This window comes from Odontesthes bonariensis, chromosome 16, assembly GCF_027942865.1.
Source record: "Odontesthes bonariensis isolate fOdoBon6 chromosome 16, fOdoBon6.hap1, whole genome shotgun sequence".
NCBI lineage: Eukaryota > Metazoa > Chordata > Actinopteri > Atheriniformes > Atherinopsidae > Odontesthes > Odontesthes bonariensis.
The window spans coordinates 5,641,085-5,701,185 of record NC_134521.1 but is presented as its reverse complement, the minus strand read 5'-3'; the positions used below and the strand labels follow the sequence as shown (position 1 = coordinate 5,701,185).

Genomic DNA, 60,101 nt, shown 5'->3' with positions numbered 1-60,101 from the left:
GATGCTATTAGGATACTTACTACTTATTAATGTAAGTCAAGTTGGTTGAGGTGGTCCTAGCTGTGAATTATTCAATGAGTACATATGATATTGATGAGTTGAGACACCCATGCCACGTGCACATTACCAGCTGCTTAAAAACTGTTAAAAGGCAGTCAAGCCATCATTTTTAAAGTATTTATCTGACCGCTTTGCTTCCCTTTGTGGGAGATGTCTAGAAATGTCCCATGTCATGTGGCCCATACTTTTAAGTGCAAATTATGTCCATCACTGCACTTCACCGTGCTGTAAAGACAATATAAAAATGAATGGATTTATTACCTAGAATTTGTTCAATCAAAGAGGAGAAGTATGATACAGCAAAATCACAATCTTATTATGGAATTTTTGGATGATAAATATTCTAAGTGAATGTTCTTGCCACTACCAATGAAACTAACATGATAACACGTGTAAACTTTAAGCACTCATTTGACAAAAACTGAATGATTTCTTCCGCGTTTATTTTGAAGGCATAATTATTTCACATCCCGTGCCTTGGAGTTTCTCTCACTGCTGCTTTATGCAGTCCCGCTTGATAACATGGCTGCAGTTCCTAAGTTGCGGATAGAACAGGCAAACGAGGGTTGGAAGTAGTGGGAGCATGAATGGGGGTCATTACAGTTGAATGGGGGGTGGGGATGAACAGATTATTATTTTGTGGGTAACAATTAGGGGGGGGGGGGGGGGGGTTGTCAGTCTTGCGAAAAGAAACAGAGAGAAGGAAATGATTGATTTTGACAGAATGTTGAGCTTTTATGCTGCACTTTAGAAGAAAAAGAAACAGGAATGAAGTATTTAGTCTTTGCTGTTGTGAACTCAGTTCATTATGCCCTCGCTGAGCTTTATGCGTAACACCATGGGAATAACTGATTGGTCAAACTGAGATTCTTTTTCTGATTGTCCCCCCCTGGGCTGGTCAGATATTAAATTGCACAGCAAGAGCTGTATTTGACGTGTTTCAGTCGGCGTCTTTTTGTATTCATGGAAGTACTGAAAAATGTCTGGCTTTATTAGTAGTCACTGAAATGAACATACAGCAGCACATTGATGAGCGGTTCCCTGTGGGGAATGAGACTATGCAACAAGGATGTCCATCCTCCCTTTAATGACTTAATCAATAAATGAGAAAATCAATGCTCAGAATTGCATGTGCTGTTATGGAGAATGAAGAATGTCTGACTGAGCTGAAATGATACAATAATGGTCTTTGTTAAGCAGAACAGGGAGTTTTGGTGGCCAAAAATACCTCTATTACTGTGTTTTGTGTTTAATTAGTTAATATATTACACACAGTCTCTACAAGAGATGTAATTGAAAGACATAACACTTTTAAAATATCAGCTCAATATAGCTGTGGGATAAATATAGCATGCTTTAATACATGTGTGACACAATATACTGTTGAAAAGCTCCTCGTGTATTCATGTCATTATGTCTGTGTGTGTGTGTGTGTGTGTGTGTGTGTGTGTGTGTCTGTTTCCGTCAGAGATCAAGATGTCTATCGACAGCAGGTCTGTCCTTTCTCTGGTGGACTGAGTGAAATCCATTGTGGCATCAGGAGAGGCTTTTTCTCCGAGATCTACTGGATTAACAACCTAATCTCCCCACCATAAAGGGAGAGTGGAGAGGGGGTAGTGAGTCTGGCGCACACAAGCACTCATAAGCACACACACACGCGTGCACACACAAAACCATAAGCATGCCTGCACAAACACGGCGAGGTGTGAAAGGGATTTTGTTGACAGGGTTTTTTAAAATTGAGGTCAGGGATTGATTTTCACCAGGTGAGCAAAGAGGGGCCGCGACTAATTATTATTGTCATTTTGGGTCCGTCTTCTGATAGATCTCACTGGGTTTATCTTCTTTAACACACCTTTTTCCTCCTATACTTTCTTGCCTTGTCTTGCAATAAAGAAAAAATATATTTGTCATACTTATGTTGCATTTCAGTATGCCTGATATGCACAGACTTTAAAATGTGACCCCCCATCTTTTTATATGTGAGCAATCCAAAACAAAACAAAAGGAAAAAGATAGAGAGAAAGAAAGAAAGAAAGGAAAAACACACCTACATTATGATGATTAGTTGATTCAGCTTGTTCAGCTTCACTTCACAAAGTTTATTACATATAACTCCAAATGACAAATTGACGAAAAATTCTGTATTTTCTGCCAACAAAACCAGATTTTCTTAAGAAAAACTGAAAGTATAAAAATAAAGTTGAGCAAGCACAGGAGCAGATTTTATTCAATGATTAAGACTTGTATACTTGTGAGTGGCAAAAGTTTGTGTGTTTCTTTGATTATAACTTTATTTGACGGGGAAAATTCAGATTGGGTGCCCTGTTTTGTTTAAAGAACAGGAATCTCTCAAAAGAGCTATCTGAGGACCTCGGAAATAGGTTCTTGATTCCCATCTGGCTGTAAAAAGAAAACTTTTGTTTGTTGTGATTTAAAATGACCTGCCTTTTTCTTCCTGTCTCGGTTTTGGCTTCACACCAGTGCCCAGTTCTCATGTTATTCCACCTGTCCTCAGTTAGTCATTACCTGTTTTCTCTTTCCTTGCCAGATCCACGTTATCCGTCCAACGTTTCTATTTGCCACTTTGATGCGCTTTGCCAGATAACACCATTTCATTTTAAAGGACAATGTCAGGACATCTGTCCGTGAACTGAATCTCAAGTGAAAGTGGGTTCTGTAGCAGGACGACATTAATCACACAAGTTCTTCGGTTAATCTTTTGGAATCGGTCAAAGCTCCGACTTAATGCTTTATGGAAACGAGCCAAGCATTTTATGGGAGGAAATACTTTACAACAGAGTTTAAGCTGTTTTGAACACAGAGATGGGCTAAAACTCCATCCAGGTTTATCTGCAGAGCTGATCGACAAATCTCTGGTAAGTGGGAACTGGGGCTGGTGCAGGAACTGGAGCTAGATCTGTAGTTAAGCTCACCTCACTGCACAGCATGGGTTCTGTAAACTCCTGGAAAGGGACTGCTTTAGCCACTTTAACGGTGCGGAGATACTCAGTGTTAAACCATTTGATGCCTCAGAAACAGGGTTCAGGCTGCGTTCAGCCAGGGAGAACAACTTCTTACAAAGACTGGAGATACTGTTGGGTGATTGGATAGAGCACTATGAGGAGCTCCTCAGCATCACCAGCAGATTGTCTGTGGAGGAATAAGAGCCAAAGGTGAACTTGAGGCAAAGTTTGGACTCAGCTCAAGGGATTACATACATCATCTGACCTGGGAACACCTTGAGATCATCCACAAGGAACTTAAAGGTTGTTGTCTGGGTATTTCTCTTAGCCTGTTGTTATTGTAGCTGGACCTTAAAACCCAGAAGCAAATGGATGGGCTGAGAGTAATGCAGTATCACAGGTTATATGATGACTAAGAAGGCCTTAAAGATACCATCTCTTCCTCTTTCTAAGGCTGTCAAGTCTAATAAATTGATGTCCAATGGGAGAATTTCACAAAAATCTAAAAAAAAAAACAAAGAAAAAATGTAGTTGAAGTTGTACCACAGTGATTAGCTGAGATACATGAAATGACTTTTTTCAAGGACTTTGCAGCATGTTGATATAAAGACGTAAAACATACAGTATTTTCAACAATTTTTTTTTTATATATATATAAGTGTGCAGCTGGAGGTCACATTTCACCACAAGTGTATACATATGTGCTGGATTTCTCCTATTTTCAAGCCGGAAAATTTGTATAAGTTAAACAGTGTGTGTATTTGTTCCGAGTCTGTGTGACTGTGCAGACTCTGTTTCCCTCCTCAGCACTTGTCTGTACTTGTCTGACAGTGTAGGTCTGTGTAACATGAACTCCCAGGTCACCTTTACTACAGTTCCCCAGTTCCTCTCTTTAAGGTCTGCTGATCAAATATAAATGTTACATTCAGAGTGAAGACAAAATGCCTCTGTAACCCGCCGAAAGCCTCTCGACTGTGTTCGTCTTTGGATTCTCATCCGAGCACCTGCTGTCTCACTCTGGCCACACACAGACGCGCTGTTGACATGAAACGCATTTATAGAACACCACCTGGTCATGACAAGGAAAAAGTCGCAATTGCTTTTTGTTTGCTGCAAAGGTCAAAGGGCACGATTAGAGCTGAGGAAATCTAGCGTATCCACTTTCAGCGAGGATTCTCTGTCTATTTCCAGTGTAACTTCAAATTAGTTGCGGCTTTTTGGCTTTGAAGAATGGCATGCACAACACACTCACTGCTCCATATATAAACACTGACTCTGAGCATAGCTGTACTCAAGACATTTCTCTGCCTGCTTCTGTTGCCTTCCCATGTTTCCCACAGATTATTAACATGCACCGCGTGTCATCGGCTATTCTTAGATCCCGACACAGACTTTGACACCGGACTGTGGCAGAGGGAGCCACAGACGCAGCAAAACACCCAACGTGACGCTTCACGCCCTTGGGCTGAGTGGGCAATCCAGTTTGTCTTTCTCCGGAAGAGGTGTGAGCAACTATTTCCCCACCGAAACCATACAGTGGAATTTCATGTCGCCCAGTGCTCATCTACGGCCTCCTCTTTGATCAAAAGTCTTAACAGAAAGGGATTAGTAGAGTACTCATCTTACACTGCAATACAGCCAATACAAGGTGAGCCAATTAGTTAGACTTTATGTGGTACACACTACTGTTTTGAGGCCTTTTCACAAAGAATTCTCATTTCCTTTACTCTCTTTTCAATTTCTCCTTTGTCTCCTCGTGTCTGGAAATGTGGTGTAGATATTCATAGTTCCCAGACTGTTTCTAAACACAAAAATAAGCCGATGGATCCGTTTACAGCCTGCGTTTGAAATGATCTCTCCTTTTAGTTTCGCACGAGCGGCCCTCAAGAACCCTGTTCTCTGACTGACAGCTCTGATGCAATGTCACCAATCCTCAAAGAGCTGCCTTTATAACACAGGATCATGTCTCTCTCAAAAGCTAAACCTGAGTTGGATTTGGCTCAGACTTACGAAGGGACAGTCTAAGCCTGAGCTTATCTTCAGCTAACTGTTGTTCTGGGGATCAGGGGGAGGTGGGCACTCCTCTAATCTGCCCACCTGTCAAACACACTCACTAGTAAATCCACAAATGGATTTGTTTGAGGATCTCTCTGACATACCTTTTTTTATTTTTATTTTTTTCCTGGAGGCTAAATTTGCTGATACAAGATGTATCTGTGATTTCAAGTTATCCCGTGTAGGTATTAGTGTTTTGAATGAGTTCTGGAACGTGTTTAAATGCAGTTTCTTTGGTGTGAAAAGCAGCACTCGGTGCAATTACTAATCTCCTCCATTTGGCTGTGAAAACATTTGTCATCATTGCACGTTTAAGCCATCTGTTTGCCACAGAAGGGGAATAAACCAAATGCTTTGTGCTTGCAGTTTGTATTGCAGTACCCCTGCTACAGGGAGTGTAGATTCTGATAGTCCCAATATATGAGAGACAAAAACCAAATTGCATAATTCTTTTATGACAAACATGTGATGCTGTTCAGTCACTTGTCCAGTTTGCTCAACAGTGAGTAGGCCAAAGTGCAGCAGGAAGAACAGAGTGGAACACAAAGTACAGTCCAGCCAGCCATCCTGTGAGCTGTTTTTGCAAATGTGTCATGCATCATGGACTTGGTTAATGACATCCTGAACAAACAAAGTTAAAGTTACAGGAGGGATTTTTTTTTCATGTTTTAGAGATGAAAAATAAAAGTGACAGTAGATATAACGTGGCACAGTAGGAGAAATAGAGTCAAGTCTGGCTCCCGGGTAGTTTTTCTTCCTTTTCTCCCCCTTGTTTACGTCTCTTTCTCCTCTCTTCCCTGAAGTCATGCTACATCCACTACACAAGGGCCAGTTATTCAATATGAATACGACTATTCCCTCGTAATGAAAAGAGTCTGGGTCATGACAGAAAAAGACTGTGGCACCATTCAAAGGTACCATTCTGTTGGGAATTTCACTGTTGTCTGAAACGTCAGTCCAGACAAGACATAGAAAGAGTTAGATTGAGGATTTTTGCCGTTCACACACATTCAGTTCACATGTTTGAATGAGTTATATGTGCAAATATAATTATGGGGTAAGATCTAAACATTCCATAATACATGATTTGTGTTGCTAAGTGAGTGACTTCTTTGCAGATGCGCATAAAGATTTGAGGATGGCGCCATCTTCTGGCAAAATACATTGATGGCAGCTTTTCAGTAAATGAACACAGTCAAAAGTCTGATGTATACAATCGTCGTCCTACTGATCTTTTTAGTATTTGTTGGCATGACAACAAATAACCTCATAGTTTCCATTTAAGTACCCCCTTGTCTTTTTCTTCCACTGGTTTTATTATATACTTTGTGTTCAAATTTACTTTATATGTGAAAGATTTAGGAAGATCTTAATGAGGGTGTAGGTAAATAAGTTTTCAATCACAGGGGGGATTTATATAGGAAACTAAATAGCAGAATTCAGGCCATCCAAATTATGAAGATGTTGTGTCAGCCACTTAACTCTAAATGTCATGAATATGGATTAGTTTTACAATCTTACGTTTACTTATCGGGGTTTTTTTTAACATCAATTATCACAGTTATGCAGACGATACACAACTTTATGTGTCTCTGTCACCGGACGACTGCAGCCCGGCAGACGTACTGTGTCAGTGTCTGGAGGAAGTAAACACCTGGATGAGAGAATTTTCTACAATTAAATGAAGACAAAACTGAGATCATTCTGTTTGGTAGCAAAGAGAAGAGGGTCAGCGTTGGTAAATATCTTGAGACTCGGGCCCTTACAATCACTGACCGAGTTGGTAACCTCGGAGTGTTGATAGACTCAGATCTGACTTTCAGCAGCCACATCAAAGCTGTCACCAAGGCAGCTTTTTACCACCTCAGAAACATCAACAGAATTAAAGGTTTCCTCTCCCAAAAAGACCAGGAGAAACTCATCCATGCATTCATCTCCAGTAGACTCGATCGACTGTTGCTTGTTTTTAAATTCATTTAAATGATTTTATTTGTTTCTCTTTATATTCTTTTATGTATTTTAATGCTTCTTCCACTCCCTGCTGCAATGCTTTTATTTTATGTAAAGCGCTTTGAATTGTTTGTACATGAAATGTGCTATACAAATAAATTTTATTTGATTTGATTTGATTTGATAAGCAGAACCCAGGAGAGAAAAACATCAGGAGCAATTGGAGTTCAGCATTTTGCCCGAGGAGATTTCACTATATGAATTGGACAAACACTGACATATGAACACCTAATGATGAGCCACAGCCAAACAAGCTGAAACTGTTACAACAATACTATATACCCATGTTTTAAAAAAAAATGGAAGTAATTTTGTTCTCACTTTGTTTCTATAAGCATTAGGAAATGTTTATACTTAAATTTTTTCCCTAATTTAAATTCTATCTCATGCTGTTGATTTGAGCAGCAAGTATATGACATGTTTGCAACTTTACAAGAGGAATAAAAATATCATATGCTTCTCACAGCAGGGTACCAACGCAGCAACATACAATATATTTGACTATGAATTCAAGAATTCCCAAACTTTCAGTTTTCCCATTTTATTGCACATTTTAATCGTTCCCTTTTTTGTTATCATGTTATGTACACTTTTAATACAAGAAAAAGAACTTAACTATTTGAAAACACAATGTATAAACCACTTTTAAACCCGTAGAAAAGGTCTTCTTTCTTCCCTGAGGAGAAAATTGACAATAGTTAGAGTAATTTAGATAATAAAATTAAAACACAAAAATATACGTGGACATAAATTTTGTAACCTCACAAAGCTCTTTAGTTTACTCTGACACATCATGCAAAACATAGAAACATATCAGTTTAGGATGAGACGAGGTAATCCTCACCTGTTCACTGGCCATGCGCAAGACAGAGATGACAATGCAAAAGTAAGTGAAGATTATGAAGCTTAAAGGAACATAAAGAATAAACATTGCGACACCATAGGAGACACTGAACTGGCGGCTAATATCTGCACACACTCGAGGTTTAAGAGACAAAGTGTCACAGAAGGACTGTATGGCATCGGGGCAAAACTGATGGTGCTGATGCCAGGGAAGATGTGTGCCACTGTCACGTTCATGTTTTTAGTTTTGTGTTTTATCATGTGTTGTCTTAGTGTTTAAGTTCATGTTCAGTTAAGTCTCGCCATGTTTTAGTTTTTCCCTCAGTCCCCATGTTCTGCTCATCATTCATTCACTTCACCTGTCCATCGTTTCTCAGCTGCACTCACCCTGTTCAGTATTTAGTTTCCAGGTTTCCGCTTTCAGCTTGTGATTTCCTTACTCCCATTTCACCGGTCACGTTTCATGCCACGCCACGTCTAACCAAGCTAAGTGCTTTCTTGTCATGTCATTTGTTTATTTTGTCACAGTCATACTCATATTTGTTCCACAGTCTAGTTTCATCATCCGGCTCAGCCGCGCCTTCTTTTGACTTTTGTTAATTTTTAAATAAACCAATTGTGCTCTTACCTTTTTGAAGTCTGCATCAGTGTCCTGCCCCCCCCCCCCCCCCCTTCCCTTACTGACAGCCACAAGGTAGTCAGGCCTGTCATAGTCTGGATTGTTATCGCCACAGTCACTGTGGCGCGGGAACTGGGGGTGCGGGAGGTGCGGCAGCACCCCCTGGTGGCGGAGCTTCGAAACTGACATGAAAATAAAGCTACGGCTATTTATTTATTTATTTATTTATTTATTTATTTATTTATTTATTTATTTCAAACTGTTTTTTTCCGCTCTGCTGATATTATATATTGTGTTCATGAAGTGGGATGGCAATATCTTAGCTCTTAAAACAATAAATAAATATTAAAATAAATAAAATTTGTTGTGTGGCCAATCAGATTTTCTTTTGTCCTGACGTGATTGAGATTCCTCGAAACAAAACCCGCGAGCCCGCTGAGTAGAACGTTTCAATAAGAGTAGCAAAGAGTAGCAAACATGTCGCAGAAGAGAATTTCGTCTTTTTTTCAAAGCCTCCCCAATCCCAAACTTTTGAAGATCAGTAATCCACAGCCCAACGCATCGGACGAAGAATACCAAGCACTGGAGCGTCAGGACAAGGTAGCTGCCGCTGATACGGATGTGATCCCTGTTTGCACTGCTGCAACGTGTTGTGTGCCACATTGTAATAGAGTAGGCCTAATAGGTCTATAATAATAATACTGTGTAATAGTAATAATAATAATAATAATAATGTGACAATGTATTTATTTTTATTCAATATCAGCTGCACTGAAAAGCAATGCAGTAACTCTGCCGCAACAAAGGGGGAAATGGCAAGTCATTGGGTTATGCTATTTTCATGTATAGCACGCCGAGTGCTTTGTGTTTAATTGCTATTTTCAGTGCCGTAGGTAGTGCTGGCAAGAGCGAGTTCATGAGTTGCTACCATTAATTCTGATTGCTACAGAAATGATTGTGTTGTGTGTACCAACTCTTTGGTGGATTCTGAAGGAGTGAGTCAGATGGGATTTGCCATGCCCTAAAATTTATTAGAATGCAGGAAATTGCATCTAAAAAAAAAAAAAAAAATTTCTGGGGGAAAACCCCCCCGTCGAAAAGTTTGCCACCCCCTGCCGAAAATGTGTTCCCGTGCCTCTGGGAAGAGGAAAAGAGGGTAATGTGTTTTCAGTCTAGTTGCAGAGCTTAGACATAAGTCTGAGCTTTAAACAGTCCGCAATCCTGGTAGAGGTCTGAAGTCAACAAATCAATTTTTGCTGGAAGTGCCCAGGTCAGAATACAAACCCTGGGGTGACCGAGCCTTTTCCGTCGCTTCCCCCAGGCTCTGGAATAAGCTCCCCGTCGAGCTGCGTCTTATTTCTGACCTGGGCCTCTTCAAATCTAGGCTAAAAACCTACTTATTTAGGATTGCTTTTAATACCCAGTAGTATGATGACACGTTTATCTTTTATCTTGATCGATTTTGTTGTATTTTATTGCTTTCACTGTTTGTTTTTATTTGTTTTTACTTATTCTTCTCTTTATTTATTACCTGCTGTAAAGCACTTTGGTACATCGTAAGGATTGTTTGTAAAGGGCTGTATAAATAAAATACATTTATAGAAGTTTGATATGTGTTTTATTTTTTATTTTTTTCCACCTGAGAGGAAACCGGATAGCCAGATATCGGTCCACAGCCATGGTCAGTAAAATCAGGGAGTTCAAGCTGCCAAAATAGTGGATCATGTGCCAAGAGACGTGTGTAAAAGGCAACACTTCCATCATTCCACCAATAGCGAGCAATAAGTTTGGGCCTGTGGTAAAGCCTTGAGGAATAAACTATAATGAAAGATTAGAAATGGTACCATTGGTCAGGGAAAATAACACCTGACATCTTGGCATTAAAGATAAAAAATTGACCAATTTATTTACCAATGTCTGAGCGAGCCAGGCTGACCATGATGGTGTACATGAGACAGCGCTCCAAAGCAAACACTACAACCAGCATCAGGTTGCCCACCAGTATGGTCACATAAAGGATGAAAAGAAGAACCCCGCCACCACGTGAAAATACAATGTGTACAATACAATGAGAAACTCTGACACCCATGTGTAGCTGTCTTCCGCCTGAACCATACTGAAAGCAGAGTGAGGCAAATGATCTACCAGCGTACATCTGAGTATGACACACAGAGGTGAGCTTGAGAGATTACCTCACACAGGGATCTTGGCAGTGTGACAGTAACAATTAGCGGGACCTCATTAATATAAAGATTTTGTGACAGAGAGAGATTGATGCAGCTTCGAAGAACAGAAATAGTTGGTCTTAGTAGCCTTTGAAGAACAACATAAACCTGCATTTGGTTTAGAAATGTTGCCAACCACAGCAGCCTCCAAGGTATGACAGGAATTACTGAAGCTATCAGCCCTGTCCAGTGCACGCAAGCTATTAACAATAAAAACTAAATAATAATAATAGAAATAATAATTTGTCAGGACTTTGGTATTCGCCTTTTGTGTCTTAAACCATCATCTGAATATTTCCTTCTTTAGTTCTCCTACAGTAGATAAATGGGTTGATCGCTGGAGGAAAGAGACTGTAGAAAAAGGCCTGAGGCTATTTATTTCTCAGGTGTCATTGCTAAGTTAAGAAAGTGTGGAGCAGTGCAGACAGAAGTGTGGTATGTAGTAGAAAGAAATGATAAAGCGCTGGCTGGCTCAGGTAGTAAAGGTTTATTTTCTGCTCCAAGAAGAGAAGTAGATTATGGTTGAAGCATTTTTGAAAATGAGATAGAATACATCATCAAAATAAGCTTGAAAGATGGGTCCATTTGGGACATATTTTTTGTAAACTGACAAGTGAAGATCTCTAGTTTAATCTGACATATATACAAGATGTTAAAACCCACTCTTACCTCAGGTGAACCTCACCTGTCCACTGACGGAAACGATGATGAAAAAGTAAGAGAGGTCGACGAGGGCGAAAGAAACATAAAGAATAAACATCTCTCCAGCATAGGCGAAGCTGAACTGGCGGCAAATGTCTGTGCACACCAGTGGTTGGAGAGACATGGTTTCACAGAAAGCTTATACTGTTTGCTTGGGCCCATAAAATGGTATACAGGGGAGGCTGACAGAGATAATGCCAATAAAAATGTGTGATGAGACGTAGCAGAAGAGCCGCCATGGTTTGGTTTGTCATCACAACTGGGTATCCAAGGAAAGACGAGCAAGTTAGTGTGAAATGTTTTCAGTTTCATTAAAAAATATGTATCCATCACAATTATTTCCACCTAAGAGGAAAACAAACGCTTATGCATTTGCCGACGTTAAAAGAAATTAAAAATAAAATGAAAAAATAATTGATTTATCCCAAAGGAAAATTTGAATATTTCAGTAATTGTTTTCCCCTAAACAATTATTACAAACTGTCACAAAGTGTATGGTTTTTACTGCTGGCAGGAATCCCTTCCTGTTTCAATCTGTGGAGCTGAAGAAGCGTCTTACTGAACACACTCCGTTGTTTCAACATGATATTATGTAAAGAGGGTGCGATGCTGTTCTTTCTGTTCATTAACTTGTGCAGCATTGGTCTTTGTACAATCAGGTTCAGCGGCTTCACGGCAGGCCCCAGCACAGTGCCAACCTTCTTTATAAGTTTGTTCAGTTTCTTTAAATCTCTGGTTCTGATGCTGCCAGCAGATGGCTGCAAAACAGACTGCACTCTCCACCGCAGACTTGAGGAAAAAATGCAACTCCTTGGTGAATTGAGGGATTGAAACTTCCTTAAAGGGGAAGATCGTTTTTTTTTTTTTAAACCTGGAACCTTAACTGCAGGCCATGTCATAACACAAGGGGGCTTATTGGGGGCTTATTGGGGGCTTATTGGGGGCTTATTGGGGGCTTATTGGGGGCTTTCAAGACACGCGGTGGGATTAAGTCGTCGTCCACGTCGTCAAAATCTGATAATTATCCTGCCATGTTGCACAAAACTAGCAGAAGCAAACTCCGTGTGAAGATCTGCCGACCGTCACAGTGCACGGAGTAAATGAGCTGTGCTGCGGCGGTGCGCGTCGATGACGTCATCGCACTAGATGCGTGTGTAGAAAGCCCCCCTGCAAGCTCCCAATAACAACAACATGGCAGCTCTGAACTAAAGTGTAATAGTACGTGTTCATTCATTCATTTGTCTTAAAGTATTGGTGAAATAAAGACAGATAATGCCTTATTTAAAGGCTGTATTGTTGATGCCCAAATTCACTCCCATTACATGGATATACGCACATCTCGAGTGATCTCAATAGTGTCCGAAGGATGCCGACTTTCACCAAACTGTTATCGGTGAGTAGATGAACGTATTTTATCCCAGAAAATAGGCCCAGGTTAAAAAAAAACAAAACTTCCCCTTTAAAGCGGCCCTATGCAACTTTCAGTAATACGGGGTTTGTTTACCATGCAATACACACCCCAAAGCTGTAGGGGGAGCTCCATAGAAAATAAGGTGACAGTCTAGCCATATTATATATTACTACTCTAGAAGCTAATCGCATTCAATTTAGCCGTCGACAGCTAATGGAGAGAGGTGTGTCTTATCAGGCTCCCTGGCTCGGCTCAGAGCCCTTTAGACCTGCCGTGAAGCAGTAGTTCTCGGCTCTCGTGTGTCGCGAGACTTCCAGAGGTAAACAAAGCACGCGGCGCCACAGGCAAAGTTGCAAGCACTGTTTCGGGCTAGGGCCACCAGATGGAGATGGAAATGTCACCGTTTTCATCAGAACGGGTCAGCCAAGCAATCTGATGATTGCCAAGCAATTTTATGACCATGAAAAAGTTGCATAGAGCCGCTTTAACCCTCCTGTCGTGTTCGGGTCAAATCTGACCGATTTACAACTTAAAACACTCCTAAATATTGTGTTTTACATCTGATTGCCTCAAGGCCTTCTGATATCCTCCAGACTATGCACTTGAACATATAAAAGTGATGATCACCTTTTTCATTGAATTTTGAGTGTTTTAATCAACCTTGTTACACCTGTGGTGTTCCCAGTCAAAAGTGACGGCCATAGGAAATGAATGGGCAGCATGGGATGTCAGGAGCAGCTATGCCTGGAATATGCAGGTATACATGGGGAAACCCAGTACTGGAAGGGCCGGAAAAAAACAGGGCATGCGAGTTGTGCTGGACATGACAACCGGTCTCCAAGGGCATAATATAATAATAAGTTTAATAAGTTTAATAAGTTTGTTCTTTACCTGTGTGAAGTTGGCACCCCATTTGTTGAAAATATGAATAAAAGCATTTTGGTTCGTTTGTGCATCGTTTGTGCACGATTGTGCAGGCAAAATCAGCGTTTGTGCACAAACCGTCTTGAAGATATTTAACTTTTAAGAGGTTGGTGACCTTAGGTCACTCAGCACCCCATTAACATCCAAATGACTTGAAAATGGTTGGAATCGTTTGTGCACGTTTATGCAGGCAAAATGAATGTTTGTGCACAAATAGTTTTTTTTATAATTTAACTTTTAATTTTTTGAAAGTAGGTCACTCAGCACCCCATCAACATGTCTTGGCAGTCATTATTTACCAGAGGTGTAAAAATGTTGAATATTGTAGCACACTGTTGTGATTATATACCCCTATTTTGCACTATTGTGGCCATCAACATAAGTTAGCATTGGTCAACTGATCAAACATTAGTATTTATGCAATCACAAGGGTTGTCTTCATATTTTCAGAGTGGTAAAGCATGATTAAGTTTAATTTTGGTAAATAGTACCACTCCCTATTTTAAATGTCTAGCTGTATATCACCATGCATATACACCAATGTTCATTCTCCTTGTCTGCAAAGTAATAGCGTAAACTACAACACAAATAAAATGCAACATGCATGCACTTCATACTTAAATGGCACAATGAAAGAAAAATGCAACATGCATGCACTTCATACTTTACTGGCACAATGAAAGAAGTGCTTCATGTGTACTGTGCAAAAAATGATGGCCCGGGAAAATGGTGAAATGTATCAATTTGCGACAGGGTGGGAGGGCCTTGGGCAATAAGACTCAGTTTAGCTCAGGAGCAGTTCACGCTCCCCATATTCCCAGCATGGTATAAGTAGCTAGCTAACATAACCAATGTTAAAAAACAACTTAACTGTGTCAGTTAAACTTTTTTGTGGTCTGCTGAAATTTTCTTTGATTTTTCACACCTCTGTTTGGCTTGTTGTCTGTGTCTGTGCTGTGGTGTTGTAGCGTTTACTACAACTATGCTGCAATGTTTCATCAATGCTTTACACAGTCCACACGTTCATTTGTTTGAGAAATAAATGAACAAATTAAAAAAAAAAGTTTTTCTTTGCCGGTAGGTCTGTGAAATAGGCCGTGAAATAGGTATTATTTTTTTTTATAAATGGTCTTGAAAAGGTCTTAAAAAGACTTAAATTTGACTTGAAGAAACCTGTAGGAACCCTGTATTTAGACCGGGGCTCTCACAATACAAAAGAAAGATAAAGCCTGAGTTACCCACTCTATCCTGGGGCATGATAGGATGATGATGATGAAAATGGCCCCCTCTTTTTTTAAAAAGAAAAGTCCTTAATTGGATAGCAGTCTCTCTTTAAAGTAGCATGTGAAACAGCTGGCTGAGAAATTGCTGTCAAAAATAGGTCATCAGAATGAAATCTCTCGTCTGACGACGGAAAAATGATTGAACCATCCAGACCCTGAAGAAGTCTACATTTAGCAAAACAATTTATAAGGTCATAGGCCCTCTGACTACAGGTTTTAACTGTTCAGTTCAACTGGATAATTACAATTCTTTAGACTGGAAATTCACAGTGCACAGCATTCACACTTCAAATGTTAACACAGAATCTTTTGAAGAAACACAAGAAAAACACAATGACTAGCTTGTACAGGGTTTGATTTATACTCACAACCAAGAACACACTAACAAAGCAAAGTTTAGATCTATTTAGACAGCAACATTTTCCCTTTAGATTGCTTTAAGAATATTAAAACATTTTCATTTAATTTTCCCTAAACTAGCCATGTACTCTTCCTTGTCTAATTTTTTTCCCCATTTCTTTTTCTATAGTGAATTAGATGTTTGTGTAGCTTTTCTAGAGAAGACACAGTTTTGTGAGTTGTGTTGAAAACTACTTTACATACCAAGACTGACTAGATTCTCATTTTCATTCATTTTAACTTTGTAATCACCTCTTGAAGGCCTCTTAAAGACAAAGAAAAGTTTTTCCTTTATTTGGATAATGCCCTGTAGGAGTTTTCATTTTTTGGTTTCTTGTCTGACCTGAATAATGTGACCCTAATTTCATCAGCATGTATTCTGATCACACTTTCATAGATTTTCTAATTGTTATTTTGGATCCTCCACGGATTTTTAATATTTTCCTCATTGACACTTTGATTTCTTCTGTCTGCAGAACATAAATGATTGGGTTTAACATGGGAGGAAAGACCGAGGTCAGAGACAGGTTTAAGATCCTGTTATTTGGATGAATTTTTTCCATCAAGGTGAATGTAACCAACAGTGGGGTGAAATAGATGACCACCAATAAGAGATGAGCTATGCATGTTTTAAAGGCCTTCATTCCTTGGTGAACTGTGGCCAGTTTAGATAAAGTATAGCCAATATATAAGTAACTTAACAGGATAAAAACCAATGGAATCCAAAAAATAAGAACCGGGTAAAAAAAACTAACTACATCATTGGGGAAAAAGTCATTGCACGCAAGCTGATAAATCTGACCATGGTCACAGAAATAGCTGTTAACAACCACAGATTTACAGAAGGAAAGTCTTGTAATAAGACCAACTGCAATCAGAACAGCAATGATAACAAAAATCCAGAAAGAGGCAATCAGAGAAAACATAAACCTGTGGGTCACCTTGGCTTGGTAGTGCAGAGGATAGGTGATGGCAACAAGTCGATCATAGGCAAGAGCAACCAGGTTAAAGGACTGCATCGAAAGGCAAGAGTAGCAGAAAAAGAGGAATGTCAAGCAGTCATTGTAGGGAATTAAGTTATGGTTAAACAGAAAGATGTCAAGAACCTTCGGAACCAGAGCAGAGCTACCAAACAGGTCCACAAATGCAAGGTTAAAAACTGCAACATATTTAGGAGTTCTTAGGTTATGATCCAGATATATTACAGCCATTACAGCTGTGTTTCCCAGCACTGACACAATGTAGACAAAAAAGAGAAAGACATAGTAATATTTGACATTAGGTATACCGACAAATCCACGTATAATGAAATATGGAGGACGCACAAAAGTGATATTTTTTCCTAGAGCGTAGTTGAATAATTCCATTGTTAAATTCTTTCAAGCTTTCAGTGTCCACAGAATGGTGAATAATGTGCCGTCCTCTGTCAGTCAACACTTTGTTGTATAGCTGGAGAGATGGAGGCGAACTCTTCTCCAGAGCTCATGTACCAATGCTCTGTCAAGCTTTAAATGATCTGACAGAGGTAGCGATCAAGCAGAGCAACGCAACCCCCTCCTCTGCGTGTTAGAGCATCATTGCGTGTTCCCCTGTGTGTATCATCATCAAACAACCCTATTCCAGTTAAACCTGCTCACTGCAGTCATGGAATAACATGATCCTAGCACAAGCCTACATGACACCTATTATTTATTGTTTTTAGTTGGTTTGTTTTTTTATATTGGTTCTTATATTTTAGAGTTCTGATTAGATGTATCTTTAAACTCAGGTTTTATATACACTTATCATCGGGGAGATCGTAAATCAAAATATTTTTCCTCAACTGTAATAGAGAAACAGAAACTTGGTTATACAAAGATGATTAGACAGCAACCATGTCAGGGACTTTGTAAGGCTGTGCTCAGACTCAGTGCTTTCTGCACAATAGGTGGTCGTCCCCTGGCATTTCACCCAATGCCGAGATCAGGATAAATTTTCAGTTTTCCCTATTTCATTTCAGTAATGAAGACCTGCAAAAATGAATGGCCCTCCCATCAGTATCAGTACCCCTCCAGTATGTCAAAGGTTTGTGGCACATGACAGAAGACGTGAACTTATGTCAATTGTTTCTAATGCATTGACCAATAGGACTGAAGCAGGATACAATTAATGTGTTTGTTTTCTTTATTAGATATTTATTTTGTACAAGTGCCGTTGAAAGGATTTGTGCTCAAAAAGGAGGAATAACATGTCAAATGCTGCTTTTCCTTATGTAAGTACAGTGGGTAAGCTTGTTCCAGCAGTCTGTTTAATGTAACAAAGAAGGAGAGAGCATTGAACTGACCATGTGGGTTTGGTTTTCAATCACTCTGACACACAATAGCCGCTTTCGGACTGTAGGAACCTTTGGCAGTTCTAATAACCTTTTAATCCGCGGGGCCGTTTTCTCCCGTGTTCGGACATACAGGAACTCGGGGCTATCTCCCTTAGTTCCTATAACTATTTAGCTCCTTCTCCGAGGTCGGGTCTTTTCATGGTTCTATAGAACGCATCTGACGGAGGTGTGTGGTGGTCGGTAGCTACGCCCCTTGTCATGCTATCACGGCTGAAATGTCTCCTCATAAGACACAGACACAGCCGGCGGGTGTTTAATAAGTTAAACTTACACTGGTCTCATTTGTCTGCAGCGCTCTGCTCTCCTTTCTTACTTCATGAAATGTATCGTCTCCTGACTCTCTCTGTGAGCTCTTCCAGCCTCGATATTAGACGCCTAATGTGATCGTCCATGATTAATATCATCATCATGCAGACCATGAACACGGTGGCCTCCCCGCTCTCCATATTAGCTTCTTGGTGGTGTTTTTTCTACTCTCCTTACTTTTACCGTTTTGTTTTGTGTTTGAATGTAGCGCTAAACGGCTAACGGCTAACACGTCACTGAAGCAGACGGCTGCGCGCGGCGCATCAGTCCCAACCTGGTCCCGGCTGTGGCTCAGTGGTCATCCAATAACCGGAAGGTTGGCGGTTTGATTCCCACTCTCGCCACTCGGAAAAAAGATTGGTGGAACTGATAGCTGGAGGGGTGTCAGTCCACCTCCTTGTCACGGCTGAGGTGCCCTTGAGCAAGGCACCGTACCCCCATGCTCCCCGGGCGCCTTCTGGCTGCTTCATGACTGCCCACCGCTCCAGGTTGGCATCTGTCTCTGATTGTGTGACCCTGTGCATGTGCATGTGCATGTGTGTCAAACAGGTGCCAACCTGGATGGGTTAAAAGCGGAGGACAAATTTCGTGTGACAATAATCTGATAAAAAATAAATCTGATTAAAAAAAAAAACACATGTAAGTGCATATATGATTTGTACCATAAAAAGTACTGTATCCAATGCTCATAAACAGTTTTCCTCTATTAGAAATTAAACAAATCTGAAATAAACAAGTACATCCAGTCAACCGCAGGGGTTGTTTGCAGTGAAAAATACAGGAAATATTTATAAGGGTGGTCAAGCTGAGACCATCACTTTCACCCGGCTGGCACAGAAAATGATGCTGCATTATTTTGCTTGTATATAGCTGTTGGACAGGGCATGTAGGTGTGTAGCTGTAGGGAATAGTTCATTATTTTTCTCCTCACTCTTGTTTACATATGTAGGCAGGATTGCCATGGAGAAGGACACCATGTTTATGTAACCTTCGATTAATCAGAAGGCAGAGGAAGCAGTTTCCAAAGACAAGCTTTTTGAATTGGTGATAAAAGCCACGAGAACTTTAGACTGAACCCAGGCAAAATGACAAAAGATGAGCAAGGCTCAGCTAAATTTGAGTTATTTGTCCATGAATCTATTAATTTTAAGCCAATTTGACTTCTTATGACATTTAAACACAGAGTCAATTAATTGGAATAACAACATTAAGCTTATTCATTGCTTTTTCATTTTGTAAAGGACTTGAACATTCTGACAAAATAAACTTGTGCAGATGACTTTACTGTATATTACATAAAGCTATACTGTACGGAAACATATTGTTTAGGCCTAATTACCTTTTTTGCCTTAATCTGTTTATAAAAACATTCTGCCCATGCGGTCCCACAAAAATACTGCTTTTGTATAAACTCTTAAACCTCAATACTTAATTTCGACTTTGGCACCATGTAAAATCCTTTTAACACGTGCCATCATCCTCACTTCAACCACTATCTTAGTTTTACCTGATTCAAAAATCGAAGAATCAGTCAAGAAAAATGCTGTCTTTTATTTAATGTAATTTATTTTCTTGTTTTTTAGATATTTAAATAATCTCTGAAATCAACCTACAATAATCACAGTATATTTACCATTTGCAGTTCCACATTAACTAATTTTACAAAGAAGCCGAAGCAGTTCTGAGGAATCAGTTCAAAGCACGAATCACACAAATTGATATCTTTTTTGTGTTCTCACATTCATATAAAATACAATTAATTTCCTTGTACTATAACTGTAGTATGGTATGTCCATTGATACATTGTAAAGTACTGTGACAATCTAGCTTTGAGTTTAGAAACTTTTTATTCATTGAATTTTTTTCCTTAACAAAATACCAACTTTTTTTTTCTCAAATATGTTTATTGTGCTTTTTATACATTAACATAAACACAACAATAAAACAATAACATCACTCAGTACAACATTGGTGTAGACAGTACACATTTGCATTTCACCTTCACCCAACCAATACAGTGAAAAGGAAGCCTCTTCCCTATATAAAAATATAGTGTGGGGACAAAATACCAACTTAAAATAATATGTGAGATAATACTGAAAATAAAAGGTCAGAAACACGAGCACTAACAATTATGATCACTTTTCTATTGTAATTCTGATGTGCATTCTAGTCCTGAGCAAAGTTTTCAGGTATTCATCAGTCTGTCTTGTGTTTGCAGGACACAAAAAAAAAATAGGTCAGAGACAAAATACTTAGATACACATTTGTTCTTAAGCTAAATATGATTGTTATTTCAATTTTTTTTTAATTGCTAACAACCACAAGTTAAAGAAAAGCTCTGCAGGCCTCTGCAAGGCCGCAAACTCTCTCTGGAACTGTGGAAAACTGAGTCAAAGCATCACAAATACAAAACGGACATGAATAAATAATGACTGAGATGACAAAGTAAAAACTATAACATTGGAGCTAAGTTAGCAACAACTTGACATTTGTAGAATAAAGTTACTGATGCTACGAGGCTTCTTGTATTAGTTTGACTAGATATCAAATTTGACATTTCTGAGCTCAGCTGAACATTTCATTGCAGTCACTGACAGACATTTTTTATTCATAAATTACACCACTTGGCCGCCTTTTTTTCTTTAAATATGACATATCTATAAATTCTTGCTAATGCATATGTTATAACAACATGTAAAAACAGTAACAGGGGGTTTAATCTTCATTTGTTCTATTTGGAAGTACTTCCTTTACAACTGTAATTAGAGGCAAAATAAAGCATGCTGCAATTACAGATTCAAACATTCTCCAAGACCAGATCTCACTTTACCATTATTCTGGATTTCCTCCTTAGTTGTAATATTTTCTTCACTGATACTTTGATTTCTTGTGTCTGCAGAACATAAATGATTGGGTTTAACATGGGAGGAAACACTGAGGTTAGAGACAGGTTTATGATCCTGGCATTTGGATGTATTTTTTCAGCCATAGTGAAAGTGATTAATATTGGGATGAAATAGATTGCCACTAATGAAAGATGAGCTGTACAGGTTCTAAAGGCTTTTAATCTTTCTTGAACTGTAGCTACTTTAGCCAAGGCACGGCCAATATAAAGGTAACTAAATAAGATAAATGTAATAGGAAACCAAAGAATCAGAAGTGGCAACATATTGCTAATGACTCTATTAGGAAAAATATCATTGCACGCAATTCGGTATATCTGACCATGGTCACAGAAATAGCTGTTAACAACCACAGACTTACAGAAGGAAAGTCTTGTAGTAAGACCAACTGCAGTTAGAACAGTAATGATAACAAAAATCCAGAAAGAGGCAATCAAGGAAAACATAAACCTGTGGGTCACCTTCACTTGGTAGTGCAGAGGATAGGTGATGGCAATCAGTCGATCATAGGAGAGAGCAACCAGATTAAGAGCCTGCATTGAAAGGCAAGTGTAGCAGAAAAAGAGGAATGTCAAGCAGTCACCGTAGGGGATGTTATAGTGATTAAACAAAAATATGTCTAGAACCTTCGGCACCAGAGCAGAGCTACCTATCAGGTCCACAAATGCAAGGTTAAAAACTGCAATATATTTAGGAGTTTGTAGGTTATGATCCAGATATATTACAGCCATTACAGCTGTGTTTCCCAGCACTGAAACAACATAGACAAAAAAGAGAAAGACATAGTAATACTTCATGTTAGGTATGCCAATAAATCCACTTATTATGAAATATGCAGGACGCACAAAAGTGATGTTTTTTCCAAAAGCAGAGTTGAATAATTCCATTATTCTATCTATTGTTGCACGTAGTCTGTCTGAGCTCTGGCAGCAGTACTGCACATGTCAGTGCTGTGATATCATGTGTTGTCAGCTCTTCTCTGTCGGTGTCTCTTAGATTGTGAACCTCAAGCAAACTTTAACTGTTTTTCATACCTCATTTACCTTCACATGTCTGATCCCCTGAGTGCAGAAACTATCAGGAGGAAAAAAAGCTTTCAAACAACTGAAACTATCGTATTGTTGTAATAATATACTGTATAGTTAACATTTTCCAATGCAGTTTGAAAGCTTGAAGAACCACATATTTTTTAATATAAATTGTATGGTATTTTATTTCAAATAGCCCACTGCTTAATGAGCAAATGATTTCAAGACTTAAAGCATTAGAGTTGTTAATGAATATTTTTCAGCTCATTTTTTGGTTTAGTCTAAGTCTCTTAGAAAGCTCAAATCCAATGACTTTCCTGTGTGTTGGAAAACCACATAAATATGTACTTATGTAAATCATTTTCATACAGTGAACATTTAGCTAGCAGTGGTGATCCACACAGTACATTCCACTTTATAGCAGAACCTTTCGCACAGTATGAACAACTTGACTATAAACATAAAAACATGAACTAGATTGGTTATTCGTGTGATTATAGGCTAGTAAATATTAAGACGACTTGCAAAGTGAAGGATGTTCCACTTAACCACATTAAATCCATAGAACATTTCAGAAAATGCCCCGTCGTAAATTGTTGCTATGAACAAAGCTAAGTTCTCCCACCTCATACTGCCAAAGTCTTCTGGGCCTGCAGATGTGGCCTGTCGGAAAAACTCTCCAAAGTTCTGTCCACTATCTGGTAAGATGATTGCTACTCTGTCATCTAGGTTCTCACAGGACACAGATGCACAGGCAGTGGAATTAGTGTCCCCTTTTTTTATTTTCACTGGAGGAGAGACCATGACAGAGTTTGGTGCAATTTGTTCTAAAATTTCATGTTTACATTCTGTTAGAACATCAGGTGGAAATATTTTTTCCATGTGACCCCTTTTTATCCTCAATCCATTGTCCTTTTAAAGATGTCTGCACGGCACTGTTTGAGGGTATTCTGAACTTTCTGGGTTTGCAAAGAAGTAATGTCAGTTTAAAGGGATAGTTTGCCTCTTTTAACATGAAGCTGTATGACATCCCATATTAGCAATATCATTTATGAACACTGACTTACCCCCCGCTGCGTCCTGTGAGCCGAGTTCCGGCCTCGTTCTGACTTTTTCTGGAGGGACGATTTTGTAAAGAAAACGTATTACTCTTTTGAACACATATTGTTTTGAGAAGCAAGACGCTTTATTTTTGGGACCCTAGCAAACTAGCCGGACTACCTTCGTCAACGCCAAAACGAGGCTGGAACTCGGCTCACAGGACGCAGCGGGGGGTAAGTCAATGTTCATAAATGATATTGCTAATATGGGATGTCATACAGCTTCATGTCAAAAGAGGCGAACTATCCCTTTAAGTCATTGGACTAGAAAACTTCATATAAGCATATTCATTTGGTTTCCTTGTGGTTTCGTTTTATCACACGATTGAAAACAATATCAATATCTTTGTCAGTTCAAACTCTGCAAAAGTTATATGTACTGTATGGAAGTTATTTCTCTGTTATCTTTTGAAATCATTCTAAGTTCAGGAACTGTTTATTTGAAAGTTATTTCCTGATCAGATACAAGCTTCATGCATGTGATCACACCAAATATGTCACAGCGGGTGGGTAGGCAGGACACGGATGCGGACACAGGTGCAAGACAAGAAACTGGGTTTATTCACAAGAAACAAAGTTAAACAAAAGGCGCGGCTGAGCCGGATGACAAAAAATTCAACTGTGGGACAAAAACATGACTATGGAAAAACAAAACAAGGAACATTACTTGGAAAAACAAGTATGGCCATTGGGAGCCAGGACCCACTACTAACATGTTTCGAAAAGGAGTAGGAAGAAGTCTCAGCTTATTTAACCCTACCCCTTTTCCACTTCGTAATCAATTTATGATTAGTTTACTTTCCCCTGTATCCCCATCACAAACTCATAAACACAACTAACTAAATATATTTGCCTGCGCTTAACAATAGAAAAATAAATAAACAATATGTGAGGACTCTTGAATGATTTTAATCTAGAAGATGCATACACACATACATACATACATACACACACCTCATGTCTCCTCTTCATTGTATCTTGCAAAAATCATATGCTTATATTTGTTTTTAAACTGGATGATGCTTTGACATTGTTTCATATCCACACTCAGTCTGTTCCATAGTCTTACTCCAGTGTTTGTTTTGCAACATTTTTTTTTTTGCAGAACTAAAACATTCTAGCCGAGTTAGAAACAACTAAACATTAGTAAAATGAAGTTACTAATACTATGAGGCTTCTCATGTTAGTTTGTCTAAATATCATATATATATATCAATGTCATCAGTATAATTTGACATTTCTGAGCTCAGCTGAACATTTCATTGCAGTCACTGACAGACATTTTTTATTCATAAATGACATCACTTGGCAGCCTTTTTTTCTTTAAATATGACATATCTATAAATTCTTGCTAATGCATATGTTATAACAACATGTAAAAACAGTAACAGGGGGTTTAATCTTCATTTGTTCTATTCGGAAGTATTTCCTGTACAACTGTAATTAGAGGCAAAGTAAAGCATGCTGCAATTACAGATTCAAACATTCTCCAAGACCAGATCTCACTTTACCATTATTCTGGATTTCCTCCTTAGTTGTAATATTTTCTTCACTGATACTTTGATTTCTTGTGTCTGCAGAACATAAATGATTGGGTTTAACATGGGAGGAAAGACTGAGGTTAGAGACAGGTTTATGATCCTGGCATTTGGATGTATTTTTTCAGCCATAGTGAAAGTGATTAATATTGGGATGAAATAGATTGCCACTAATGAAAGATGAGCTGTACAGGTTCTAAAGGCTTTCAATCTTTCTTGAACTGTAGCTACTTTAGCCAAGGCACGGCCAATATAAAGGTAACTAAATAAGATAAATGTAATAGGAAACCAAAGAATGAGAACTGGCAACAAATAGCCAATGACTCTATTAGGAAAAATATCATTGCACGCAATTCGGTATATCTGACCATGGTCACAGAAATAGCTGTTAACAACCACAGACTTACAGAAGGAAAGTCTTGTAGTAAGACCAACTGCAGTTAGAACAGCAATGATAACAAAAATCCAGAAAGAGGCAATCAAGGAAAACATAAACCTGTGGGTCACCTTCACTTGGTAGTGCAGAGGATAGGTGATGGCAATCAGTCGATCATAGGAGAGAGCAACCAGATTAAGAGCCTGCATTGAAAGGCAAGTGTAGCAGAAAAAGAGGAATGTCAAGCAGTCACCGTAGGGGATGTTATAGTGATTAAACAAAAATATGTCTAGAACCTTCGGCACCAGAGCAGAGCTACCTATCAGGTCCACAAATGCAAGGTTAAAAACTGCAATATATTTAGGAGTTTGTAGGTTATGATCCAGATATATTACAGCCATTACAGCTGTGTTTCCCAGCACTGAAACAACATAGACAAAAAAGAGAAAGACATAGTAATACTTCATGTTAGGTATGCCAATAAATCCACTTATTATGAAATATGCAGGACGCACAAAAGTGATGTTTTTTCCAGAAGCAGAGTTGAATAATTCCATTATTCTTTCTATTGTTGCACGTAGTCTGTCTGAGCTCTGGCAGCAGTACTGCACATGTCAGTGCTGTGATATCATGTGTTGTCAGCTCTTCTCTGTCGGTGTCTCTTAGATTGTGAACCTCAAGCAAACTTTAACTGTTTTTCATACCTCATTTACCTTCACATGTCTGATCCCCTGAGTGCAGAAACTATCAGGAGGAAAAAAAGCTTTCAAACAACTGAAACCATCGTATTGTTGTAATAATATACTGTATAGTTAACATTTTCCAATGCAGTTTGAAAGCTTGGAGAACCACATATTTTTTAATATAAATTGTATGGTATTTTATTTCAAATAGCCCACTGCTTAATGAGCAAATGATTTCAAGACTTAAAGCATTAGAGTTGTTAATGAATATTTTTCAGCTCATTTTTTAGTTTAGTCTAAGTCTCTTAGAAAGCTCAAATCCAATGACTTTCCTGTGTGTTGGAAAACCACATAAATATGTACGTACGTAAAATCATTTTCATACAGTGAACATTTAGCTAGCAGTGGTGATCCACACAGTACATTCCACTTTATAGCAGAACCTTTCGCACAGTATGAACAACTTGACTATAAACATAAAAACATGAACTAGATTGGTTATTCGTGTGATTATAGGCTAGTTAAAAATAAATACTAAGACGCCTTGCAAAGTGAAGGATGTTCCACTTAACCACATTAAATCCATAGAACATTTCAGAAAATGCCCCGTCGTAAATTGTTGCAATGAACAAAGCTAAGTTCTCCCACCTCATACTGCCAAAGTCTTTTGGGCCTGCAGATGTGGCCTGTCGGAAAAACTCTCCAAAGTTCTGTCCACTATCTGGTAAGATGATTGCTACTCTGTCATCTAGGTTCTGACAGGACACAGATGCACAGGCAGTGGAATTAGTGTCCCCTTTTTTTATTTTCACTGGAGGAGAGACCATGACAGAGTTTGGTTTAATTTGTTCTAAAATTTCATGTTTACATTCTGTTAGAACATCAGGTGGAAATATTTTTTCCATGTGACCCCTTTTTAACCTCAATCCAATGTCCTTTTAAAGATGTCTGCACGGCACTGTTTGAGGGTATTCTGAACTTTCTGGGTTTGCAAAGAAGTAATGTCAGTTTAAAGGGATAGTTCGCCTCTTTTAACATGAAGCTGTATGACATCCCATATTAGCAATATCATTTATGAACACTGACTTACCCCCCGCTGCGTCCTGTGAGCCGAGTTCCGGCCTCGTTCTGACTTTTTCTGGAGGGAAGATTTTGTGAAGAAAACGTATTACTCTTTTGAACACATATTGTTTTGAGAAGCAAGACGCTTTATTTTTGGGACCCTTGTTAACCAGCCGGACTACCTTCGTCAACACCAAAATGAGGCTGGAACTCTGCTCACAGGACGCAGCGGGGGGTAAGTCAATGTTCATAAAGGATATTGCTAATATGGGATGTCATACAGCTTCATGTCAAAAGAGGCGAACTATCCCTTTAAGTCATTGGACTAGAAAACTTCATATGAGCATATTCATTTGGTTTCCTTGTGGTTTCGTTTTATCACACGATTGAAAACAATATCAATATCTTTGTCAGTTCAAACTCTGCAAAAGTTATATGTACTGTATGGAAGTTATTTCTCTGTTATCTTTTGAAATCATTCTAAGTTCAGGAACTGTTTATTTGAAAGTTATTTCCTGATCAGATACAAGCTTCATGCATGTGATCACACCAAATATGTCACAGCGGGTGGGTAGGCAGGACACGGATGCGGACTCAGGTGTAAGACAAGAAACTGGGTTTATTCACAAGAAACAAAGTTAAACAAAAGGCGCGGCTGAGCCGGATGACAAAAAATTCAACTGTGGGACAAAAACATGACTATGGAAAAACAAAACAAGGAACGTTACTTGGAAAAACAAGTATGGCCATTGGGAGCCAGGACCCACTACTAACATGTTTCGAAAAGGAGTAGGAAGAAGTCTCAGCTTATTTAACCCTACCCCTTTTCCACTTCGTAATCAATTTATGATTAGTTTACTTTCCCCTGTATCCCCATCACAAACTCATAAACACAACTAACTAAATATATTTGCCTGCGCTTAACAATAGAAAAATAAATAAACAATATGTGAGGACTCTTGAATGATTTTAATCTAGAAGATACACACATACATACATACATACATACACACACCTCATGTCTCCTCTTCATTGTATCTTGCAAAAATCATATGCTTATATTTGTTTTTAAACTGGATGATGCTTTGACATTGTTTCATAGCCACACTCAGTCTGTTCCATAGTCTTACTCCAGTGTTTGTTTTGCAGAATTTTTTCCTCGTAGTTCGACATCTATGCATCTTAAAATTGAATTGCTCCATTAAATCATACCTTCCCTCTCTTTCATGAAACATTTTCTGAAGGTTACTTGATAATAAATTGATCTTGGCTTTGTACAGAAATTGAGCTGTTTGAAATTCTACAATGTCGTTCAATTTTATAATTTTAGATTTAATGAACAATGGATTGACGTGTTCAAGATATTCATGTACTGTAGATTTCATGTACTCTTTCTATGCCAACCCCTTCAATCTGTACATGTGTTTGGTGATTTAATCTTCTATTACCAAATATCATCATTTTTGTCTTGCTCAGAATTAGTAATAGCTTATTCTTGTCAAACCACTATTTACACTGATACCTAAATAAGATTATCTAAGTAAAAAACTATAACATTGTAGCCGAGTTAGAAACAACTAAACATTAGTAAAATGAAGTTACTAATGCTATGAGGCTTCTCATGTTAGTTTTTCTAAATATCATATATGTATATCAATGTCATCAGTATAATTTGACATTTCTGAGCTCAGCTGAACATTTCATTGCAGTCACTGACAGACATTTTTTATTCATAAATGACATCACTTGGCAGCCTTTTTTTCTTTAAATATGACATATCTATAAATTCTTGCTAATGCATATGTTATAACAACATGTAAAAACAGTAACAGGGGGTTTAATCTTCATTTGTTCTATTTGGAAGTACTTCCTTTACAACTGTAATTAGAGGCAAAGTAAAGCATGCTGCAATTACAGATTCAAACATTCTCCAAGACCAGATCTCACTTTACCATTATTCTGGATTTCCTCCTTAGTTGTAATATTTTCTTCACTGATACTTTGATTTCTTGTGTCTGCAGAACATAAATGATTGGGTTTAACATGGGAGGAAACACTGAGGACAGAGACAGGTTTATGATCCTGGCATTTGGATGTATTTTTTCACTCATAGTGAAAGTGATTAATATTGGGATGAAATAGATTGCCACTAATGAAAGATGAGCTGTACAGGTTCTAAAGGCTTTCAATCTTTCTTGAACTGTAGCTACTTTAGCCAAGGCACGGCCAATATAAAGGTAACTACATAAGATGAATGTAATAGGAAACCAAAGAATGAGAACTGGCAACAAATTGCCAATGACTCTATTAGGAAAAATATCATTGCACGCAAGTTTGTATATCTGACCATGGTCACAGAAATAGCTGTTAACAACCACAGACTTACAGAAGGAAAGTCTTGTAATAAGACCAACTGCAGTTAGAACAGCAATGATAACAAAAATCCAGAAAGAGGCAATCAAGGAAAACATAAACCTGTGGGTCACTTTCACTTGGTAGTGCAGAGGATAGGTGATGGCAATCAGTCGATCATAGGAGAGAGCAACCAGATTAAGAGCCTGCATTGAAAGGCAAGTGTAGCAAAAAAAGAGGAATGTCAAGCAGTCACCGTAGGGGATGTTATAGTGATTAAACAAAAATATGTCTAGAACCTTCGGCACCAGAGCAGAGCTACCTATCAGGTCCACAAATGCAAGGTTAAAAACTGCAATATATTTAGGAGTTTGTAGGTTAAGATCCAGATATATTACAGCCATTACAGCTGTGTTTCCCAGCACTGAAACAACATAGACAAAAAAGAGAAAGACATAGTAATACTTCATGTTAGGTATGCCAATAAATCCACTTATTGTGAAATATGCAGGACGCACAAAAGTGATGTTTTTTCCAGAAGCAGAGTTGAAAAATTCCATTATTCTTTCTATTGTTGCACGTAGTCTGTCTGAGCTCTGGCAGCAGTACTGTACATGTCAGTGCTGTGATATCATGTGTTGTCAGCTCTTCTCTGTCGGTGTCTCTTAGATTGTGAACCTCAAGCAAACTTTAACTGTTTTTCATACCTCATTTACCTTCACCTGTCTGATCCCTTGAGTGCAGAAACTATCAGGAGGAAAAAAAGCTTTCAAACAACTGATCGTATTGTTGCAATAATATACAGTATAGTTTACATTTTCCAATGCACTTTGAAAGCTTTGAGAGCCACATATTTTTTAATATAAATTGTATGGTATTTTATTTCAAATAGCCCACTGCTTAATTCAATTCAATTCAGTTCAATTCATTTTTATTTATATAGCGCCAAATACAACAAATGTCATCTCAAGGCACTTAGATAGTAAGTCCAATTCAAGCCAATTGGAATTCAATTAATTAATAATAATCATAATTCGTTCATATAGAGCCAATTCAAAAACAATTTCCTAGCTAAGAAAACCAACAGATTGCACTGAAAACTTTTTGTTTTTCGGTCCAATCTCCCGGCCTGAGCGGCGTGCCTGAGGCGACTGTGGAGAGAAACGACTCCCTTTTAACAGGAAGAGCAAATTATTTCAAGACTTAAAGCATTAGAGTTGTTAATGAATATTTTTCAGGTCATTTTTTGGTTTAGTCTAAGTCCCTTAGAAAGCTCAAATCCAATGACTTTCCTGTGTGTTGGAAAACCACATAAATATGTACGTACGTAAATCATTATCACATGCCAAACTTCTACAGTAGTACAAATATGGTCTGTACTCACAAAACGATGCATTTGGAAGTTTGTACATAGTCCAGGAGTTTATTATTATCAACACAAGCCTGATAGCTTCTCTGCTGCTAAAGCTGCGTCGACGTCACTTCCTTGATCTGGGAGCTTCAAAATAAGATGAGGGTTGATCTACTACTGTAGACAACAAAGTATATGCAATATTCTACATGATTTTTTATGTTGTAGAGTTGTGAATTTATTTTATCAATGGAGAAATTGAGCAGCCTTGCTTTGTTGTCTACAGTAGTAGACCAACCCATCTTACATTGAAGCTCCCAGATCAAGGAAGTGACGTTGACGCAGCTTTAGCAGCTATTAGGCTTGAGTTGATAATAATAAACTCCTGGACTATGTACAAACTTCCAAATGCATCGTTTTGTGAGTACAGACCATATTTGTACTACTGTAGAAGTTTGGTGTCATGGCATGTGATTTTAGTGTGGTCATTTTGGAGATACGGCCAGGTTCCATTAGCGCTTGTACTAAGCTATTCGGGATAACTCAGTAACTCAGCTGATGTTCAGCAAAGATCGGAAAAACTTCGGGTGGGCTACTTGGCTGGTTGTCACGGTTCAAATGACCCTAGGGTGAATCTACTCCGAACTATCACTTTAAGTTGGTCTCCCTGTTGCTCCCCTCTCCCGTGGTCGACCGGCAGGTTGCTTCCTCTTCTGATTTCACGGCCGTGTTCCGCTCGGCCGATCCCCGCCTGTCCAGGGATCTTTCCATCGGCGAGGTTGTAGCTGCATTCGGGGTCTACAGGGACGTTATTTGTTCTGTTTATCCCGAGCGCCGAGTCGAGCTGGACTCCTATCTCGCTCTGATTGCCGATCTCAACCTAAAATACGGCCGGCCCCTATTTTACCATTACCAGAAGGCGTTCTCCTCTAAAGCCGCCTCTGTTCTGTCACAGTCGGGCGTGCGCCTGGACTGGTCCGTCCCGGACACCGAGCTCCTGGTTATGTTGACTCACGCAACCCCATGCTTCTCCTGCTCGGCCGTCGGCCATCGTAGCACACTCTGTCCCTCCATTCCGTTAAGCCGGCCCCCTCCGCTCCTCCAGCCGGCTCACCGTACAGTTAACAGCCCGCCCACAGATCGCTATGGCCGGAAGGTTCAGGTATTTAACGACACGCCCATCTGCAATAACTTTAACTGGAGCGTTTGTTCCTTGCCTAATTGCTCCTTTCTTCATGTGTGCAGCTTCTGCAAGGACGCGCACCCAAGGTTCATCTGCCCTCGCCAGTTAGCCCCCCAAAGGCCCTTCGCGGGTCCAAACGTTGATCTCTCGTTCTCTGTCCACCCCCGTCGTAGTTTCTGAGCTAGCCTCGTTACTTCAGACCCACCCTGATAGATCTTTTGTCAATTTCCTCCTCACTGGTCTTTCCCAAGGATTTTTATCGGTGTTTCCCACCCTCTCTCCGCCTCCCTAGTGTGCCCTAACCTGCGTTCAGCGCTTGGGGAACCAGAAGTTGTGACCCAGCTCCTCCTTAAAGAGGTGTCTAAAGGCTTCTTGATCGGCCCCTTTGCGTCCCCCCCCTTTTCCCTCTTTTGAGTTAGTCCCCTAGGCGTGGCCACTCGGAAGTTTTCCGGTAAAAAGCGCCTAATCCTTGATCTTTCCGCCCCTCATTCCGGCCCTCATCCTAGTATTAACTCCCTTATACCAAAACCCCCCTTTTCTCCTCCTACATCTGTCCAGACCTTCAATCCGTGCTCGCTGCTCAGCGCTCGCTCAGTTTCTAGGTAAGCTCTCGCATCACTAACTGATGGTGGAGTCCTTCAGCTCTAACTGTCGCTTCTCTCTTTCTCTGGCAGCACTATCTCTTTGGAAGCCCAAGTGGGCTTTCTATCTCTATGGCAACCCAAGCGGGCTCACTCTCCGCTTTCTCTCACTTCCCTTGCAGCCCAGGCGGGCTCACTCTCCCTTTCTCTTTCTCCTCTGGCAGCCCAGACGGGCTCACTCCCCTGCAGCCCAGGCAGGCTCACTCTCCCTTTCTCTCTCTCCTCTGGCAGCCCAGGTGGGCTCACTCCCCTGCAGCCCAGGCGGGCTCACTTCCCCTGCAGCCCAGGCAGGCTCACTTCCCCTGCAGCCCAAGCGGGCTCACTTCCCCTGCAGCCCAAGCGGGCTCACTTCCCCTGCAGCCCAGGCGGGCTCATTTCCCCTGCAGCCCAGGCGGGTTCACTTCCACTGCAGCCCAGGCAGACTCACTTCCCCTGCAGCCCAGGCGGGCTCACTCACCGGCATGCCAGACGGGCTCATTTCCCCTTTCTCTCTCTCCTCTGGCAGCCGAAGTGGGCTCACTCTCCCTTTCTTTCTCTCCTCTGGCAGCCCAGATGGGCTCATTCCCCTGCAGCCCAGACGGGCTCACTCTCCCTTTCTCTCTCTCCTCTGGCAGCCCATGCGAGCTCACTTCCCTGCAGCCCAGGCGGGCTCACTTCCCCTGCAGCCCAGGCAGGCTCACTTCCCTTGCAGCCCAGGCGGGCTCACTTCCCCTGCAGCCCAGGCAGACTCACTTCCACTGCAGCCCAGGCAGACTCACTTCCCCTGCAGCCCAGGCGGGCTCACTCACCGGCATGCCAGACGGGCTCATTTCCCCTTTCTCTCTCTCCTCTGGCAGCCGAAGTGGGCTCACTCTCCCTTTCTTTCTCTCCTCTGGCAGCCCAGATGGGCTCATTCCCCTGCAGCCCAGACGGGCTCACTCTCCCTTTCTCTCTCTCCCCTGGCAGCCCATGCGAGCTCACTTCCCTGCAGCCCAGGCGGGCTCACTTCCCCTGCAGCCCAAGCGGGCTCACTCTCCCTTTCTTTCTCTCTTCTGGCAGCCCAGGCAGGCTCACTCCCCTGCAGCTCAAGCGGGCTCACTTCCCCTGCAGCCCAGGCGGGTTCACTTCCACTGCAGCCCAGGTAGGCTCACTTCCCCTGAAGCCCAAGCGGACTCACTTCCCCTGCAGCCCAGGCGGGCTCACTTCACCTGCAGCCTAGACGGGCTCACTTCCCCTTTCTCTCTCTCCTCTGGCAGCCCAAGCGGGCTCACTTTCCCTGCAGCCCAGGCGGGCTCACTTCCCCTTTCTCTCTCTCCTCTGGCAGCCCAAGCGGGCTCAAACTCCCTTTCTCTCTCTCCTCTGGCAGCCCAGGCGAGCTCAATCCCCTGCAGCCCGGGCGGGCTCACTTCCCCTGCAGCCCAAGCGGGCTCACTCTCCCTTTCTTTCTCTCTTCTGGCAGCCCAGGCAGGCTCACTCCCCTGCAGCCCAAGCGGGCTCAGTTCCACTGCAGCCCAGGCGGGTGCACTCTCCCTTTCTTTCTCTCTTCTGGCAGCCTAGGCGGGCTCACTCCATTGCAGCCCAAGCGGGTTCACTTCCCCTGCAGCACAGGCGGGCTAACTTCCCCTGCAGCCCAGGCGGGTTCACTTCCACTGCAGCCCAAGCGGGCTCACTTCCCCTGCAGCCCAGACGGGCTCACTTCCCCTTTCTCTCTCTCCTCTGGCAGCCCAAGCGGGCTCAAACTCCCTTTCTCTCTCTCCTCTGGCAGCCCAGGCGAGCTCACTCCCCTGCAGCCCGGGCGGGCTCACTTCCCCTGCAGCCCAAGCGGGTTCACTTCCCCTGCAGCACAGGCGGGCTCACTTCCCCTGCAGCCCAGGCGGGTTCACTTCCACTGCAGCCCAAGCGGGCTCAGTTCCCCTGCAGCCCAGGCGGGCTCACTTCCCCTTTCTCTCTCTCCTCTGGCAGCCCAAGCAGGCTCAAACTCCCTTTCTCTCTCTCCTCTGGCAGCCCAGGCGAGCTCACTCCCCTGCAGCCCGGGCGGGTTCACTTCCTCTGCAGCCCAAGCGGGTTCACTCTCCCTTTCTTTCTCTCTTCTGGCAGCCCAAGCGGGCTCACTCCCCTGCAGCCCAAGCGGGTTCACTTCCCCTGCAGCACAGGCGGGCTCACTTCCCCTGCAGCCCAGGCGGGTTCACTTCCACTGCAGCCCAGGCAGGCTCACTTCCCCTGCAGCCCAAGCGGGCTCACTTCCCCTGCAGCCCTGGCGGGCTCACTTCCCCTGCAGCCCAGGCGGGCTCACTCCCTGGCAGCCAAGGCGGAATCACTTCCCCTCTCTCTCTCTCCTCTGGCAGCCAAAGCGGGCTCACTCTCCCTTTCTCTCTGTCCTCTGCCAGCCCAGGCGAGCTCACTCCCATGCAGCCTAGGCGGGCTCACTCCCCTTCAGCCCAAGCGGGTTAACTTCCCCTGCAGCCAAGGTGGGCTCACTTCCCCTTCAGCCCAGGCGGGCTCACTTCCCCTGCAGCCCAGGCGGGCTCACTCTCCCTTTCTCTCTCTTTTTCTCTTTCTCTGTAAAATGATATTTCAGACTGGAAAGCCTGTCGTGAGGGTTTCTTTTTGGGGGGGCAACCTCCCTCACAGGCTCCTTCCTCACCTTCCAGCCAGACCCTCGCCAGCTCGGCCCCGGCTCCCTCTTTGGGGGGAAGATATCCATCATCTATCTCCCTATGCCGGAATTTCAAGCTCACAGCGGTTCAGCTTGCATGTCCTCCGCCGGGGCCCGAGCGCCAAAGAAATCTTGTCAATAAAACCTTTCAATTGTCTCCTTCTCTCTCCGTGTGAGTCTCTCCAGGTTGAAATGAAGGCTAGCCGCAAATTCAACATGGCCTCCCCATGAGCTGTCACCTTACCATGGTGTGGGGGGTTTGCGTGCCCCAATGAGTCTGGGAGCTATGTTGCCCGGGGCTTTAAGCCCCTTGTAGGGTCACCCATGGCAAACAGATCCTAGATGAGGGACCAGACAAAGAACAGCTCACAAGATCAAATCAAATCAAAATCAAATCAAATTTATTTGTATAGCACATTTCATGTACAAACAGTTCAAAGTGCTTTACATAAAATAAAAGCATTGCAGCAGGGAGTGCAAGAAGCATTAAAAATACATAAAATAGTATAAAGAGAAACAAATAAAATCATTTAAATGAATTTAAAATCAGGCAACAGTCTAGATAAGTTAAAAGATATTTCATGCATAGACACATGAGAAAAGAAATGTTTTTAACCTGGATTTAAAAATGTCTACATTTGGTGAAAGTTTAATCTCCACTGGCAGTTTGTTCCACTTATTTGCAGCATAACAGCTAAATGCTGCTTCTCCATGTTTAGTCTGGACTCTGGACTGGACCAGCTGACCTGAGTCCTTGGATCTAAGAGCTCTGCTGGGTTTATATTCTCTGAACATATCACAGATGTATTTTGGGCCTAAACCATTCTGGGATTTGTAAACCATCAGCAGGCTTTTAAAATCTATTCTATGACTGACTGGAAGCCAGTGTAAAGATTTTAAAACTGGTGTGATGTGTTCAGATCTCTTAGTCCGGGTTAAAACTCTAGCAGCAGCGTTCTGGATGAGCTGCAGATGTTTAATGCTCTTTTTGGGAAGTCCAGTTAAAAGAGCGTTACAGTAATCGAGTCTACTGGAGATGAATGCATGGATGAGTTTCTCCTGGTCTTTTTGGGAGAGGAAACCTTTAATTCTGTTGATATTTCTGAGGTGGTAAAAAGCTGCCTTGGTGACAGCTTTGATGTGGCTGCTGAAAGTCAGATCTGAGTCTATCAACACTCCGAGGTTACGAACCTGGTCAGTGATTGTAAGGTCCCGAGTCTCAAGATATGTACCAACGCTGACCCTCTTCTCTTTGCTCCCAAACAGAATGATCTCAGTTTTGTCTTCATTTAATTGTAGAAAATTCTCTCTCATCCAGGTGTTTACTTCCTCCAGACACTGACACAGAACGTCAGCTGGGCTGCAGTCGTCCGGTGACAGAGACACATAAAGTTGTGTATCGTCTGCATAACTGTGATAATTGATGTTAAAATTCTGCAATATCTGACCCAAAGGGAGCATATACAAGTTAAACAGAAGAGGTCCAAGAATTGACCCCTGGGGGACTCCACAAGTCATGGCCACTCGCTCAGATTCATAGCTGCCAATAGTAACAAAATAACTCCGGCCTTGTAAGTAGGACCTGAACCAGTTAAGGACCGCTCCAGAAAGTCCAACCCAGTTTTCCAGCCTGTGCAACAGGATTCTGTGATCTACAGTATCAAACGCAGCGCTGAGGTCCAACAGAACCAGGACTGAAACATTACCAGAATCAGTATTCAACCTAATGTCGTTTAACACTTTGACCAGAGCTGTTTCAGTGCTGTGATGACGTCTGAAGCCTGATTGAAACTTATCAAGACTTCCACTTTCATTCAGAAAGTCATTGAGCTGGTTAAATACAACTTTCTCAATAATCTTGGATATAAAAGAGAGGTTAGAGACAGGTCTGTAGTTGTTCATCATAGAGGCATCTGGAGTTCTCTTCTTTAGGAGTGGCTTAATGGCAGCTGTCTTTAGTGACTTGGGAAAAATGCCTGATGCCAGTGAGCTGTTAACTATTCGTAGGAGATCACTTTCTACTGAGGTAAAAACAGTTTTTAAAAAGTCGGATGGTATTATGTCCAGAGAACAAGTTGTTGATTTCAGCTGCCGAACTGTTTCCTCTAGGATTTTTAAATCAACATTATTAAATTGTGACATAACGTCAGAGTTATTTCTAGGTTTTAGACACAGATTAGTTTTCTTGTTTGTCTGTGTTGCGTGAATGTTTTGTCTAATTGTTTTGATTTTTTGGCTAAAAAAGTGGGCAAATTCGTTGCATTTCTCAGTGGAGAGGAGGTCTGGGTTTGACTGTTTAGGAGGATTTGTGAGTTTTTCAACCATAGCAAACAGAGTTCGAGAATTGTTGACATTCTTATTAATCATTTCAGATAAATGCAGCTGTCTGGCCTTGCACAGCTCATTGTTATAACTACGCAGGCTTTCTTTATATAGCTCATAGTGAATCTGAAGCTTTGTTTTCCTCCATTTACGTTCAGCTTTCCTGCATTCTCTTTTCAGATTTTTGACCGTAGTGGTGTTTCTCCATGGGGTTTTCTGTTTGATCAAGGTGCTCTTGATTCTTATCGGTGCAACAGCTTCCATTACATTAAAAATTTTCAAGTTAAAATGATCCAGCATTCCTTCAACCGACTCTGCGCTCATTGTTGGTAACATAACTATGGCCTCCCTAAACTGAGCACTTGTTTTCTCATTGATATACCTCTTCTTAACTGAGAAGCTGGTTGTTTGAACATTCTGAGTAATATGTAAATCAAATAAAATACAAAAATGGTCAGACAAGGCCAAATCAGTAACCACAACAGAAGAAATATCAACACCTTTAGAAATGACCAGGTCCAGAATGTGACCTCGAAGGTGGGTAGGTTCTGTTACATGCTGCCACAAACCAAACATGTCCAGCACAGAAGAAAATTCTTTGGCAGTACCATCCGTCATATTATCCATGTGAATGTTAAAATCCCCGGTCAAGATAAAATGGTTAAAATCAGTCGAAATAACAGACAATAATTCAGAAAAATCACCAATAAAACTTGCACAGTATCCTGGAGATCTGTAAATGATTAAGAACAGGATTTTAGGAACACCCTTTAAAATAAAACTCAGATATTCAAAAGAAGTGAAATCACCAAATGATATCTCTTTACACTGGAATGTATCTTTAAATAAGGCAGCCTCCCCCCCACCTTTCCTCCCATTTCGGCATTTATCCATAAAACTAAAGTTTGGGGGAGCTGCTTCATTAAGAACAGTAGCACTTGTGCTCTCTGTTAACCATGTTTCTGTCAGAAAAAGAAAATCTAAATTGTGTGAAATTATGAAGTCATTAACTAACAGTGACTTATTGGACAGAGATCTAATATTAAGTAAGGCTAGCTTTGTGGAGTTTACACTGGTCTCTGTTGTATTCTGAGTTGTACGTGGTACCGTTAACAGATTAGATAAATTCACCCAGCAGGTTGACTGTTTTCGATTCCTTCTTTTACTAACTAATACAGGAATCCTATTGGGCCCCAGCTTGTTCTCAGAACAGCTGTCAGTAGTCGGACTTCTATAACAGGGACCCTGAACACATCATGGCATGGTATCTTTGGTTTGAACAGTGCTATCTTTGTTTTGAACTCTGGGTGTTGTGCTGCTCCTTGAACATCCTGCACATCCCCTTGTGTCCTGCTCTGCCAGGACAGATGATGTAAGAGGAGGAGGAGGGGGTGCCCTGCGTTTCTCGGTTGATGGTGGTCGCTGGAGTCCTGGCTGAGATAGAGACATCCTTTTGAGACCTTGGGTGATGTGGAGTAAAGGGTCTGGTGAGGGGGGAGGGCTGGGGGTTGTTTGCCTCGCTGCTGTGTCCTTCAGTCTAATCTGTACAGTCATGTTTGGGTTTGCCGTCCCAACAGCATGACGTAAATGTGCACCAAGTAATCTGCATCCAGTTCGATTGGGATGCACGCCATCAGGTCTGAAACGCTCCTTACAGTTCCAAAAGATATTAAAGTTATCAATGAACTTAATCCCATGGGCGATGCATGCATTTGACAACCATGTGTTCAGGTCAAGAAGTCTGCTGAAAAGTTCAATTCCTTTACCCACAGTAGGAATGGGGCCAGAAATGGAGACCCTGTGTGCTCCATAGTGACACAGTCTCTCAAACAGCAGAGAAAAATCCTTCTTCAAGATCTCAGAGCCAGTCTTCCTTCTCAGAATATCAAAAGACCCTGTGTGGACAATGATCCTCGTGCCATCTGGATGAGTAGACAGAATGGTCGGCAAAATATCTATCAGTTCCCTGACTGATGTATCAGAAAAAGTTATATTTTCCGTCTTTGCCATTCTGACATGCTATGTTATAGAGTCCCCGATTAGAATGGTGTCTATTGCTTTTTGTGTGGAGGTGTCGATCGCTTCTGTAGTCCTCACCTTGGTTGTGGGATTTGGGCTTCTCCTGATGATCTGGTTAGCCCTAGGCTGAGGTTTGGGGCCATTTATTTTGTTTGTCTTCATGTTTGGGTTACATTCATCATCACACACTCTATTTTGAGTCAACGGATCGTATCTATTGTGCAATAGAACTTCAGGTGGCGGAGTGAGTGCTGGAGGTTTAGGTTTAGTGCTGGATTTACCTCTGCGACGGACAACATGAGACCAGATCCTGGCTGGGGTTGATGATTTGGGTTTGGCACCAACACTGTTCCAGTGTGAGATGTCAGTCGGACCGTCCGGTTTGGAAGCTTCACCAGATATTCCAGTGTCATTTGGACAGATCCAGGGAAGTGTGTCAGCCAGGGCTGCAGTGTGAGATTCCACATCAGCTGTGATCCCGTGTAGAAAGATCTGAGTTAGTCCTTTGGCACATGAAGGCTCCACAGCCTGCGCAGGAACTATAATAGAGTCAATAAATTCCTCGTCGTTACGAATGTCTTGCAGCGTTTCAATCCTCTTCTCGAGCTGTGCTACCTTCGCAAAGAGTAGCTCACACTGTGTGCAGCTCACTGATACTGCAGGGTTAGGAGACATTTTTTCTGTCCGATTCTCTTTGTAAACAGGAGGGCTAATATCGTTTACAAATATACAATTAAAAGAAAAAGAATAAAAGAATAAAATTATATCCAAGACTTGTGGAAAGAAGTAGAATGATTTAAAAGCGAATAAAGCAATAAGCAGCAGGAGGAAGCAGGAGGAAGCAGAGACACGTCTGCACTCTTCAGAAGCAGGAAGTTTAAGGCAAGACCCTCTATGATGAAGAAAACAGTTGGACACCGCGTGCCCTTGCCCGGGACGCGGGTCACCGGGGCCTCCCCCTGGAGCCAGGGCCAGGGGTGGGGCCCGCTGGCGAGTGCCTGGTGGCCGGGTCTGTGCCCGTGGGGCTTGGTCGGGCACAGCCCGAAGAAACTACACAGGTCCCCCTTCTGACGGGCTCACCACCCGTGGGAGGGGCCATGGGGGTCGGGTGCAGTGTGAGCTGGGCGGCAGCCGAAGGCAGAGACCTTGGCGGTCTGATCCTCGGCTACTGAAGCTGGCTCTAGGGATGTGGAACGTCACATCTCTGTTGGGGAAGGAGCCTGAGCTGGTGCGCGAGGCTGAGCGGTTCCGGCTAGATATAGTTGGACTCACCTCGACGCATGGCTTGGGCTCCGGAACCAGCCTCCTCGAGAGGGGTTGGACTCTCTTCCATTCTGGAGTTGCCCGCGGCGAGAGGCGTAGAGCAGGTGTGGGCATACTTATTGCCCCCCGGCTGTGCGCCAGTACATTGGGGTTTACCCCGGTAGACGAGAGGGTAGCCTCCCTCCGCCTTAGGGTGGGGGGATGGGTCCTGACTGTTGTTTGTGCTTATGTACCGAACAGCAGTTCAGAGTACCCACCCTTTTTGGAGTCCCTGGAGGAGGCACTGGAGAGTGCTCCTCCGGGACACTCCCTCGTCATGCTGGGGGACTTCAATGCTCACGTGGGCAATGACAGTGAGACCTGGAGGGGCGTGATTGGGAGGAACGGCCCCCCCGATCTGAATCAGAGTGGTGTTTTGTTGTTAGACTTCTGTGCTCGTCACGGACTGTCCATAACGAACACCATGTTCAGGCATAAGGGTGTCCATATGTGCACTTGGCGCCAGGACACCCTAGGCCGCAGCTCGATGATCGACTTTGTGGTTGTATCGTCGGACTTGCGGCCGTATGTCCTGGACACTCGGGTGAAGAGAGGGGCGGAGCTGTCAACTGATCACCACCTGGTGGTGAGTTGGCTCCGCTGGTGGGGGAGGAAGCCGGTCAGACCTGGCAGGCCCAAACGTATTGTGAGGGTCTGTTGGGAACGGCTGGCGGAATCCCCTGTAAGGAGGAGTTTCAACTCCCACCTCCGGCAGAGCTTCAACCATGTCCCGGGGGAGGTGGGGGACATTGAGCCCGAATGGGCCATGTTCCATGCCTCCATTGTCGAGGCGGCCGACCGGAGCTGTGGCCGTAAGGTGGTCGGTGCCTGTCGTGGCGGCAACCCCCGAGCCCGCTGGTGGACCCCAGTGGTGAGGGAAGCCGTCAAGCTGAAGAAGGAGTCCTATCGGGCATTTTTGGCCAGTGGGACTCTGGAAGCAGCTGATGGGTACCGACAGGCCAAGCAGAACGCGGCCTCGGCGGTTGCTGAGGCAAAAACTTGGGCTTGGGAGGAGTTCGGGGAGGCCATGGAGAACGACTTCCGGACGGCCTCGAGGAGATTCTGGTCCACCATCTGGCGGCTCAGGGGGGGGAAGCGGTGCACCGTCAACACCGTGTATGGTGAGGGCGGGGCTCTGCTGACCTCAACTAGGGACGTCGTGAGTCGATGGGGGAAATACTTCGAGGGCCTCCTCAATCCTACCGACACGCCTTCCAATGAGGAAGCAGAGTTGGGGAGCTCGGACGTGGGGCCTCCCATTTCTGGGGCTGAAGTTGCCGAGGTGGTTAAAAAACTCCTCGGTGGCAAGGCCCGGGGGTGGATGAGGTCCGTCCTGAGTTCCTCAAGGCTCTGGGTGTTGTAGGGCTGTCTTGGTTGACACGCCTCTGCAGCATCGCGTGGACATCGGGGGCAGTTCCTCTGGACTGGCAGATCGGGGTGGTGGTCCCCCTCTTTAAAAAGGGGGACCGGAGGGTGTGTTCCAACTATAGGGGGATCACACTCCTCAGCCTCCCTGGTAAGGTCTATTCGGGGATACTGGAGAGGAGGATCCGCCGGATAGTCGAATCTCGGATACAGGAGGTGCAGTGTGGTTTTCGTCCTGGCTGTGGAATAGTGGACCAGCTCTATACCCTGGAGGGTGCATGGGAGTTCGCCCAACCGGTCTACATGTGTTTTGTGGACTTGGAGAAGGCGTTCGACCGTGTCCCTCGGGCACTCTTGTGTGGGGTGCTCCGGGAGTATGGAGTGCCGGACTCCTTTATATGGGCTGTTCGGTCTCTGTATGACCGGTGTCAGAGTTTGGTCCGCATTGCCGGCAGTAAGTCGGACATGTTTCCTGTGAGGGTTGGACTCCGTCAGGGCTGCCCTTTTCACCGATTCTGTTCATAATTTTTATGGACAGAATTTCTAGGCTCAGCCAGGGCGTTGAGGGGGTCTGTTTTGGCGACCTCAGAATCGGGTCTCTGCTTTTTGCGGACGATGCGGTTCTGTTGGCGTCGTCGGGCCGTGACCTTCAGCTCTCACTGGAGAGGTTCGCAGCCGAGTGTGAAGCGGCTGGGATGAGAATCAGCACCTCCAAATCTGAGACCATGGTCCTCAGCCGGAAAAGGGTGGAATGCCCTCTCCGGGTCGGGAATGAGATCCTTCCCCAAGTGGAGGAGTTCAAGTATCTCGGGGTCTTGTTCACGAGTGAGGGACGAATGGAGCAGGAGATTGACAGACGGATCGGTGTGGCGTCTGCAGTGATGCGGGCTCTGTACCGGCACGTCGTGGTGAAGAAGGAGCTGAGCCAGAAGGCGAAGCTCTCGATTTACCGGTCAATCTATGTTCCTACCCTCACCTATGGTCACGAGCTGTGGGTAGTGACCGAAAGAACGAGATCGCGAATACAAGCGGCCGAAATGAGTTTCCTCCGCAGGGTGTCTGGGCTTTCCCTTAGAGATAGGGTGAAATACTTTTTCATCACAAAATCGTCCCTCCAGAAAAAGTCAGACCTCACAATTGCTTGGCGCTATATTTGCCTCCCTTCATATCAATGCGTTCAGCCACCTAGCGATAGCCGCACCTGTTACGGTGTTTACTGCTCGGAAGCAGGGGACTGCTCGGTCTGCACTTCGGTCTGCACAGTTTACACAACCCGTAGTGATATGAAGGAAGAGAGAAATAGCGCCAAGCGATTGTGAGGTCTGACTTTTTCTGGATGAACGATTTTGTGATGCAAATGTATTACTCTTTTGAACGCATATTGTTTTTGCTTTATTTTCAGGATCCTAGCAAACTAGCCAGACTACCTTTGTCAACGCCAAAACGAGGCTGGAACTCGGCTCACAGGACGCAGCGGGGGGTAAGTCGATGTTCATAAATGATATTGCTAATATGGGATGTCATACAGCTTCATGTCAAAAGAGGCGAACTATCCCTTTAAGTCATTGGACTAGAAAACTTCATATGAGCATATTCATTTGGTTTCCTTGTGGTTTCGTTTTATCACATGAGTGAAAACAATATTAATATCTTTGTCAGTTCAAACACTGCAAAAGACATATGTACTGTATGGAAGTTATTTGTCTGTTATCTTTTGAAATCATTCTAAGTTCAGGAACTGTTTATTTGAAAGTTATTTCCTGATCAGATACAAGTTTCATGCATGTGATCACACCAAATATGTCACAGCGGGTGGGTAGGCAGGACACGGATGCGGACTCAGGTGTAAGACAAGAAACTGGGTTTATTCACAAGAAACAAAGTTAAACAAAAGGCGCGGCTGAGCCGGATGACAAAAACTTAAACTGTGGGACAAAAACAAGACTATGGAAAAACAAAACAAGGAACGTTACTTGGAAAAACACTGAATAACACTTAACTTGACGTGAAGACGTAGCGTGGCATGAGGGGTGAAAATCAGGTAAGGATATCAAACCAATGACAGGGGAGCCTGGAAACGAAATAGGGAACTGGGAGTGACCGGTGACAGTGGGCAGCTGGGGACAATGACAAACAGGTGACGTGAGTGACAACTAATGAGCAAACAGAAACTGTGGGGAAGACAATGGTAAACTATGAACTCAAAAACCAAAACATAAAACATAAGACTAAAAACATGGGGAAAAATCCCATGGGCGTGACAAAATATAATGGGTCAGAAACACCAACAGATACAGAGAAGTATGGTTTCTTCTTTATTGTAATCTTGGAGTGCATTTCAAAAAGCTTTCTCCAAGAAACTTTGGTTCACTCTGTTTTTTATGTAGAAAAAAATGTGTTGAACACAACAGAAGATACAGCTTCATGATCCTGACATTTAATTGTATCCATACTTTAAGTAAAGTAAACGAAAGTAAATGTGATGATCATGAGGAGGACATAAATCATCGCTACTTCAACATGAGCTGTGCAAGTTTTAAAGGTCTCTTTCTTGAACTGAGGCCACTCCAGTCAAAGCACAACACATACATTGATAACTAAATAAGATGACCAAGTAAAAACTATAAAATTGGAGGCGAGTTAGCAACATCTAATCATTAGTCAAATAAAGTTACTAATGCTATGAGGCTTCTTGTCTTAGTTTTTCTCAACTTAAAATCTTAATTTGACATTTCTGATCAGCTGCACATTTCATTTCAGTCACTGACAGACATTTTTTATTGATAAATCACATCACTTTGTAGCCTTTTCTTAATTTCATAATATCGTTTTGAACTTTCGTGAACAACATGTACAAACTGTAACAAAAGTTTCATCCTCCCTTTCTGGAAGTGCTTCCTTTACAACAGTAATTAGATGCAAAGTGAAGCATGCTGCAGTTATATATTTAACAGATCTGGTCCGAGACCAGATCTCAATTTACAGTGATTTTTAATTGCTTCCTGACATGTAATATTTTCTTCACTGATACTTTGATTTCCCGTGTCTGCATAACATAAATGATTGGGTTTAACATGGGAGGAAAGACTGAGGTTAGAGACAGGTTTATGATCCTGGCATTTGGATGTAGTTCTGCACCCATAGTGAAAGTGATTAATATTGGGATGAAATAGATTGCCACTAATGAAAGATGAGCTGTACAGGTTCTAAAGGCTTTCAATCTTTCTTGAACTGTAGATACTTTAGCTAAGGCATGGCCAATACAAATGTAACTGGACAAGATGAATGCCAGTGGAAGAAAAAGAAAAAGAATTGGAAACAAAAAGCCGATAACACGATTTGGAGTATTGTCGTTGCACGCAATTCGGTATATCTGACCATGGTCACAGAAATAGCTGTTAACAACCACAGACTTACAGAAGGAAAGTCTTGTAATAAGACCAGCTGCAATTATTATAGCAATTACGACAATGAGCCAGAAAGAGGCAATCAAGGAAAACATAAACCTGTGGGTCACCTTCACTTGGTAGTGCAGAGGATAGGTGATGGCAATCAGTCGATCATAGAAGAGAGCAACCAGATTAAGAGCCTGCATTGAAAGGCAAGTGTAGCAGAAAAAGAGGAATGTCAAGCAGTCACCGTAGGGGATGTTATAGTGATTAAACAAAAATATGTCTAGAACCTTCGGCACCAGTGCAGAGCTACCTATCAGGTTCACAAATGCAAGGTTAAAAACTGCAATATATTTAGGAGTTTGTAGGTTATGATCCAGATATATTACAGCCATTACAGCTGTGTTTCCCAGCACTGAAACAACATAGACAAAAAAGAGAAAGACATAGTAATACTTCATGTAGTGGCTATTCGTCCTCTTGTGTCGTTAATCAAAAAACAAAAAAGATGTCAAAACCATAATAAACTAAATTAAATCAAACGGCCACTGAGACACCATGGGAGTGAATTTACGCAGGTAATTGAATCCATTGTCCAGGCAAAAACCACGTTTCTTTCGGTTTATTTCTCCAAAACAAGCAAACAAACAAATGACAATGGCCTTTGCCGCCTCTCTTGCCCTGGTAAAAACCTATTTGCCCTCAGGTGCCTGCTCACCTGTGATTGCCTTGTCATCTAAGTAAACTCTCCAGTGCGCCCCAGCTACCCAGTGCTTTCAGAATAAAAGCATAATTAAATACCCAAATTAACTCAAACAATACTAAATATCATAAACAACCAAAAAAGGTTTATTCCCCAAACTAAACCCCCAAAAGATAACTAACTAATAAGTGAGACAAATATACAAAATAACAAATAGCTCCAACATTCCGGCCCCTAATTGTGAAAAGTTTAAACTCACAATTATATTCATTTTTACAAGGAGCTATTCCCTTTATCTCTCCCTAACTCTACAAAGAGGATTCTTCTGTCTTCTTCTGGTATGCTGTGAACAAAAAACACAGACAGAGGATAGAGTAGTCAGGGAGAAAGAAAGAATAATGTCCAATGTCCATGATCCTATACTGTGGCCTCCAGGAGCAGGCAGATCTTTGTTACAGGCCGCTGGCATCAGACTTGGTACTCAGAACTTGGCCCATCATCCAGGATCCTCTGGGAGCTGTAGCATCAGCGATGATGACAATATCTTCTCCGGTAAATCTGCCATCTTCTGCTCTCCAAGTTTTGGCGTCAAAATCCTCCCTCGAAGTGTGGCTTTGAAGCTCTGAAGTTTCTGTTGAAGAGAATTTTCAGCTCCTGTTTCCTTGTTGGTGTTCTCCATGTTCTTTGTATCTGCAGTAGCATCTGTATGTTCAGTATCTTTGTTGCTTGGAGGTGTTAGACTGTCCAAAGTCATTCTGCCTTCAAACTTTTGCTGCCTTTTTTGATGCTTTGCTTGCTTCTTTGCCTTTTTCTTTGCTTTTTTCTGCTGGTATTTGCTGCCAGCTCCAACAGGAATATCATAATTTCCACTTGTCGAGGCAGGACTGTTTGTGCCATTTTTTTCCAGTTCTGTTGTAGTTTCCATAGTTTTCATGAACTTAATGTCCTCTCTTGACATTTCCAATTGCTCCACTGATGTTTTTTCACTGAAATCATGATTATATTGACTAATAAGCATCTCCTCCAGATGTTCCACAGAGATATGATTAGTCGTGACGACAGAGGTGTTTCCACAACGAAGTGGTCCATTGATTACCCAGCCGACTCTGGTTCGGACTGCGTATGGTCCTTCCCCCTGACTGTTAATCAGTTCCCAGGGTTCCATCACCTTAGGAGCATCCGTCCCAATGAGCAGATCAACCTCTGCATCCAGGTTGTGAAGTTTTATGCTCCTCAGATAAGACCATTTTGCAATATCCTCTTGCTGTGGAATGTTCAATCTTGACACTGGCATGGTCTCTTGTGTCAAAACACTTGGCAACTCAATAAAATCATTTGCATCCATGCCAGACACTTCCACACCAGACAATACAGTGGTACTCACAATTTTCTTCTGACCCATGGTTCTCAATAAAATGTTGGCTGGTTTGCCTCTCAGGCCCAGTCTCCTTGCCAGACTGATGGTGCAGAATGTACCTGAACTCCCAGGATCCAGAAAAGCATATGTTTGCACAATCTCATCACTTGTGTGGCATTTAACCTGTACTGCGACAATGGAGAAGACAGCATCATCCTCATCACCGGCCCCAATAGCTCCACATGTCTGCGAAAGCCCAGGAGAAACACTCTGTGGGGGGCTCACAGTAGCTTGTGCATCTTTAAAGGATGTAGCTTTATCCTTTTCCTGAATGTGAAGGACTGATGGATGCTTCTGATCACACACGATACAAACCAAACGACCTCTGCAATGTTTGCTTGTGTGACCAATTCTCAAGCAACCAAAACAAATTCCATTTTCCTTTATGAAATTTATCTTGTCCCGATGCATCTTCAACTTGAACTGTGAGCATTTATCCAGAGAGTGACTGTTAAGTTTGCAGAATAAACAGCATTTGAGATGGCTTTGATCAGAGGTGGACTTGATGTTACTGTCCATGTAGATTTTGTCACCTTCCTTCACTGTAGCGACACTGGTGGCAAAAGTGCTTCCACTTCTTCTTTGCTTTGTGTAACTGACATTTGAGGCTTTGCTCCGGCTGACAAGAGGCAGATCTTGAATATTACCAAAGAGCGGATCAGAGACTATTTTGGCTTGTTTTTCCACAAAAGTCACCAGGTCAGTGAACATTACTCTGCATCCATTTTGCTCCTGCAGATCACATGCAACACTCCTCCACTTCTCACGTAGCTTGTAAGGAAGCTTCATCATAATAAGTTTGAGATTGGAGGGCATGTCCAAATCCTTCATGTAGATTATCTGCTGTGTCAAATTGGAGCAACCTCGAAGAAACAGGGAAAATGATTGCAATGCTGGTACATCCTCTGCTTTAATGGGGGGCCAGTTGAGAATTTTTTCAATGTAGGCTGAAGAAATTTTATGCTCATTTCCAAAATGCTCCATAAGAAGGAATTTGGCTCTCTGATAACCCACGCTTGGGGGTAGATGCTGACAGCTCCTGACAAGATCTCTTGGCTGCCCCCTGGTGTACTGTTCCAAAAATGACAAACAATCACTGAAATTGTTAGTTTTTCCTTCTACACAGTTTTCAAAGGATCTCATAAAAGACTGGAACTGAAGAGGGTCACCATCGAAAACAGGAATATTTCTCACTGGCAAAGCAGATGCCAAATTTTGCTGAACCAACAATGCAGTGATGTCATTCTGCCTTTGCATAATGTCCATAATATCGTTGCGTGAGTTCCTGTTGCTGGCTCGATTCAGAGCGTTAGGAACCATTTGTGTTGTTTGAGTTTGACTTATTATTGGGCCAGTGTCAGTTTGTGTTGTTGCTGCTCGTCCAGGTCTGACATTCACATGGGTATTAGTTGTCATTGATGGTCTGACGGTGACAGCTTGAACCTCAATGTGAGCTTTCCTCTGAATGTTATTTGCCGCATCCTTTTGTGGAACGAAATCATCTGCGTGTAGATTCAGCCGGTGCGTTCCCTGAGCATCAGTCCAGTTCCTGTCGAAATATGAGTTCATTGCGTCCGATCCTTTAGAGCCACATTTTGAATTGATTTCCAACACATTCAGTTTTGCATTAGCGGCAGCAAGTTCCGTTTCCAGAGCGAACAGTTCTTTTTCCTTTCTGAGGTTTTCCGCTTTTGCCTCCAATGCATGTTTCCTGTCTAATGCAGCCATGCGCTCTATAAGTGCTGCTTTATCAGCTTCTGTCTTTATTCTTGCAGATGATGTAGATGATGCTTTGGATAACTTAGAATGTGCTCTGGAACGTTTCTCCTCTTGGCTTGAAACGTTTGAAACACTGTCTTCGGGATTAATTTCATCAGAAGCCACACTTAAGTTATCAGGAGGTTGTTCATCATCATTTGGTTGAGCATATGGATGGCCAGCATCAGACAACCAACATTTGACCTTTTTAATGAAATCAGAAAACACAGACCGTTTTGCATGAAAATACGTATTTTGACGTTCAACTTCATCCTCTGGCAAATTTAGATTCAAAATGGCTTCATGCATATCATTGGCTTCTTCAAAGCACTTAATACATTTGCTCAGCTGAGCTTGCACTGAGTTCACATTGTCATTGGATTCCATCAAATCGCGTATTTTATCCATACACTTCTTTACTTGTTTGCACTTCGTAGACCTTTTTTCTTGACATGTCTTTACATAGAATTCCAGACCCTTTGAGGTAAACTTGACGCTCCGTTTTGAGAGCACGGACACAGCGTCATTTGCTTTAGATGAAGCCTCAGACATGTTTTCCACATCAAATAGTTTTCAGTCTTCTTTAATTTCCACACTCTTTGTTGAACTATTCACAACACACAGGGATATCGTTTGTGACACACGGCTCCGCATCAAATAACTTTATGAATGAGAGTAGGCGTGGTTTACCGTGACAGTAGTAGTATTGCTCAGCACACGCGCGTCATCCAAACTTCCAAAGATCCCAATAAACATCCAGTGAGAAGAAACGATGATTCAAACACTCCAATAGTTAAGCCGTTTTCCAATACAGCCTGCTTGTAATCCGTTGCTCACCGATGCTGTTGAGTGGTTTCGTGCGATGTCCGTCGGCCAGTGACTTTCCAAAACTGACGCGTTTTCCAATCCAGCAATCCTCTTTAATTTACCATCAATCCAATATCCAAGCTTCCAGAGATTCCATCCTCCTAATCTTCACTTTAGGGTAGGTTTTTACTTTATGTAGTGGCTATTCGTCCTCTTGTGTCGTTAATCAAAAAACAAAAAAGATGTCAAAACCATAATAAACTAAATGAAATCAAACGGCCACTGAGACACCATGGGAGTGAATTTACGCAGGTAATTGAATCCATTGTCCAGGCAAAAACCACGTTTCTTTCGGTTTATTTCTCCAAAACAAGCAAACAAACAAATGACAATGGCCTTTGCCGCCTCTCTTGCCCTGGTAAAAACCTATTTGCCCTCAGGTGCCTGCTCACCTGTGATTGCCTTGTCATCTAAGTAAACTCTCCAGTGCGCCCCAGCTACCCAGTGCTTTCAGAATAAAAGCATAATTAAATACCCAAATTAACTCAAACAATACTAAATATCATAAACAACCAAAAAAGGTTTATTCCCCAAACTAAACCCCCAAAAGATAACTAACTAATAAGTGAGACAAATATACAAAATAACAAATAGCTCCAACACTTCATGTTAGGTATGCCAATAAATCCACTTATTATTATTATCTGTCTGAGCTCTGGCAGCAGTACTGCACATGTCAGTGCTGTGATATCATGTGTTCAGCTCTTCTCTGTCGGTGTCTCTTGGATTGTGAACCTCAAGCAAACTTTAACTGTTTTCTGTATGTGTGATCCCCTGAGTGTATTTCCTTGGAAACAAACTTTATCAAATACGGTTATCTGACAATCTATTCATATGTGGAAATACGTACATTCAATTTTACAAATGAAGTGACATTATACTTTTTGCTAAAGTACAGAAACGTGTTTACTGTAAGCCATAATGGATTCCCTGTTCCTATATGTGATTCCCATATGTTTAAAGAATTTGAAATCAAAATCATATGGACATTTTTTATATGGATTTTTAAACAGCTGTTGGAAAAAATAACAAAGAAGTGGAACAAAGTTTAATCTATCTCCAATATTTGTGTCTCATGACTTTCCCCATGCTCCCTCCAGCCACGCTAGGAGTAACTTGTTAAGTAAACACTTCCCAGAGTTTTGCTCTCTGCATGTTACATCGATACAACCAGAGCATGAGGTTCCAAAGTCAAAGTAGATACTTGGAATGAGTTAAACGTGAAAATCCATTATCCAATTCAGGGCAACTTTACATCCACAACTTCACTGCTAAATGTAGTTCTACTACTTCCTGGTAGTTCGAAGTGAAAATTTATCTTTATTGTAGTCCCAATACCTTTAAGGTCATCTCAGTGCTCCTCCATGGAATGTCACACTTAAGTGTAGTAATTCCTAAACTCTGTGCCACAGCCTGGCCTTAAAGTTGAGAATGCAGTTGCTCTAAATTACAGATTTGCGTGTTTATTATGGCTATCTTAGGCCTTATGTAGGCCCACCCTGTGTTTGTAGCATTGGTTGGGCACAGAAGGGAAACCCTGTACCTACCTATGTTAAACATTTTTTCACAGGTGTCAGTAAGGGGGTGGCAGGACTTTAAAGGTAAAAGAAAACTTGGTTTATTTACAAAAAGAACAAAAGTCAAAACAAGGCGCGGCTGAGCCGGATGACGAAACCTAACTGTGGAAACAAAACATGAGTATCACTGTGACAAAAAAAAAACAAAAAAAAACTTGACATGACATGAATGCACTTCGCTTAGATAGGCGTGGCGTGGCGTGGCGTGGAAGGTAATTGGTGAAATCAGGGTAGGAATTCCCAACTGAATGGGGAAACCTGGGAACAAAGTAAGTGGAGCTGAAGACAATAGACATGGGGACTGAGGAAAAAACAATGACAAAACTTAAGAACTAAACATGAACTTAAAACATGGGGAAAACCCCATGGACATGACAATAGGTGTGTCTTTTCTTTTTGACCTACAGTAGTAACTCATTTCTGACATGGACAAATCTAACTGCTGCCCACCATTTTATAGCATATATGAATAATTTTCATACAGTGAACATTTAGCTGGCAGTGGTAATCCACACAGTACATTCCACTTCATAGTACTTCATAGCATAAATTAACCTTTCATCATTGCTCGAGCACCAAAATACAAGTATGTATCTGTGCAGTATCTCTGAGTAAAAAGACTCCACTTAACCACATTAAATTCATAGAGCATTTCAGAACATGCCACATCGTAAACTGTTGCTATGAACAAAGCTAAGTTCTCCCAACTTTTTCTAAAATTTCACGTTTACATTCTGTTTGAACATCAGGTGGAAACGGGTGGAAACGTACAGCTTCATACAACATACAGCTTCATGATCCTGACATTTAACTTCCATGTCGAGAAAAACGTAACTTTCTTCACAAAGAGCTGGAGATCTGCAGCAAAGGCAAAAAGGCCGATAAGGTGATGCAGGTAAGTAATGCTATGCAGAGGAAACCTCACATACTGTATTAGTGAACCCAGCCACACCACAGGTGCCCCCATGTGATAAATAATGGTTGTCTGATAACAAAATGACGCCACAGGTTCCCACTTCAGACATTAAAACAGATTATATGTCTTATTGCAGGGGTCTTCAACGTTTTTCAGACCAGGGACCCCCAAACTGATGGAGAGGTGGAGTAGGGACCCCCCTACTATTTATATGGCATACAATTGTGTTTTATATTTAACGGGGCCTAGTGCCGTGTGTAAACATAGCTACTCTGTTATTGTACATTCAATACTAAGCTATTCAAATAATACACAGGTTAATATATTCATGTTTTTATTTTAAACATGTGCAAGGTACAGGGTGGCCGTGCCACTGCCATTTATAAACAAACATCTTGCATACAACACTGAGCTATTCAAATAATCCACAGATTTTAACTTTAAACATGCATGTAGATGGGACAATGAATCCTCAAACCATCTGTGGATGGCACACGTTTGCACACAATTTGTGAGAAAAAACTGTTTGAAAAAAAAAAAATAAATAAAAATTAAAAATCGCCTAATCAACCAAAGATTTCGCGACCCCCCTGCAGTACCTCCGCGGACCCCCTGTTGAAGACCTCTGTCTTATTGTATGAGGGTTTTTTTTTCATGACCGGCTGACACTGAGGGCTATGCAAGACCTATTTAACTAGGAATCCTCCACAGAAAAGCTCATCTTGAGATCAAGAAGTTTGCAAAGCTTTCCATGGACTACAAATACTGTCTCACGCCATCTATCATACTGGCTTTAGTGAATAAATCAAAGGACTTTTTTAGGGTGGTAAGACTGTTGCTACACTGTTGGTAACACATCATATATCGGGGCTATTTCGTAGACATTTGAATACAGTTGCATCTTGACATTTTGGGCAATAAAAAATTGAAAATTCCTACTCCATGTGATGTAACCGGTCAAGTCTACTTCTCTAAGTAAGTTCCATCATGGGTTACTTGGTTGTGATATAAAGGGCATTTGGCATGCATGTTCTTAAAGCCAAGGTTCAACTCTGCTTGGCAGTAGACTTCATTGGCACGCATAATGTGCAATGAGAGCAAATGTCTTCTTTCCAAATATCAACCCACATACAAACTCAACTCTTATGTTATAGTTTTGTAATGATAAGAAAATTAATTAAGGATTCATCTGATCATTTTTGACGAGTTGTCACATTCTTCATTTTCCCTTTTAAGCCTTTTGTGGTGTCATTACAGTGTTTTTACAATATGCCGCATTATCCATCACCTGCACTACCGTCATCACAAAGCCATTTTTAGAAGGGGTAATAGATGACGTTAGGACACCATTAAGTGAGCTTACTTGAGCTGCAACATCTCAGATTAAAAAAAAAGAAGAATAGTCAAAATTGAATGTAAAGACTAACAAGAGCATATTCGATGTTGAGGCAGAAGCGCTCCAAAGTTTGGTTATATTTCACCAAAAAGGACAAAACTAGGGCCAGTTGCAACACGTGCAGAGCTTTGATCACATCAAAGGGGGGAAATACCTCCAACATGCTGAAACATTTGACCACACAGCATGCAGTTACTTTGCACGAATGTAAAGTCTTTGACACGCTGCTAAGTGATGGCGGCAACTCTCGCGGGGGAGCTTGTGGCACGGCTCTCAAGTCTCACGGCATTGAGCGTGACAGTCACGCTTTTTCGGTCTTTTGTCACGCACTCCCGCCACAGATTGTATTTCTCACGCTGTAAAAAAATTATAAGATAAATTTCTCTAGCGAGCCGCTATCGCTATGGAAACGGCAGGAAACAAGCACGACTCTGATGAGTCTCAGCAGAGCAGTTATTAATAACAACAACACTAATAATAATATTATTGACCCAATTCCTGCGATCCGTTGAACCGGCCCGCCCAACGGGGTCATTTGTACTACATATAACTGGATGAGAACTGATGAGAGAAACGATAAGGAACCGATAAGCGATATCGATAATGGAACCGGAATTGCTAAATTCTTAACAATTCCCATCTATAGTGGTGAAAAACCATTGCTCTTTCAGACCAAAACGTGGTCCAGGTAATTTAAACTTTTTAACTTCACAAGGCAAAGAAAGTGGAAGGAGATGCAGGTGTACTGCATTGACCCGCCCTTGATTCTATTCTGTTCATACTCAAGAAAAATAATACAGGTTCTGACAGTGGTGTAGTCTACGTTGAACGCAGGTATACGGCGTATACCCACCTCTTTTTTTTGGTGGATTTCCATATACCCACCTAAAATGCTCAGTATACCCACCTAAAATTCGTTTTTCAACATTTAGAATTGCACAGCCACGTTTCATCAACTATCACTTCTCATGGAAGCCTTGTTATAATTTAACAATACAACGACAACACTTCAGAATAGCATTCATTCGGAAATTGCGGCAGTCAGTCAATCTCCCAGCGATTCACTATCAGTGTTTTGACAATAACGTCCCATAGAAACTCTTCTTCTTTGTATTAGTTGAAAGCGGTGATTCTCTAACGCACAACAGCGCCCCCTTTAGGAGTGGAAGATGGAAAACTAAAATGGATGTGTGTGTGTATGTATATATATTTTTTTTATGTATATTACATATATAAACGAATGTAATACACATATATATATATTACAATTAATTAATTCTGACAGCCCTTGTGTATGTATATATATATATATATATATATAAATAAATAAAACAACCTGTCTCAAGATGTGATGGTGTTCTGCTGCTTTAAAACAATCACTCTGTTAGGCCTCGCTCTATGAGGGATGAGTACAAAGATTAAGTGTCACAGGGAGTCCCATTGCCACTGAGATACACAGCACACAGTCCACACAATCAAAGTGAGTTTATGCTGTCCCTCATGCATGCAAGGGGCAGGTAAGTGCAAAGCTGCGACCCCACAAACATGTTTGTCCCTTAACACGTTAAGACAGCATTATAAATGTGCTGTTACCAGAATGGCAATGACCAAGTCGTAGTGCCTTTTTAAAAGCCCTGTGTTATGTCATAGTATTGTAGTACTATGGAACTTAACTTTTCAATGACTATTACAGCGCGCCACTGGAGGTACAGCGTGCATTAAGGGGCTACTATTGGTCCCGAGGGGTCCCGAGTCCCGACCCCTAGTTTGGTACCACGGGCCTATGACTGGCCAACTATACAGTATACCCACCTCAAAAAGGTAGACTACACCACTGGGTTCTGAGATTTACGATCTTCCTTTTGTGAGAACCCTCATAAAGGATCGTAAAATAAAGGGTGAATAAGACCAAACATGGTTCAGATACTCTACTCTTACTGATTCTTCATACTGTAGATATGTAATTGTGTTTTCTGTTTTTTTTCCTGTTGTTTACATCAAGCATATTGCATCATAAAGTTTGGAACAAACTTCAGTTTCACAACTGAACAACTCTTTAATCCCAAGCCGGAAAAACTCCCGCCTAATGAGGCTGTTAATGAGTTGTTTGTTGTCAGGATAATGACACATCCTGAGCAGTGATGTGGGACACCCTGTGTTATGTTAGATAAGCTATAAAAAAGTAATAAGAAAGAAAAACAATGTGATATGAAGTTAAAAACTTTTCATGCCCTTGATAAGGCCTGACAGAGGGCATCAAATTATAAAGCTCTTTAGGAAAAATGTATTTATGATTTCAGTTGGCTTAACTGCAGGCCATGTCATAACACAAGTAAAATGTGAATTACCTCTTGGCTGAGCAGCATTTATTTATTTATTTACTTTACAAATATGAACCATATGAGAAGAGAAATGCACAGGGAATAAAAAAAGAAAGGAGAACAAAATAAACAAGTCCTGCAACACATACTCATAGATTGTTTGTTTGTCTTCTATGACCAACAAGCTCCCCTACGGGCAACTGGAGATATTTCACATTTAAGATTTAAATGGCCATATAGAACATCTGGTGGTTCCCTGTAATACAACTCATGTGATCACTTTCAGTTCGGAACAAGCGTCATTATGAAGTGTTTACCCTAAAAAGCCGCAAAGCCTTCATAAGGGACAGGATGGAGTGGAAACTTTTGTGTTTTCATTCATTCCCTCTTTTGTTTCTCTCCTGTTTTGACTGCATACATGTTTGCATGACACCTTTAAAAAAACATTATTGGTTTGGTTTGTCTGACCAAAACCAGATCATACAAAATTCAACTTCTCAAAACCAGACCCAAATAATGCAGACTGAACCGCTCGTGTATGTGTAATCTCAACTGGACTCAAATGGGCAAAAATTGTGACTCAAACCAGCCCACTGAGACTATGTGCCAACTCGCAGTCGCTTAAAGCATTTCCAGAAAGTCACTTTGCTCTAATAAAATCCTATTTATACATAACATCAGCGACAGGTGACAAAATCACTTTTAAAATAACATTCGGCTGTAGTTAGATCTATCATGATAACCTGCAGAGAAAGTTTGAAAGCAGCAGAATGTCTTCAACATTTTTTTTCACACAGTCCAGAGCAACATTAGCCTAGCAAGCCAGACCCTTACAGCAAAAAGCTGTACAGGGGTCTAGTGACGCTGGATAGCAGTGTGGGCGGGATAAACGGCTGTCTGTCAAGTTCAACGCCACGCAATAGGATGGCGCAACAACCAATCAGAGCGATGAAGAAGTTTTACGTAGTCAACGCGACGGAATGTACATCGTGGTTTGTAGTCTATGGCCTGAAAAGCTGATTTCTCTTAAGCTCTAAACTCTGTAAATATATAACTTTAGCAACATTTGAAACATTTTCAGGCGAGAAAGTAGTCGTTTAGACCCCCAAGGTGTTGAAAATCTGACAAAATACCGGCTATTTACAATTTTGTTCCCACGAATTCGGCGCTACTAAAGCTAACCGCAGTGAGTAACGCACTTCCGGTTTTGCCGTTTTGACTACTCTCGTCCCGTTAACGGAATTTGACCGTTCAAATGCCTTACCGGAGAGTTTTGTCAGCTCTGAGACGAAGATCGGCCCGCCGTCTTCGGTACATCATCCTCGCAATCGACTGGGGATTGCTCTCAGATGTAAGTTTACTTTGTTTCCCTATAAATCTAAAGAGAGCTAGCTAATGGAACGCAATATAACATACCCTACTGCCTGAAAATTGGAGTGAAAAATGGGCATCATTGAGCAACAAAGTTGTGAATTGATTTATTTCATAAAGTTTAATAAGTTAAATAAATAATTAATAAATTAATAAGTGAAATACATCCCATTTTAAACAATATAGTTACTTCACAGCATCATATAATTAAGCAATTGTCTGTAAAAATCATATTGTTCATTCATATATGGAACTTTTTTTTTTTTTTTTAAACCTCTCTCTGGAACTACACACTGAAACGTCGCACCTCTGTCGTCACTAGGTAGCCCGGCCTCTGACCCCGCTCCTCACGATTTGATTGGCTCGATTAAGTTTTGATTTGGAACCTCGCAAAACGACCACAAGTGACTAGACTAGCCCCGGAGCAAATTCCATTTGCGGCCGCTAGGGGCGTCTAAATTTCTAGGCTAGAGCAACATAGCATCAAATAAACTTTGTTTACTTACTTGGTTCCCCTTCTATGAATGCATTCTGGGACAAGGACAGGGTCCAATTAAACGGCCAAGTTAAGCCGTAGTTCCACTCAACTGATGTTTAAGAAACATAGTTTCTCGGTTAAGTTTAGGTACTAAAACAACTTGGCTAGGGACTTTTTTTTAGTTGTTGCTTAGGTGAAACATCAACACTTGTTCACATTACGGCGAGATGTTGCATTTTTAAAAAATATATAAGTAATCATTTCAGTCTGAACAAACAACCGATGTGATTGATTTTTGGATGACGCCAAAGTCTGGTCAGAAATTTCCATCTTACAAGTAACATTTATGTTACAGACAAAGGAAGCATCCCCATTTATAAAGTTCGATAAGCTCTATTGTCTTCAAAAAGAAACTTATGTGGTGGTACTTGATGCTCAAGCACCAAAAGGGAAAAGTTTTTGTAACCATTTTTATGGCCAAATTTAGAATACACATAAAAAAAACACCTTGATGCAATTAAACCATGACAAACCAATATGAAACTGTTTAGAGTAAGTTAAAATAGTTTCATAAGCTCGCATTTGTGCGTATTGTGATTGTGTCATGGAAAAAAGATGAAAAATGTTTCATGCTTTTGTGGACAATGACAGCGGAGCGAAAAGTTACTGATCAGTTGTTACGTTCTCCTGCAACACATGACTACACAAAACGTTTTGTTGGAAACTGAAAAGGAAAAAAAAAAAAAAAAAACATTTACCAAAACTATTTCAGCTGAGAAAACTATTTCTATAAAAAAAAAAAATCTAACGAAAAGCTTAAAATATTGCCAGGAAAGAAAAAAAAATGTAGAGATGAATGGAAAATATGGATTTTTTTTTTTTTTTTTTTAATCAAACAGCACTTACAGAAAAACCTTTGTTGTAAGAAATATTTGCAAGGCTCTTATATCATTCTGAAACAATTAAAAAATTGATGGAAAACATGGCAAACTTTTCTCTGTGTTAGGCTGGCCAAAACCAAGAGGGAGATGGACAAAAACCAAACTTCTGAGGAAGCACGTCGCAAATTGCTGTGACACATACGCTCATAATTCTTACTGATTCCATGAGGCTCGGTGTGTTGTGCCTAATACAACATCAAAATGTCTCTCATGAGACTATTAAGGCTCTAGGGCCTGCAAAGTCAAACTGCCACATCCAGCATCATCCTGGGGATTTACTATTAAGGTATTGTTACCAAATTAATTAAATTATCTCCGTAGGTACATTAAAGGGGTTTAGATTGTCCCTTGGCGAGATATCACATTTAAAAAGAAATAACAAAATTAAAAGATTCATCTCCTTGGGAATCAACATTGTGACCTTTTTTCATGATTTCCAGGAAAACTGCTTGGTGTTTTTAACATACGCAGCCAGGCTGAAACTAATGCTTATTTTCCTCAGCAATTTATACTTAAAAGTCGCGTTTCAGCTCGCCTGAAAGGAAACTATCCTGTTCATTTCAAACACTCTGACTATCCAAACTAAGAGCTCTAACCGGTAAAACATTGACTAATCATAAGTGCTTCATAATACATAAAAAAGATACATATAATACATATTAACACACATATATATATATATATATATATATATATGTATATATGTATATATATGTATATATATATACATATATACATATGTGTGTATATATATATATATATATGTGTGTATATATATATATATATATATATATATATATATATATATGTATATATATATATAAAATTAAATCTGTTGTGTGATTCTCGAAAATCAAAATGACGAAAAATAAAAAATAATGGTATAACAACAAACAATGAAAAAAACATTAACAACATTTTTAT

At 41.4% G+C, this 60,101-nt stretch overlaps 6 protein-coding genes across 6 annotated transcripts; all 6 read right to left on the bottom strand.

Moving 5' to 3' along the window:
* Positions 1-3,178: 3,178 nt before the first annotated feature.
* Positions 3,179-10,668, bottom strand: LOC142401910 (olfactory receptor 2AT4-like). The gene is given in 9 exon segments (XM_075487365.1): positions 3,179-3,213; positions 7,743-7,767; positions 7,936-8,133; positions 8,616-8,665; positions 10,185-10,282; positions 10,284-10,347; positions 10,350-10,358; positions 10,465-10,576; positions 10,579-10,668. Coding segments are annotated over 9 exon segments (681 nt in total).
* Positions 10,669-15,880: 5,212 nt separating this feature from the next.
* Positions 15,881-16,864, bottom strand: LOC142401645 (olfactory receptor 1C1-like). Its single transcript, XM_075487110.1, has one exon. It carries the CDS (start codon positions 16,862-16,864, stop codon positions 15,881-15,883), a length of 984 nt encoding a protein of 327 aa, XP_075343225.1.
* Positions 16,865-21,001: 4,137 nt separating this feature from the next.
* Positions 21,002-22,449, bottom strand: LOC142401909 (olfactory receptor 8G17-like). The gene is made up of 2 exons (XM_075487364.1): positions 22,428-22,449; positions 21,002-21,924 (listed from the first exon to the last, which is right to left on the bottom strand). The coding sequence occupies exons 1-2, from the start codon at positions 22,447-22,449 to the stop codon at positions 21,002-21,004; spliced, it is 945 nt and encodes a 314-aa protein (XP_075343479.1).
* A 2,264-nt stretch (positions 22,450-24,713) lies between these two features.
* On the bottom strand, positions 24,714-25,682 carry LOC142401644 (olfactory receptor 8G17-like). Its single transcript, XM_075487109.1, has one exon. It carries the CDS (start codon positions 25,680-25,682, stop codon positions 24,714-24,716), a length of 969 nt encoding a protein of 322 aa, XP_075343224.1.
* Positions 25,683-28,813: 3,131 nt separating this feature from the next.
* Positions 28,814-31,062, bottom strand: LOC142401908 (olfactory receptor 8G17-like). The gene is made up of 2 exons (XM_075487363.1): positions 31,012-31,062; positions 28,814-29,818 (listed from the first exon to the last, which is right to left on the bottom strand). Exons 1-2 carry the CDS (start codon positions 31,060-31,062, stop codon positions 28,814-28,816), a joined length of 1,056 nt encoding a protein of 351 aa, XP_075343478.1.
* A 13,952-nt stretch (positions 31,063-45,014) lies between these two features.
* Positions 45,015-45,893, bottom strand: LOC142401907 (olfactory receptor 1E16-like). The gene has a single exon (XM_075487362.1). The coding sequence runs from the start codon at positions 45,891-45,893 to the stop codon at positions 45,015-45,017; it is 879 nt and encodes a 292-aa protein (XP_075343477.1).
* Positions 45,894-60,101: the final 14,208 nt, after the last annotated feature.

Coding starts and splice junctions, on each gene's coding strand:
- LOC142401645 (XM_075487110.1), bottom strand. CDS start 16,864: ATGGAATTATTCAACTACGCTCTAGGAAAAAATATCACTTTTGTGCGT.
- LOC142401909 (XM_075487364.1), bottom strand. CDS start 22,449: ATGTGGTTTTCCAACACACAGG. Junction 21,925..22,427: donor GTGGTTTTCCAACACACAGG/AAAGTCATTGGA, acceptor TCACTTTTGTGC/GTCCTGCATATTTCATAATA.
- LOC142401644 (XM_075487109.1), bottom strand. CDS start 25,682: ATGGAATTATTCAACTCTGCTTCTGGAAAAAACATCACTTTTGTGCGT.
- LOC142401908 (XM_075487363.1), bottom strand. CDS start 31,062: ATGACCACACTAAAATCACATGCCATGACACCAAACTTCTACAGTAGT. Junction 29,819..31,011: donor CAAACTTCTACAGTAGTACA/AATATGGTCTGT, acceptor TACTGCTGCCAG/AGCTCAGACAGACTACGTGC.
- LOC142401907 (XM_075487362.1), bottom strand. CDS start 45,893: ATGAAGTATTACTATGTCTTTCTCTTTTTTGTCTATGTTGTTTCAGTG.